Genomic DNA, 64,643 nt, shown 5'->3' on the forward strand with positions numbered 1-64,643 from the left:
CCTTCAGTTCCAGGATAGAATACAGGCTCAGAGGGTATTCCAAGTCAGGGGGATATGGTGGCTCTTAGAAATACATATGGTGACACATTACACTAAATTAAATTTGAGATAATTTTTCCCCTCATTCTTTCAACTTTTGTTTCTTCATGTCTCAGCAATATTATGTATCCAGCCTAGCATAGTGCCTAGACCATGACAATAAGTGAATAAACGTGGGTGAGGTGTGCATGCATGTGTTTGTGTTTTTGGACATGATTCAGAGTGTCGTTGATAGTTCGAAAGGACCTAAATCAATGACTTCCTACCTGGTCATTAGTAGGCCAGGCAGAAGGAAGGAAAAGATCTAAACAGACACAGTCCAAGGGTCTGTGTGAAACAACATGCAATCAATTGTCAAACCACAGCCCTGCTCCCCAGTGCCCCACCGGTAACATTTTGTCTTGAATCATGGGCATTTGAACTCCAAGGGCATTTAAGCTCCAAGGCCAAGGGATGAATGAAACACAGGTTAATTCATTTTACAACCACTAGGCGGTGCCTGTTCTAGGAATTGCAGAATGGCTGTTAACCTGGAACTTTGATCATGAGATGAAATGTCAAGTCCAGGGCCAGTGCTGGGAAGAGCCTGGATTCATGACTCCAATGATGAGCTCATCCAATCTAAAGTAACAACTCCCTCCCAGCACTTCCTCATCCTCTATCTTTTCACTCTTCTTTATTTTCTTTATAACAGTTATCACACTTGACTTTACAATATGTTTGTTTGTCTCCCTCCACTAGGATCTAAACTCCACAAGAGCATAGACTTTATTTTGCTCACTACAGTATCACCAGCTCCTATAATACCTAGCACTTAGTAAGCCTTCAGTAAATATAGTACATATATGAAATGAATGAGCAAACACATAACAAATTATGAGTAACTAAGGTCTATAGTCACATTTCCCTAATGCGATACTCTGAAAACCAAGCAATGTTGTTATTGTCATTGTTTGCAGTAGGTAGATTTAATTCATATCCCTTTTATTCAGCTAGAACAACTGGCTTGTGAATTAAAGTGGTTTTATTTTCTAAATCTATTTTGCTGTGTTCTCTGGAAAGTGATCCCTGATGAGTAGTTTTGTCTTTGTGGAGCAGCCACGCTGGGCCAGTAGGCCCCTGATGGTGGTCTCCTGCAAGCTCTCAGGGCTGCCTGAAGGGAGTAGGAAGCAGAATTCCACAAATATTGAGGACATTTCTAAGCTGCGCTCACAAGCCCCTGGAGTAGAAGATATCACAGAAAGGAAACTTCCCCAGGTCTTCTCATTTTCTGTGGATGGGCCTCTACTGATCACACCCAGGACCTGGATTCGGAGAATGGCTTGGCTAGCAAGAAGGCCATAGGTAACAAGGCCTCTCAGTTTGGTGAGGAACTATTTTACTCCAGCCTCACTTAACCCATTTGCCTCTCAAATATAAGCTAAGAGTGATGTATACTTGGGTAGAGCTCGTAGGACCTATCCTGCTGTGTGATAGGAAGCAGAGAGGTGATAGCTCTAGTAAGAGGCATCTCTTCTTTGTTGGGAAGAGTAAGGCTGGGCCTGCTGCGGGCCTCTGGGTTTCCCAGAGGTCCGCAATAGGCAACATCCCTGGTGCATCTTCCGGCAAAGACCTGCCCAAGGACAGGTGAGTCCTTGCTTTGCGCAGTATAGCCACCTCCTTTTTCAAGTTACCACATGATAATTTTAAAATCACCTGCAAACCTAAATCTAGTGTGTGCCTACAGACAACGCACTTAACAGCCTAGAGTATGATTCAGAGGAAGCAATTTTCCACAGCGAAGATAATCATCTGTTAGTGTGAAAAGGCAAACAATCTTTTATTAGCATTGGAAACTCAAGGGAAATGTTGCTAAATCCATAAATGTAGCACTTGAGTAAATGGCTCAAGTACAATATCCACAGCTGGAAGGAAGGACTTGTACACATTACACCTCCACAGAGTTCTCCCACAGAACAAGCTCTCTGAGAGGGAAAGTAAAACTCAGCTCTGGCCTCTTCCTGTTTACTTAATAAGCAGCTCCTTTAAGTCCTGGTCTCTGTGCCCAGTCAAGGAATCCCAGAGTTCAGAGCTCCCTGGTCATCTTTCATCTACATACCATTCCTAGGTGACCTCAACCAGTTTCATGTCTTTATTCTGTGACATTAAAATTCATATTCTATTCCTGACCTTTCGTGGGGCTTCACAGAACCAATTGCCTATTTGAACTCTCCATTTGGATGTCTAATAGGCACCTCATACTTAGAATGGCGAAAATTTGACTCCTGATCTTCTCTTTCTCAATGTCTTATTATTGCATAAATAATCACCCCAAAAACCAGTGACTTAAAATGACAATAAATCATTGATTTTGTTCACAAGTCTGTAATTTTGGCTCAACAGGGACTGCTCTGTGAAGCATCTGCTGGGAAAGCTCAGCTTGGGGCTGGAGAATCCATTTCTAAGATAGCTCACTTACATAGCTGGCAGGTTCTGCTGTCAGCTGGGAACTCGGCTGGGTTGTATTGGAGGCAGGAGACTTGGTTCCTATCCACATGGCCTCTCCGCAAGCTGCTATGGCTTCCTGAAGGTATGGTGACTCAGTTCTCCATGTGAGTTTCCCAAAGAGAGGAAGTGGAAATTGCCAGTGGCTTAAGTTCTGGGCCCAGAAACTGGTAAAATGTGACTTCTGCCATATAATATTGGTCAAGCAGTCACAGAGCCCAGATTCAAGGGGAGTGGGAAAAGACCCCCAACTTTCCATGAAAGGATAATCAAAGAATCTGCGGACATGTTTGAAAACTGTCACATGTCCCAAACCTGCTTCTCCCTGCAGTCTTTCTATCAGTTGCTCAGGTAAGTAGGAGTCATCTTTGGTTGTTGTCTTTCCCTTCCCCTTCCAGTCAATCCTCCTCAGCAAGTTCTGTTGACTCTCCTCTGAAATATGTCCAGAATCCTTCTATTCTTTCATCTCTAGCGCTACTTCCTTAACCCAGACAGCCTCATCTCCCACCTGGATGACTGCTTGGTTGGTTGCAATAGCTCTCTACATCCATGCCTGCTTTCGAAAATCTATTCTTCATACAGTAACCAGAGCTATCCTTTAAAAACATAAATCAGGTCATCCCATGCCTCTACTTAAACCCCTCTAAAAGCTTCACAACACATTTAGAAGTAAACCTGAACCCCTCTTTTGGGATTCCAAAGCCTGACGTGCTCTGGCCCCTGTGCAGCTTCCTGGCCTCGTCTCGTACCACTCACCTTCTCACTAGACTGTGATCCACATACATGCCTCTTCCTGCGTGATGGCCTTTGCATTTGGCTTTCCTCTATATGGAATGCTCTTTCCCCTCATTTTCCCAAGGCTGGTTCCTTCTTGCTATTTAGTTTTTAGTTAAAATGTTAGTTCTCTAGAGAGGCCATCCACAGTCCACAATCCTAAAGTAGCCACACAGTCATCTGTTACATTAACCTATTTTAATTTTCCACATAACACTTACTACTAGCTGATACTTTTCATTGGTGATTTATTTGTTCATTGTCTGTCTCCTTCCTCTAAAATGTAAGTTCTTTGAGAGTAAGAATCTTGTCTGTCTTGTCACTGTGCATCCCTAGGGCCTAGAAGAATATCTGGCACATAGCAGATGTTCAATAAATATTTGATTTAGCAGGTGGCAACAGCAGCCCCAGGCATCCAACAGGACCACAGCGTCAGTTAGGTTGGTTGACTGGGAGAGAGAGGAAGCTTGAGGAGGGCCTCAGTGGCTCATGCTTGTACGAGGAGCACAGCTAAGGTGGATGGGTCTATTCCTGGAGGATGCTTCACAGAGATGAGGTTTATGCAGCCTTCCTCCAACACCCAGCATATTTCTGTCCCTAGCCTTCTTGTGAAATCAGCCATACAGATTCACACAGTTATGAGCTTGGACAGGATGGCTTGGTTTAGCTCACCCACCTCCCCATTGGTCAGGTCCCTGACTCAAGTTATATTACATTTGACTCAGAAATGTGGGCAAAGTTCTGGTATTACAAATTCCAAGTGCTTGTTTTAATGATTATTTCTCTTCAAAAATTTGAACACCTTCATATTTTAATGAAGGTGTTGAAATTTAGAAATGAGAATTTAGGAGCCATCCAAATAAAGAAGAAAAGTTTGATTAGGGTTCTTTTTTTAATCAATCTTATTAATAGGTTAAAATAAACCACAAAACCACTGAGGTAAAAAGCGAGTTCAACAATAATAAAAGTCTTTGTTTTCTTTAAAAATATTTGTTAACTATTTTTTAGTACTTTGGTATAGAGAATTGTGTGTACAGTTTATTACCAAAATAACAAAACACTATGTTTATGTGTAGTCAGCCCATTCATTAGGGAAATGGCAGCTTGCTCAATAGGATTCTTTTTTATTCACTGTAATGAGATTTTTGCCTATGGATTTAAATTTTTAAAAATACAATAATATTAAAAATTCAAGTTCCTGTAGAAGAAAATGATTGTGAGGCCCTGTTGTGCTGACCACAAGTGAGATGATTCCACGGTACTCAGAGGCCAGGATTTGTGTAGATGCCTCTGGCAATGATGTGACCATTAAGAGAGACTACCCTTAGCAGCGCTGCTCATGTCCTCAGAGCTGAGCCAGTCTCTCACCCTGGAGGGTGAGAAAACAAGGCAAATATAACAGGCTGGTCTTTACCACGTCCCACCTGGACCTCGGACAGCCCTGGTGGGAAGCCCACTGTGGAAACAGGACCCTTTGCAGTATGACTCAAGGTTTGTAAAGTCTCCTTTTCATGAATTCTCATCCACCAAGGAGATCATGTCCGACCCGCTCTCCAGGCCCCATCACCGTGTCCAGAAGAGTGTCTAAAGACATCGCTAGGGATAAAACCTGCACTGGGCCTTTGCTACAGAGTGGAAGATGGCAACAAAGAAGGCTGTCAATTGGTCTACATTATTAAGTCTGAGGAATTACTTAGTTTTTATCTTTTTATTTCTAATTCTTTCTGTTTTAAGTGTATTTTAATGATCAATGCTTAGAACTCAAGATCCTGGGATCAAACTTAGGCCACACAACCTGGAGAAGAAGGCTGCGGAGAAACAGAGTCCTACCAGGTCTCAGGTGTGTGGATGGCGTCTAGAGGGCTCTCCCTCCCTCCTCTCCCCTACCTCCCTTTTCCTGATCTGCGTGGTCAGAGCTTGTACCTGGATGCAGAGAGCTCCCTTAGGGAGGGCTGGGCTGGAGGAAGCTGAGGTTTCAGGTGAGGCAGCCCCTTCTGTGGCCTCCTTTCCACCACAGCCCACTTGGGGAGGAGTGAGAACCAGGAAGGACAGGTGAGTCTCACCTGAGCTGACTGAGGTCCAGCTCAGCCAGCCCTTGATGTATCTAAGACATATCTGCCCACAGCAATGAGGAGCGGGTATGACTCCAAGCCTTTCTCAGTCCACATTCACAATGCTGAGAAAGAAAAACCAAGTTCATTTTACCAAAATATATGTATTATCTATAAAAATGGAACTCTAACGAGTCACTGCTACTGGAGGCAGTGATATCTGACTATGCTGGCTGCGGAAGCAGACAGCTGTGTCCCACCAGCCCACAGGCAGAACATGGAACTAAGTGGCATGTGGGCAGACTCATTTGTACGGTCTCAAAAACCTGGACACTTTGGAACGCAACAATCGGATGAAAGATCTTGGAAACATCTCCCGGGACTCCTGGGCCGTGTACTTGAAATAGTTCTGGGGATGGGCCAGGACATCAAACAGTGCCTTGATCAGCTTCTTATCCTAAAATGAACAGAAGTTTTGTTACTGGGCCAAAATATTTAAACATTCTGAAATTTTGCCAATGGAACTATAATGACCCAGTGTTAGGCTGATTAGCTGAAAAACACTTTGTTTTTCAAAAACTGAGTTTTAACTTTTTTCTAGTTTTTATTTTTCCTAATTATCAACAAAAAGCATGTATTGCTTTTATAAAGGAAGACTTAATATATAAAAAACTGTTTTCTTTTTCTAAACCAGACAAGATGCAAGCAACATTGGCATTTAGGGAATATTTATTGGGTTAGTGACATGGCAAGTGCTTATTGAAATTACTTATAAGCATCTAAAATTTGGTGAATTTCATGCTTGAAGGATGGAGGAGCTGAGGATCTTCAACTATTTGGAGAACAAACATGAAAACAATTTGCTGCTGCCCTGGATTTATGATAAACAAGTTTCCCACTGCTCTTCCACACATTTCCAAATTGAAAAAATACAACTTCACTTGACAACACTACAGACAGCCTCGTGAAATTTTTTTTTAATGAAGTCTAGTGAAGATATAAAACTGAGCTCAGCCCAGAGCAGGCTAGGTGTCTGAAAGATGGCAATACAGAGCAAGGAGACCTTCCTCTGAAGGTTGCTCGGAAGCTCTGTGCATGACTGCCATGTCCACCTTCGGTACATACTCACCTTGAGTATTTCCTGATGATTCTCAGATGCATAGAGCCTTCCATCTCGAACTATGTCTTCAATGAGTTCCTGGTAGTCCTCTATTGGAAGAAAGGACATATTTTACATTTGTATGGTTTAGTTACTTCCAAACTCAGTTTTTCTTTCCTTTTTTTTAAATAAGGTTCTGAGAAATGCTCCTTCTGTAGCTGCTGTCAGAACAACGACCTCTGCTATCAGGGAGGCAATCAGAAGATAACATCCATAGACTCCCCAGCACATCCTTTCACCTTCCAGCATTGGCACCCATCTTTCCTGTTCTGTCTTCCTTCAGATAAACCCTCTGTGCATCCAGTCAAGGCCTATCCTTCCACTTTGCTCACTGGCTCCATCTTCTCTCACAAAATCAAGGGCATTGTTCCAGTAATTCTGCTCTTTCTTTCCTATATAATAAAATGTCCTCTCTCTACTAGTCTCTTCCTTCAGCATGCAAACATGCTGTTATGTCTCCAATCCAAAAAAAAGTCCCTCTCTTGACCTCATTTCTCCTTCCAGCTTCCATCCTGTGTCTCTGCTCCCATCTGTAGCAAAACGCCTTGAAAGAATTGTGAACACTCACTGTCTCTGATTTTTGTCTCTGATTTCTTTCTTTCTCAAACCCAGTCCAGTCAGCTTTGGACTCTACCACTCACCCAAAACTGCTTGTCAAGGTCACCAATGGCCTTCATGTTGCTAAATCCCAAAGGTCAACTCTCAATCCTTATCTTCCTTGATGCATCAGTAGCATTTGATTTGACGAATTACCCCTCCTCCTTGATCCACTTCTTCACTCAGCTTCCAGGACACCACACTCTTTGGTTTTCCTTGTACCCCAATGGTTTCTTTGTCTGAGGCTCTGTTGCTTTTCCTTCTTCTCTTCCTGACCTATTATTGTAGGAGGGTCCCAGAGCTCAGTGCTTGATTGTCATCTCTTTTCTGTCTATACTCACTCCCTGGTGAGCTCATCCAGGCTCATGGCTCTTCTCTCCCTCTCTACTTTTCTCCTTTCTCTCCTCTTCCTTTTTTTTCTCTCTGTCCTTACATTATATAAAACTATCAAGCTTCTTATCCACCAAGCAAGACCTTTCTCTCCTTTTTCTTGAATGGGGTTAGGGGTGGGGAGAATTTGGCTGGTTGGAAAGGGAAGAAAGTTACTCATTTTCTCATTAATAATTTTGGGTCCTGACATACACATTAAATGCAGAGCACACAGTGTAAGCCCTCTCCACATGGAACCCCTTCAAAGTCTAGTCTATTTCCTACAGTCATAATTCAAATCAAGCATATGCAAAACACAATCTTGCTGAAAAAAAAATGCCTCTTTGTATGCATATCATGTGCAACAAAACCAAACAAATCATAAGAACGTCACTGGAACTGTGTGGGAGGAGTTCTTGAAAAAGCGTCCCCTCGTCAAGTGATTGTAAATGGAAATTAATAGTATACTACTCATAATTACAATTTAACACATATGCAATCTCACTAGTACTCTATTCATGTGGCATCTTTCTCCTTATGCTTTTATTTTAGTGAGTATAAAATATGAGTAAGGGCACATGCTTTTTATCTTGAATGCCTCTGCTGCTGAGTCCCTACCTCAGAGGACTAGCTCCTTTTGATGATGGGCATTTGCTGTGCTATGTTCTGCTTCAGAGAGAGCTGGAGAGCTGTTTACCACTATATCAAATGCTTCCAGACCACTCCCTTTTAAAAATATTTCCTCTGCTTTTAAGAACTACTGTGTCTCCCCACTTGCTCTAACAGTCATGAACAAAGCAGTCAGGTATTATAGGCAAGAACTCAAGACCTATAGCCCCAAAGACCTCTGCAACTTTATGCTGCTATGACCTTGGGCCAGCTAAATCTCACACCAGAGTGGCTTCATCTGTAAAATTAGGAAAGAATCGTGTCTATTTTATGGGTGATTGTGAGGAATATGCCATGTCAAAGGCACTTCACATGTGCCTGGTGCTCAGTGATGCTCAGCCCACATTAGTCATGACTACAGTTCTCCCTGTTCCCCAGCAGTCAGTGGGACAGTCTACAGAGGCCTCATCTGCCCTTTTTAAATGTGATATCTGTTCTTCTGAGCTTAGAAACCATATATCAAACTTATCTGAAACATATGTTTAAAAAATATATTAAATAGGCTCTAGGTGAAGACCTAAATGTCTTCTGTATGGCCAAAGCAGCAATTTTCAACTACTTTCTGCTGTAACATGTGCAAGACGCACTCCTGTGGGCCTGACCAGGGTTATGTGTAATTTCCTTTTGTCTTTAATTTTTTAAAAAATCAAGATGTTTTCTTGTATCACAAAGGCAGAGTTCAGAACAGCCAGACTAAACTATGTGAGCTTTTATGACACTTATTCTAGAGTCTCCACGTTTTGGTTCCTTCTTGATTCCAGATAGGGGAGGTTTTCAGTTGGCTGCTTTCAGGTAGATGAGGCACTCTGTCTTTCAGCAGGGCCCTGTGGGAGGCACTTGTGTCTACCTAGGAGTCCGATACTAAGAGCCCATGTCTTGGGTATTTGACATGGTTTCTGGTGCAGAGAGGATGATCCTAGCTTTTGGAATACATTAGAAATAAACTATGTGAAGTGTTTTTAGGAAATCCATAGAATATTTTCTTTCCAAAAGACCTACTTTGGGCACTTGTCTGTCTAAACACCTTCAATGGCTCCCTATACGATTAGATTTACTCTTCTAAGTTTGGCACTCACAGCCTAACCCCCATCCCCTCCTAATCTCATCTCTCAGCGCTAAGTCCCATGCACTCGACTAACTGGCCAAATCATCAGTCTCCACACATGCCAAGTACTTTGTCATTCCTTCTTCGTGAGTGTTCTTCCTCCCATTTATAAAACAAAACAAAAATCTCATGTTCTTTCTAGATCCAAATCTCTTGAGACTCTTCTCCAAATCTTTCAAAAACTCATGCAAAATTAACTGTTGCCACTTCTTCTATCTTCACACAGAGGATAGTACATGCCCCATTATAGCATCTATGACAAATATACTTTTTTATGTTTCTATCACTTACCATGTTGTCTCCAGCACTTAGCCCAATGCCTGGCACAGTAGATGCTCATTAAATATTTGTTGGATGGATGAATGAATAAGTTCATGAATGAACAGATGACTCTTCCCCTATAGATTATGAGGTCCTCTGGGACAAGGTCCAGTTTATTTTCTATTCTTAGTAAATGTTGGTCAACAAAGTGTCAGAGCTAAGTAGGGCTCCAAAGATATCCTTTCATTTAACAAGAAGAAAATGAAACCAGAGAAGTCATCTGACTTGCCCAAAATCACTCAGTGAGTTAGTGGTAAACATAGGGCCAGAACTTGAGTCTTTCTCCCCTCTCCTCAGGATTCCTTTTAATAAAAGCCACAATTATGTTAATATTTATTGAGTATTTACTATGTGCTGGGCATTGCACCAAGTCCATCAGATATATTCCCATTGAACTCTTACATTAAGTTTAATGATTATCATCATTTGCCCATTAAGAAAATGAGGCTTAGAGATTGTAAGTAACATACACAAAATCACAATAGAGATAAAACTAGGCGAGCTGACTCCAAAGCCCATGTTCTTACCCACCAAGCTATGCTCCCTTTTATTTTCTAAAACATCTTTTCATTCCAGTAGTCAGCGTTCCCAAATGCCGGTTTAAAATTTGGCACTTATGAGTCAGCAATGTCCTTTGTCCTTATCTTGCCTGACTTTCTGGGCATGTGCGCTGGTCATTAATCCACCAGTTGGCCCAGAAGTTGATTCTGTTCAAAGCAGAGATGCTCCTCCCAAGTAGAGCCTTCTCCAAAGGCAGCCCCAGCTTCATAGCACTTACCATCATATGTCACATAGGGGACCTGGAACCCTCTGGCGCTGTTCCCTTCGTTGGACTTAAACTGAATCCACAGCTTCTTTGATCTGGAGGTGAAGGCAATAGGGCGTTCATAGGTCTGGCAGGTTTCATATGTCGTCACAGAATTGGATGAAGCTGCCAAGGGAAGTTAGAGAGGGGTAGGGTTCAAAATTCATCACTGAGTAGGCATACGATGAACATTTATTTTTTCAAATGCTCACACTATAAAACAAATTATGCTCAAGAGCTCTTCAGGCCCAGCCGAGCCATCATAAGAGCTAAAGTCCGGGAAATTGAGTAGATGCATTTGGTGATGTGGGCCTCCAGGGGAGGCTAACTGAAAGGCCTGTGGCCAAGCGAATGGCAGCAGCCCAGGCTGCAGCACACTAGGAGCTGGGGAAGGAGTCCTTACATCCCAGAGCTGACCTGCTGTAACCTAGTAATAATTACCGCCAACTACTACATGCGTCCTAGGACCAGGCAGTGTGCTACGCACTTTATAAACTTTATCTAACTAACTCTCTGAAAACTGTAGAAAGCTGGTTCAGTTGTTGTCTCATTTATAGAGATTAAGCACCTGGCCAGGGTCACACAGCCAGTACGTGGAAAAGTCAAGACCCACACCTGTCTTCCGACACTGAAACCACTAATAAGAACAGCAAACACATATGCTTTATGAATATGAACTCATTTATTCCTCGTGATAACCCTATGAGGTAACAACATTATCACATTTTAATGGATGAGGAAACTGAGGCAAAGAAAACCCAAAAAGTATGCCCAAGACCACAGAACTAATAAGAAGTGGAGCTGGGAGTCAGACCCAGGCAGTCTAGCCGCGGAGCCCACTCACTACACTATCTCTAAGCTGTGCTGACTGCAGAGTCCCTTTGTGGACACTGGGTCATGTGTCAAGATGGGAGGAGGGTTCTTCCTGGCTGGACCATGCCTTTTGCTTTGGTCAGTTCCCACGCCACGAGTTAATTCCTAGAGTGAGGTAAGTGTCCAGGTCCAGCCATGCATGAGCTTCATCGATTCTCTGTGTCCTTGTGGAAGAAGGTACCCAGCAAGCACAGAGCAAAGACTGACCTGCAGGAATCCCACTGGGGTTCAGCAAGAGGCCTCAGTGTGTGGTTTTTGTCTAAATTTTGTTTCTTGGCAAACTCTAAAAACTTATGACTCATCTCTATTCTAATACAAAGGTGATATTCTAGATCTGGTTCTCACATTGAAAGCTGGGTGGTGGGGGGCATGTCATCAGGCTTCCCAGCTGGCCCTGGGAGGCGGGGGGGAGCAGAGGGGTAGGACGCACAGGTTTTCCGCATCACCAGGTAGTCTCCACAGTCATCCTCTATAGGCAGGAAGATCTCAGGGACCACAATCAAGATGCGGCGCTTGGGGGGCGGGTTGATGGTCCACGTACACTCAGTGTTGGCCGGGTAATTGCCTGGGTAATTTGGGGATTCGATGTATCCGGTGAAATCTCCCAGCTCCCCGCCACATCTTCTGTCTGGAAGAGGAAATGCCATGAGTTATAAAGGCACAACATCACTCTGCCATAGCCACTGAGAACCACTGTGTCCCTTTTGTCATTGAGGAATGGGGCCTGGAAATGATAGTATCCTGGGATTGAATCTGTCCTGTTATGCCCAGGGTCCCCTCTGGGAGCCTAGCTACATTCGCTCCCCACACAGAGCCCACCCTTCTGAGTTCTCAGGCATCATTTTCTTTTTAGCTTAACGGTGCTCAAGGTCAGGGGCAGGCGTTTGTGAAACAAAAGGACAACTTTAGTTTTCAATATTTTGTTTACAAAGTCCAAGTGCCAGGGGAACCATGACACAGAACCTCTAGGTCTGTCAAAATCTGGGAGAACAGAGCTTACTGCTCAGTAGAGGACATTTAACCCTTTCCTAGAGATCTTTGATGAAGACATGACAGCCATATTCTTTCGCTTTTTTCTCTGATCAAGACCATGTTTTATTTTTAAGTGGGGAAGAGAATTCTAATTAGCTATCAGTCAGTATGGGGCAGGCTAGATATTCACCTCTGGCACCAAAGACAAGGAGTGAACACACGCACACACACACACACGTGCTCATGCGCACGCGCACACACACACAGACAAACACACCCCTCAGCCACATATTCATTCATTGACTTTCCTCATCCAACAAATGTTATCAAAAGCTCTGGGGGTTCAGAAATGAGAAAGACACAATCCTTGCCCTCAAAGGATTTATTGTTTAAAACTGTCAGGTGAATCTGTGCAAGAGAAAATGTTAAAGAAATTACCCTTTTCCTTTTTAATTGTAACTGGGATTTATTACTCCAGTAAAAAAAAAATAAGCAGACTTTTCTTCTTAGAGGATGGGGAAGGGAAAGCCTTGGAGTTGAAAAAATTGCCTTCGAGCCTGAAGGAACATGCCATGTGGCTCCCAAAGAGCAGAGGGTGGGAGGACAAGAAACAGATTTCATCTTGGTGTGGAGAAGAACCTTCCAACACTGTGAACTTCCCCAAATCTAGGATATCATGACAGGTAGTAAGATTCTTGTTATGCCAAGTATTCGAGAAGAGATTAGAGGGCTACTTGTGAAGATATGGTTAAAGGGACTTCATTGGGATAGAGAGAAAACTAGATAATCTTCCAATCATAAAATTGAAATGATTCACCGCCCCTGTCAATCCCAAACTCCTCCAGTTTAGGGAAGCCTCCTTGCTCCTCAACATTGCTGTCTTAATGAGACCAAATCAGCTGAGATTTACTTTTTGGCCTTTACTAGAGAATTTTACACAATGGTTACAAACAAACAAACAACACGACAAGAAGTCATTGAATGATGTGCTTCCTCATTCTCATAAAATACCAATCAAACTCCTTACTGTAGTATTCAAGGCTTCCCTTCCTGGAGTCTCTTCCCCAAAAGCATTTTGCTTTTCTGAGGCTGTGCTTCCTCCCAGCTACGCTCTTAGGCATAAAGCTTTTTCTCCTGCTCTCCCCACAGTCTCCCCACCAAAACCTTCTCATGCCCTCCAGAAGACTTTGCTCATTTCTCCAGACAGAATGAGTTGCTCCGTCCTTCACGATCCCACAGCTTGTGCTACCTGAGAGGCTAGGGACTTGTTCTGCCTGGCACATAGCAGTCCTGAAATAATGCTGGCTGAACAGGGATGAATTGAAATTTTGCCCTTCGGAGGAAATTACAGCAACTACAGGCCTGTGAATGTGCCTAGAGAAGTAGCCAGAATCAATAAAGGTGACTACCTGGGGGTCAAGCCCTGCTCTCTTTCAGTGCTGGTCTACAAAGTCGTGAGCTGGGCTAAGAACATGTACATGGTTCTGAATGAACCTGAGATCCTTGACACAGACACACACAGACACACACAGACACACACACACACACACACACACACACACACACACACACACACACACACACACACACACACACGGACCCAGGCACTTGACTTTGTAATTAGCGCTGTGAAAAGCCTTAGAGAGAGACCTACTTTTACACTGGGTTATATTTGTGGAGCCATCAAAGTCAGTCGTAGTATTTCCTGGGCAAGAAACACAATTATTTTTTCCAAATTCAGGCTGATATGTTCCTGCTGGGCAACGAATACATCGGTGAGTGGTGGTGTTGTAGAAGTGTCCAGGAGAACATTGAACTGTGCAAACAGGAATGAGTGGAAAGAATGAAAAAAAATGTATTTTTATCCAATGCAAGATAAAAGATGTCACAGTTAATGAAATCAATTTTTATCCCAAATGAAGTACTGCTTTCCTACTAATCTGTGGCTAATCAACACTTAATTCTCTAAATAGCCAGCCTAGGTGGAACTTGTGACTCATGTTGCTAAGAAAAACACAAAGGGAACAAAGTATGGCTGTATCTTCAAAAAGTTTGTGGTCCATGCAGAGTCAGGAATAAACAGTTACAACTCGTCTTCATGCAGAGCATGTTTGTGAGTATTGAGGGTACAGAACTGACACTGGGTGTGAACCTGGGCTCCTACAAGAGGCAGCAGGAGTAGGGCTCTGGAGAAGGGGTAGGACGTGTCAGGGTGGGATGGTGGGTCGCTCTAGGTAAGAGTGCTGAGAGGGAGGAAGGCTGGGAGGAAGAAGCTGGGGAACCTGTGTACACCTGCTCATCTCTCCCTGGTTGTCCCTCCAGCCATGTTTAGGGGATTCCCGTGCTCCCTGCATATCCTGCAGGGGTGGATAAAGCGGGACCTGACATCCCAGCCAGTGGGGCACCACCCAGGGCCCCTCTGGGCTGGGCTTCATCAGAGCTTCGTCAGACTCCTGTGGTTCTCAAATGGGAAATTCAGTTCTGGAAAAAGGCAAATTGCCACATCCTCACCTCTGGTTTCACAGTGCTGGAAGGAAGTGGCTCCCAGATGTTTAGTGGGGAGGCCTCCACCACAGGAGAAGCAGGAAGTACGGCCAACTTCAGGCTGGAATGTGCCCAGGGCACAGAGCTGGCAGGGTGTAAAGCCATCAGCAGAATATTCACCAGGTTGGCACAGACCTGGAGACCAATGACCCTAAGTGAGCAAGGCCCCCAGGGCAGAGATCCTTTCCCATCTCTCTGCAGATGACATCAGACTTTGGACAGGCCTGACAGTCTGTGCTGACTCAGCCCCCACCTCAATGACAGAAGCCCTGTCCTGCCCTGCCACTGACCCCGAGTAGGTGGCATGTGAGTGCCTGATGTTTACCCAGAGGGCTACATAGTAAAGTGCAAAGATGTCTCCAAGGAGCCAAATGCTGACTGCTTCCCAAGCATGGAGCAGGCCTGGGTGTGCTTCAGGCTTAGGACTGCACAGGGCCCAGGCAGCACCTGCAATGCAGAAGACCCCAGAGAGAGGGTTCTCAGCTCTCAAACCAATCTGGTCATTCAACCCAGAAGTATACCCTCACCCAGCTGAGTACATCCTACTGATAGAAAGACTCTTCCAGTCACAGAAGAATCTCCTGTTTTACCAATTATATTTACTATGTTACATCTCCTTACCCTCAGGTGTGTCCTGGCCTCCCTCAATTAGTCTATGAAATCCAAGCAACCAATTCACATTGACTGAGGAACCAAGTGGCCTTTACTTTAAGCACCTTATCTTATTACTATTTTTTTAGTTTATGACAAGGAGCACAGCTTCTATGACAACTAGCTCATCATAGGCAAGATGCTATAAAAATCTGTTGTCACTTGTATTCCTAATCATCTCTCCTCTATTAATTTTCTTTCTTTTTTTTTTTTTTTTAGGCGAGGCAACCCTTGGTTGACCTCACAGATTGCAAGGAGCTTGTCATCTTACAATCCCTTATTTTTTTATGTTTTACGCCTACAGCACCTGGTCTTCCTAGTACTAACCAAGTACTAACCAGGCCCGACCCAGCTTAGCTTCCGAGATCAGGTGGGATCGGGCTTGTTCAGGGTAGCATGGCCGTAGACTCTCCTCTATTAATTTTCATAGTCTTCTTTCTACCCATAAGTTAGGGTTTTAGTGGCATTTAATGAACACACACCCAAGTGAGGAGTCTGGAACCTGTCACACCTGGCTTCTGATTTCAAATCCTCCACTCCTTGGCTGTGTGACCTTGAAGGAGTCACTTTAACATCATAAAGTTGTTATCGTGAAACAACGACCATATAAAAAGTTTATGTAATACACTTAGCATGATGCCTGGCATAGATAGGTATTCAATAAACGTTAGTTATTATTATTATTATTATATTCTTATATTTATAAATATAAAGGTCACATATAAGTGTGAACACATGCCCCAAAGTACCTCCTCATCAACTTTGCAGTTAGTTCTAGGATTTCATAACAGGCCAAAGATGTGGTAGGAGTTACATTCAATCGGAGGATCTGACTTTTAAAACAGAACAGGTCCTGCAGTTGAACTTGGGGTCATTTAGGTGGGAACTAAAGCTGGCTCTGGGCATCACTGGAAGGAGAGGCCAGAGCTGCAGGGGGCCCTGCGCACTGTGCCACATATACACCCACAAATCTCCATCTCAGATCACCTTCCATTTGAGCCCACAGTGTCAATACAGCTGATCCTTCTTCTATTTAATAAAAGGGAAGACATTTGTTAATAAATAGGAAAGAAGCCCAACTGAACCTAAGTAAGCTTGGCTCCAGAGTTAACATTTTATAAGAGACAATTGAAAACTCTTCACAGAGTTTTTTTTAACAATCAGGTGGATCCTATTAAAATATCAATATGCTATGAATCTGAGACCAAAGCTAGAAAAATAATCAGAACTACTTTCTCCATTTTAATACTTTCAATAGTCTCTATGTACTAGCAGATCACTCAGGTCTTAGGGTATATTTATTTATAGTGAATAAAGCATGTGATTGCAACATTTACACTTTTTTCTGCCGATGTATTTTATCAGATTGTCATTTATTTATTCAAGTGGGCATTACCCGGCAAGTGTCAGGCACTGAGTCAGGCACGGGAGAGCCAGGGAGGAACCCGATATGGCCCCTGGAGCAGTGTGCACTGTCTATATTGAAATGTACTTATGCCTCCTATATAAATAATGATACTGGGGACTAGAAGAGCAAGAAGGGGTAGGCAGAATGCTTACCTCCACATTCAGACACATTCCAAGCTTCTGAGGTCTTCAAGGCCCCAGGATTTTCTGGTCTTGGGCATGGTTCGCATGTGATTTGTCCTTCCTCATTTTGGAAGGTTCCATTTGGACACAAAATGCAGCGTTCTTGTACTCCATCATAATATGTCCCAGCCCTGCAACTGACTAGCCAAAGGAGAAAATGATCTGGTCAGTGATAAGACAGAGGCTAAGGAGGGGCAATGTGAATGCTACAGATGAAGGTACACAAATGGCAATGACCCCACATTACCCCATACAAACCCCCTGGATACAGAATGTGCAGCACCTCTATATTCCCTTTGAATACCCTCTCTGCCATGATTCCTGTTACCTACCTGTTAGAGGCATTAATGGGTCTTCTTACCCTAGACCATGAGCTCCTTGGGGGCAGGGATCATGGTGGTCCTTGGGGGATCACAATGGTGGGGGCAGGGGTCATGGTGGTCCTAATTATTTTTGAGCACAAGCACTTGATGACTCTCCCTACTACACAGGACTGCCAGAAGGATTATAAAAGTGAAAATCATTCATTGAACATAGATAGGCCTAGTAAGGGAAGAACAGAGAGGAGGGTAATTTTAATTCTGGCTGGTGGCATCCTGGAAGGTTTCTTATAGGAGGCCACATTTGCATCAGGCCTTGAAGGATGACTAGACTCTCCCCAGGTAGGAAAGCGGGCAGGTCATAAAGATTCATGCATGACACATGGGATGAGAGGGAAGAAAGGAAGGTTTGGGGTAGATTAAAAAATTTCTTAAATGCTAGGCATTTAGATTTTATTCTGCAGGTAGAGGAGCCAATGAAAGAAGAGGAATGAGACCAGAAGTTATGCTATGAAAAGGTCATTCTCTGGTGGCTGAGGGGAGAGTGATCTCAAGGGTCTTACAGAGAAGCTCTCCAAAATAGCACAATTCATATTTGGAATAAAATTAATATGCTACAAAGAGTAAATCCTCATCAATATCTCCCGAAAGAACAAACTACAAGGAAATTAATAACTATGCTTCTGATTACATTTCTGGTGTTGTTAGTTAAATGTGGATTTATATCTTATTGTAGGATATAAATATAAAGTAAATATATTGAATTGTGTTTCTAGTATGATATTCAAATATCATCAGCATAACCACTAAAAGAGCCTAATAGCTAACATCTGTTGAGTACATACAATCCACTGTACGCCATGCCAAAAGCTTTACTTACAGTATCTCATTTATTCCTAAAAACAACCTTAAGGAGCTAGGTGCTATTATTAGCTCTATTTTACAGAAACAAAGACTTAGGAACATTAAATAATTTTGTCACGTTCTCACAGCTAATCTGGGAAATACACCTACAGTGAGATCAAGAGCTTTGAGATTAAGGGAAGAAAAGGTCATTTAACAAAAACGCAGACTGCATCACAATTTAAGACTTTGCCAAGGATTCTCTATGGGGCATTAGGGAAGTATGACTGAAATAAACACATTCTCTTTTATGTTTAAGATACCAAGAAATAGAAAACAAAATATCGAATGATAAAATTAGTTATTATATCTCTTGGAATAGTTGTAAGGGGGGATATCTGTTTTTATTCTATCCTACAAAAGTAATCTGTATATATGCTTATAGAGTTAAACATGACAAAGTTCTCTATTGCCAGTAATAAAAATGTCTTTTCATTATTCTCTATAATTTTTTTAAAATGAGGCTTTTAAAAAAATCAAAGTAAGCCAAAATAAACCACATTTCAAATATTATTTCTATAAATGCGATCAATCAATAAGGTCTACTCTACATTCTAAGTGTTAATACTTTTTTATATCGTTTGGATTTCCTTTTACAGCGTCACGTATAATTTTGATTTGATTTTTTTAAAAAAATCGAAAGTGAACCAAACTTGCTTTTTGGCAGACAACATTGTAATGAGTATGATGCATAGATCCGTGGCAGACAAAGCCTGTAACTCTAGACTTATTCTCTAAATGCAGCCCTGCTGGTTTCCACGATCACTCTGATTTCAGCTCAGCTCCCCCGAAAAGCTAGACTGAATTATGTACTAGGGATTCATGACTGTTTATTCTGTGCCCTACCTGATTATCCCGATGCCTACAGCAAGCCAGTAAATGAGAGAATAACCCCTCCATGGTTCTAACAGGCCAAATGTCATGAAGACTGACACAAAGTAACTAAAACCTAGGCTGTCTGGAACCCCTCTAGCCTAAGCCATTTCCATTTAGGAAACAGCTGTTTGCATAACACTCATTCGCCCTAAAGGGAAAGTGCTCTATGATGGCAATGACTCCAACAGCCCCAGTAATTGTAACTTAGAGCCAGATCAGTATGGTCTGTCCCATCACAGTTTCTCTGTCCGCCTTCCATGGGTGGACGACAAGGGACCCAGTTCTCACTGAAAAGAGTAACTGGATGGGCTCCTGCTGCTCTGGGTGTCCGTTCCTCCTTAGAACTATTTAACACCCTCCTCCCCCGCCAAAGCGTTTTCAAGATAACATTTTGAGAAGCCTCACAATATCCCACATCTGTTGCAATTTCTCAGCTGAGCAAAGGGCTGAGAAATGCCCCTTGGGCTGCCCTGAGGAAAGGAGGGCACCAGTTCTTTTTTTCTCACAGTGAAAGGCCTGCTTCACATAAACAAACTCATATTGTCACTCACAGCTTCCATTTTCCTTCCAGAGAGAAAGACCTACCGAAATAATTCATGCCAAGCACCTTCCACGTTAATTTGTTTCTTTCACAAAGTAAAAACGGGCTAAACACTAAAAAGCTATTCTGAAATGTCATGAAGAGACGTCTGAAAACAGCTCTTTGCAAATGTGCTGAAGATCTGGCCTGAAGAGACCTCAATCACACGTTCCAGTTGGTTCTCTTTTCTCCTCCAGCAGCCAGCTTGTTTTGCTGCCTGGGACAAAGGAGTCAATTGCCCCCAGAACACTTCACGATCATAGCAAAGCTTTTGTGTGTCTTCAGTGACCATTAAAATCCCATTCTCAAATCCCACACAGCTGTTTTCTCCCCTTCTTTAAAAAAAAAAAAATACAAGAAAGCTTTTCTGATGCAAAAGGGAGAGGCCAGCAGGACCAGGATTAATGGCGACAGAGACCTGAAGGATTGCCCTCTTTTCAACACTCCAGCCTTTGAGTATTTCAGGCTATGGACAAACACTATAGTCTCTCTGTGGCTAAGATGGTGAACCTAATAAAAGAGGTCACTCTCTAGCATCTGACTGTTTTCTTAAGAATCAGGCCTTGACTTCTAAAGGAGAGCCACAAGCAGCCCATTCAGATTCCCAGGGCGTCCTAGAGCTGCGCTTTGTCTCGGCTCAGAAGTGACAGCGCTCTAGGCATCGCTGTGGCCTCGGGATCCTGGTTTGAACCCTTTTTAAATGAAACTTTCAAGATAACAGGAGACAGCACCTCCTTGGGCTGAGAGGTTGATTTGTCATGTCTGGCGTTTTTGGTGTGTGCTCAGTTCGCAATTTGAAAACATTCTTATAGTTGGGGCAGAGAGATGGGCCCAGCTTGACACTTCCCTTGCTGGGTACCTCAATGTGTGCCATGTTCTCTTCATGCCTAGTTAACTGGGGCTGAGATTTCACTTCCTTTGGAGTGCCTCTTTTGCCCTTAATTTAAATATTTTCCCAAAGATTTGCCCTTTGCCCTCTTTTCTCTTATGTTGGCAACTACCCTTGGGATTTCTTCTGTTGTCCCTCTGAAGATTCATTTATTCATTCATTCAATTAAATACTTACTAAGCCCTGATTATGTGCTGGCTACTGTTCTAGGAGCTGGAGATATAGCAGAGAAGACAGATATGGCCCTGCCCTAAAGGGACTCTCATTTCAGTGGAGAATATAGACAATAAATGAGCAAAGAAGTATATAGTAGAATGCTAATTAGTGGTAATTGTGATAAAGGTAAATAAAAATCAAGGTGCTAGGGAAAGTCAAAGAGCGATGGGGGTGAAAGTCGTGTGTATGCTATTTTAAAAGAGTATCCAGGAAAGGCCTCTCTGAGCAGAGATCAGAGGAAAAAAGCCTTGCAAAGGCATTGCCTAATAGCAAAAAGGCCAGTGTAGCAGGAACACAGTGAAAGGGACAGGGTGATAGGAGATGACTTTTTAAAAGTAAGCAAGGGCCAGATCACGTAGGTTCTTGAAGGTCATGGTAAGGAAATCAGACCTAATTCTAAGTGCATTAGAGGTTTACATGAAGGAGTGAAATGATCTGACATGTTTTTACAAGATCTTCTGGCTGCTGCATTGAGAACGACGAAAGGCAGGCAAGGGTAAGGAGAACAATTCAGAGCCTATCACAATAAAGTAGGCAGGAGATGGTGGTGGCTTGGAACAGAATGGTAATAATGGAGGAAGAGAAAACTAGTTAGATTCAGGATAGAATCTGAAGGCACAGTTGACAGAATTTGCTAATGGATTAGATGGGGTGCATGACAGAATGAGAGAGGTCAAGAAGACTGAGGTTCTCAACTCAAGCAACTAGGTCAATATAAGTGCCATTTACTGAAATAAGAGAGAAATAGGTTTTATTTAGGAGGGAGGAGGATAAAATATTATGTTTAGATACATTGAGCTTGAGATGCTTGTTGGCCATGCAAGTTTGATATTGAAAAGGCACTAGTTATACTTCTGGTCTCCGATTATACCTCAAGGGTTTACAAGACGATCCACTGGGTGTGGGCAAAACATTTTCACATCTATGTATGTTAATTTTTTACCTCAAAAAGTAAAAAATAAAGAAAGGTTCACTGGTTTAGTATATGCTGTAAGACTGGCCCCTCAGTCAGTGTACATCTTCATGAGTCACAGACACACGTGAAGAAGACACCCGGTCTCCAGCCAAAGAGAAAAGCATTCCACAACTCTGTGGGTGGGAGGTCCTGACTCATTCTCTTCTTTTCAATGTATTGAAAATTACAGTTTAACTGTGCCTGGTCAAATAGGTTTCCTGACTGTATTATCCAGTTTCGACCAAACTGTTATATTTTGAATGATTCCTGTAGAAACCTGGACTGAAGGCGAAACCAAAGATGCGAGCACAGTGAACAGGGAAGTGCCAGCCGTGTCCTAGTGTTCATTCTTTGTCAAACCACATCATGAGGTAGAAATGATAACGTTTAGTCAATAAGATCTGACAAGAGTTGAGCCAAAATACTAAAGCTTAACAAGAAGACTATTTGAAAAATGGACTTATGAGCACTACTGTTAACAATGAACCTTGTCAAATTGTAAACATGATACCTTAAGATGCTAGCCAGCTATTTAAAATTGTTGTTTAATCTGTATCTCATTCTTCTGTCTTCATAATGTACATAATACAATGGCCAATAGTACAAGTGGAATTTCTAAATATGCAAATATTCATAAATTTAAGAATATTTTGCTGTGTGTGTGTATGTGAGAGAGAGAAAGAGAGAGAGAGATCAAAAATGTTCAACACTTCTGGAATAGAGAAGTCTATAACTCAAAACAGACGTCAGAGCTGGAGAGGGCACCAGCATGTGGTGGCATTTAAAGCTATGGCACTGGATGAGGTCACCTAGGAGATCGTGAACGTAGAGGAGGGCGATAGAAGACAGCCTGGGAATGCCTGATGTTTTCGAGATCAAAAATTAGGGGAGAACCAGCATAGAAAAAGAAAAGGGAGCAGCCAGTACGGCAGGAGGAGAACCAGAAGTGTGTCGTGTCTGAAATCCATCAGAAGAAAGTGTTTCCGGAGGGAGGCAGTGATCAGCGAGGCCTGAGTGAGAGTCAGCAACTGGATTTGGTAACATGAAGGTTGTTAGAAAAAAGCAGTTTCAGTGAAGGGATTTAGAATGAAAACCAGATTGGCTACAGTGGAGGAAAAAATGGGAGGCCAGGAGGCAGACAGGAAGGTTAGACAACTCTTTCAAGGAGTTTTACTCTACAGGGGGTCAAAGAAATGAGGCAGCATCCAGAGAGGAGGTAAAGTCAAAGCAGGGTTTGTTTTTTGACAGAAGATGGATTTTTGTGCTGTTGGAAATGATCTAGTAGAAAAGAAGAATTCTGAGAGGGGGAGAGGGATTTGTGGGGACAATAGCAGGAACAATGTTCTTGAGTCGGTGAGAGGGAATGGGCTCCAGAATCTAAGTGAAGGAGTTGGCCATAGGTAGGAGCATGGGCTGTTTCTTCATTGTCAGAGCAAGTGTAGACTGTTTGGACATGGAGAGATGAAGTAGTTCTCCTAGACCTACTCAGATGTCCATGGATATCTCTATCTAGAAGTCTTGTTACAACTTAAATTCAACTTGCCCAAAGGGAATGCTTCTCTTCCCTTCCTTGCCCAATTCCTCCTGCCCCTCTGGCTTTGCTCTGTTTATAAACACATCTCTACCCTCTCAGTCACCAAGGCTTCAACCGTTGGAGTCCAAACCACAATTATAATCCCAGATTTCTCTTCTCCCTGCTCCATCGGTCAGCTGCAGCATCCTGCAGGTGTGTCCCTTTTGTCCATTCCCTATTCTTCATCCCTATAGCACTAGTGTCCTTTGATCCTCACTATCTCTTATGGAAATTACTGCAAAAAACCTTCTATTTCCCTTGCCTTTTGTTCCTCCCAGCCTCAGCTCCGTTACACCATCAGAGTAACCTTTCCAAAGTGCTTCTTTGATTGCTTCACTCCCTGACTCAAAAACCTCCTCTCTCAGTGTCTGTGACTCAAAATTCAGTCTTTAGTCTCCATTTCTATATCTGAGTTCATTCTTTCTCATGCCCTCTCAAGAGCCTATTTTTTCTCCCTGCTTTTCCTATAAATCTTTTCTGATTATTTCTTCCCCAGTGATCACATTCATCTAACTATTCAACCAACCCACAGGCTTTTTCTCAGTGCCTCCTGCATATGAAACAGGGCTGGGTGAGATGAGCGACATATGGGAAGTAAGAGCCAGGATCAGAGGCCAAGTCAGAATTCTGAGTTCACTCCAATTCCTTTCTCTTCTCGGTTCCCAATTCTATATATCACCAAATGCTATTTATATTTTCCCCTAAATATTTCTCTAATCCCTTGCTTCTTTTCTATTCTGTCTAGGATGTTCACATTCTCCATATTTCTTATGCAAAGCGTTCAAAAGCTCCTAAATTGGTTTTTCTGCCTCTAATCCTGACCCCCCAATCCAGTCAGAGAGATTTTTTTTTTAGAATACAGATCTGACCTAGTCGCTTTGTGGTTAAATCCTTTAATGGCACCTTGCCGCCTAGAGATAAAGTTAAGGCTCCTTAGCAACATATTCAAGGTCTTTCATGACTTACCATGCTTTTTCCACCAGCCTAGTAGCCCATCACATCCCATCCTGCACTCCAGGTTTAGTAATACTAAAAGGTCAGTAATCTCTGTGCACATCTTTCTCATTCTCATTCCCCAAGACTGTTTCTCTATTGAATTCTCTTCTCCATTTACATGTCATCTGTGCATTCTTCAAAACTCAGCTTAGGCTTTCTATCTTTGGGGAAGGCTTTCCGACTCTTCCCTGGGAGGGCTAAGTGTGACTTGTGGGATGGTGTCATATTTCTGCAGGCCCCCTCCACACCTAGCACAGAGCTGGCCTATGGAAGGTTCGCCATATGAGTGCAGTATGAAGATCATTACAGGGCGCAGGCTGTACCCAGGATGGCTGACAGTTTTCAAACTGAGAGAGTTGAGAACAGAGGCTCTTGAATCAGATCTGGATTTGAATCCTGGCTCTGCCACTTACTCATTGGGTGACATTGGGTAAATGGCTTACCTCCCTCTGCCTTAGTTTCTTTATTTGTTAAAAGGGCATGATCCTTCTTCCCACTTAGGTCTTAGCTCAGATGTCACCTATTCTGAGAGCCTTCCCTGAATACCCTGTGGAGACTAACCTTCCTCCCCTCTGATTCTATTTTATCATCTTCATAGCACTAGTAACTTCTGAAATTATCCTTTCCTCTTTACTTTTTTATTGCTCATCTCCCTCTGTTAGAATGTGAACTTCATAAGAGAAGGCCCCTCAAAGCTCTTCTTCAAAGCTCAGCTTCCCCCAAGAGAGACTAAGCTGAGCTTTGAAGAATGCACACATAACATATAAATGGGGAAGAGTATTCAAGCAGAGGAAGAGTCTTGGGGAATGAAAATGAGCAAGATATACATGGGGGATTACTGACATTGCACTATATTCTCACTGCTTCATTCCAAGTTCATAGAGTGGCACTGAGCGGTATCTTGATAAATACTGGTTGAATTAATTTTTCTCAACTGCTGCAGAGGAAAGCTACGGCTGTTAAAAGCTGAATTAAACTTTCCTAGTCTCTCAAGAACTCAGGCACTAAAATACTTCCCAGTTCGCCTATTGCCTGGATTGCGTCTTTTAAAAATCTCGCAAGTTTTAAGAATAATCAAATACAAAAAAAAAAAAAATGTATATTAGCAGTATATTTCTTAAATAATTTATCCTTTTTGAAAGGATAAATAGCTATGGAAGAAAAATAGTTAGAAATACATGTCATCATTAATTTTTCTTTAGCTATGAAGGGCTTTACGAATTACTATGAAGCTTTAGGAAGTTGTTCCTTGGAGAACATAATTGCTATCTTTTTTTTTTTTTTTTTTGCCATCTTGCTAAAATTGATCACAGATGGTACAAAGGTCACCTGCAGAGCAGGCTGTCCCCAAAATCCTGAAATGCCAAATTAATGAGACTTCACTATGTAAAAATGACTATAAGAAAGAAAGTATTTAACTGGTCAGAAGTGACTGTTCTTTGATGTAACTTGGGACTTTAAAATGTATTTTTTAAATGAAATTGGAAAAACAAACAAGTCAATGAAAATATAGGCAAACAATATGGATATTCTCAGAAGAAATTCAAATGGCCACAAACATATGACAGCATGCTCTGTCTTACTGATAATCAAAGAAAAACAAGTTAGAAAAAGTATATATTAGTATGGTCTTTTTGGAGGGTAATTTGGCAATATCAAAGTTTTAGATACATGTATCCTTTGACCTGGCAATCGGATGTCTACAAGTCTATAATCTTCAAAAATATTGGCCATGTGCACAAAGAAGAATATTCACTGCAGCATGGTTTGTAATAGAAAAATTACAGATAACTTAAATGTCCACCAATACGATAGCTATAGGTGGATATTTAATATGGTTAATAAACACTGATGTCTTAAAATAGACTGGGAAGCTTTAAAAGAAATAAGGTAGCTCCTCTATGAGCATGGAAAGATGTCTGATCTACTCTATAGTTAAAAATAACACATAGCACTATTCTAATTACACTGATATATTTTTAAATGTTTTTTTCATACATAAACCTATAATTTATTTTCAACACAGCAGCCAAACTTGTCCTTTTAAAACATAAGTCAGAACCCTGTTACGCCTCTGCACAAAATCTTCATTTCTCACATTCAGAGTCAGCACCCTCACCACCATTCGCATTCCCAACATGATCTGGCAACTGCCCTGACTTCCACCTTTTCCCTCCCTTCCTCAGCTCACAAAGGCCTGGCCTTCTTTCCAGTGCCTCAGGGGTTTTGCACTTGCTGATGCCTCTGCCTGGGTCTCCTCCCTGACGTGGCTTCTTCCTCTGTCCTTCATATCTCTGCCCAAATGATACTTTGCAAGAACACAGTCCCTGACCATAGTCTACATTTTGGGGAGTATTCTCCTCTTCACCCCTCCCCTTTATTCTGGCACTTTCTATTCTACTTTCCACCCCTGCTTACCTGTTCTTATACCTTTACCGCTATCTGCTACAAAGTATATTTCCTTGTTTATTGGATTGTGGCCTGTTTTCCTTCTCTAGCATCATAAACTCTGTGAGAGCTGAGATTTTTGCTCTTTTGTTTTATTCCTGGATTCCCAGCACCTAGAACAGTACCTGGCGCTATTGGGGTACCACACACTGAACACAGTGGGTGTTCAATAAGTATTCAGTGAATGAATAAATAAAATTTCATTTTTATATGTGCATAAATGGAGACTGAAAAACTCTTGACATGATTGCTTCTGGGGAGGGGGACTGGGAGCTGTGGGGAGAACTTTCACCTTTACTGTATATATTCTGTACCATTTGAAATATGTACTATTTCGGTTATTAAAAACTAAATAAACATATTTTAAAGGAAAAACATAATAGTTCCATCTCCCCTTGCAGGTGACCCAAAATACTTTTTTTTTGGCTCTTTCCTGCAGACACTGAAAATAATTTCCCAAAAGAACTATTTTAGGTTTACCTCTACGGTATGTACCATACAGAGTTCAGAAAATACAAGTAAACCTGGTCTTTATAAAGTTCTGACATCATCAAATAGACGAAGAATGTAAGAAAGACAGACAGACAGACAGACACCATCCCTCTCCTTCACCCTGCACACACTGTGGCTAGCCCATGCCATGTGTCCACTCAGTAAAAAGCCATTCTAATTAAAATACTCGGCTCTTCTTTTCACCCATTTCCTCCCTCCAGCAGGAGGAAGGGATTTCACTGGTAATTCTTTGTGCTGTTTCCTCTACGTGGTAAAATCTTGAACACTGCTGTCAGTCAGGGTGAACCTGCTTCGGTCCCTAGCAGGCTACAAAATCCTTCCATTGCTAGAGGGCGCTCTTGAGACAACACACATTGCCTCCCTCAGCAACAAATCCGACCTAACTTAGCATGACAAGCATCTCACTCCGGCTACATTCACACACAACAGCAGCTACATAAATCCCACACCGAGTTTTTTAAATAAGTTATCATGGTCATGAGGCCTCTGTTAAGTAACTCTTGACCCTCATTCTTGGGTTTTTATTTCCCAAAAGCATACTAGTATTGGTAAAAGCATGGTAGTATTGGTAATACTCTCACCAGGAGTTGGTCTACAGGGCCGTTGACACCAGTTTTCCCTGAATTCTTAAGTGGCCACAAAGGCTCCCTGAAGAGCCTACCAAGCCTCCCTCTAACAGGTAGCAAATGGGGCCATGAGGAGGACTGGCCTGTCTATCCCCGAGAGTTTCTACAACTCACCCTGGAAAGTAGGGCAGCAACAGCCGACTCTCATCACCGTTTAGGGATGGAAGCTGGAATTCTTAGAATTTTAAATGAGAACAAACCAACTATTTGCGTTGTTTTTACGTTCCCGCCCCCCCATAAAAGTGTCAGCTGGAAAAAAAGTCAAGACTATTTGAGAACCAGACCTTGGTGGATAGTTATACTTGATTCTACACTTGATTTTAAACTATGTTTTGGCAAAGCAACAGATTTGGGCTGTGGGGCTATTGCTGACAAATCTCCCAAATGAGTACCCAGCTTTGCTTCTTCAAAAACACTGATCTATTACTCCTTGGCTCAAGCTTCATTTCTCAGGACCTGCGATTCGAATGACACTTCAGAAAGGACGTAGGTTTGTTCTGGAGTGGTCTGGTTATTGAAATTCACCCTATTTGGGACCAGAGCACAGGTTTTAGAGTTGGACCATCAATGTGATCTTGAGCAAGAGAACTTAGCCCTCCAAGCTCATTTGTTCTTCTGTTAAATGGAGATGATAATACCTACCTAGTAAGATTACTTTTAGGATTAAATGAGATAATGCAGATACGGTGCTTAGATACAGTGCTGTACCTGTGACAGCTGGGAACTCAATAATTCAATAATTCATTACCATTATTACTATAAAATGAGACTCACAATTTTGTCCATCTAAGACTTTTCGGATAGTATCTCCCAAAATTGCCCAGAACAGTCTCTCACAACACACAAATCTCAAGACTGATCACCCTAGAACCTCTTGCCCAGGTTTCTCTTGCCTAGAACTTCATCAAAGGAATAGAATTGATGTTGCTCAAATGCCAGGTCTCAAATTAATTCTGCCACACACCACCACCACCACCACCAACACACACATACACACTCTAACACACATGAAACTGACACTGCTAGCAGCCCTGAGGTGAAGCTCAAGGATCTCATAAGGCAGCTGAGCAGCCTCCCAGCCTTGCCTCTGCACTAAACTATGACCAGGATAGTGTTCATTGCTACCTTCAAACAAGCCACAGAGAGATGAGAGGAGAACAATGGCAGTGGCATGTGCCTTATCCCTGCAGTCCTGCCCTAGCTGGGAGACCACAGTCATCTGAAGACTGCCGTCCCTCAGACCTTTAGAGGGCAAAACGCCCTCTTCTCATCAACCTGCCTCTTCCTTTCTGCCCCTCAATTCGGCAAACAGTTATTAAGTGCCCACCACAAGCCAGGCACTATGCCAGGTGCTCGAGAGCTCCTGGTCCAGTAGACACGACAGACACCACCGTGTACTTCCCAAATGAGCGGGTGTCCAGGGTGTTCTCCAGAGTGAGCCCAGAGAGGGAAGGATGAGCCAGACTTTGGTTACCCTTAGTGTTTATAGAGCTCAAGACAGTTGTTAGCCAGAATGTCCTAGCCAACAGGCCACTCACCACACTGGTTTCCCACATGGCCCTGGCCCACTCCGCAGGACTCTGCCTGGCGTTCGGATGTTCTCAAAGACTTTTTGGCCACTTCGAGGTCCATGCCTGAGAGCTGGAGGTGAAACTGCTCCCTGTGGGCAGCCTTCCGGAGCGTGCGGGTGGCTTTCCGGAGTCGCTTCTCTGTTCGCTTTACAGTGCAGCTCAGGTCGCAAGAAGCTACGGAAATAGAGGGGACAGCAGTGGGGGAGGACATCAGGCTGTGGCAGGCGAAGATGTCCAGACCGACTGCAGCATTCGCCAACACCCACAGTTCCCTGTGGACAAAATGGGGAGAGACCTGGAGCTGGGTAGCATTTGATACCAACAGAAATTTGTTGACCAAAATGGTAGCTTTGGGTTTTCACGAAGCAGATAAAATCATCAGGTTCCAAACCAATTCAGTTTAGTTTGGGGGTGATAAAAAACAGGAGATACTTCAGTGATTGCACTACTCCCCCTCCCCCCCGAAGAATGATAAAAGGTGAAAGGCAAAGGAATAAGGAGCAAGCTGTGAGAAGCCTGGCACCATAAACTGTTTTCAGACCAACCTGTCACCTCCTTTTGGTTAGTTTCAAGTTCAAACTCAACAGTGATAAACATTTCCTTAGTGGTGCTTGGTCGGCCAGGGGCTCCGGGGACTTGCTTGCTGGAGCTGCATGTAAGGTTTACGTAGCGGAAGCTCTCTTTTACTGAGCTGTGCTTTTCTGTATGAAGAAACAAAATTATCGGAAGCCAAATTCTGGCAAAGCACTGAGTTGAACATTCGCTAGAGCTCAGTAAACATTTCATTAAAACAACTCTTGAGGGACTAAATGATTAACTCCAGATGCCAAGACATTGAAAGCCCTCAGCTTGGCGCATGATAACATTTTAATTTTGAAGAGCCAGCATTACCTCCTATATAACTTAACAACTTAGCTCTTAGAAATTATTTTCATGGATAAATGCTGGATGTTTACGACTGACCAGCCACATCTGTGGCTGACAGGAACCAGGGTCATCCTGCATTCCCGACTGATGGTTTGCTAAAGTGCACTCGTGTTCTCACAGTTGGTTTCCTTAAAGCCGGACTGTGATGTACCAAGCAGAGTCTGAGGCTTCAAATAAGGAATGAACACAGGAGTAGACAGGAAACCAGCTCCTGCTTTCAGGCAAACAGACCTTGAAGTAATTCCAACCCAAAGGGAAAGCTGGAAAGCACATCAACAGTGATGTCTCATTTTAAAATAACCAGGCGCAATATATGGCACAAAGAATCAACAGAACCAAACGATATCATGAAGGCATCTAGGATCGGAATGAAAGTGTTGCGTAAGGCGAGGCTTTGCACATCTCTGTGCCTCACTTTGCCTGTCATCCCTCCTCCATGGCTTCCAGTGAACCTTTTAACTAAGGATTATTCACCTAAACCAAAGAGCAGGTCCACATATCATCCACACGATTAATTTAGCTCAATTTAAAAATCTCACTTTATTAAACTAATGTATCATCTGTATCTTATTCTTTAATATACAAGAATGTTCAAAGAAACAGTTCATCAGAAGCCAAAGGAAGAGAGAAGCAAATTAAATTTCTCCTCTACATGTTTTCCCCAAGATCTATCTTAACTTTTCAAGAGGCTAACTTCAAATCTTCTACTAAACAGGTACTCACTTTAAACCGTTTTTCCTTTTCAATTTTTACATATCTAGTTTTTAAACTTTTTATTTTGAAATAACTTTAGATTTACAGGAAAATTGCTAAGATAGTATTGAGAGTTCCCATACACTCTTCACCAAGTTTCCCTTAATGTTAACTGACATCTTACATTAACACATACATTTATCAAAACTAAGAAATTAACATTAGTGCAATAACACTAAGTAAACTAAAGACTAAGTCTATTTTTAAATACTGCTTTTTTCCCCCCTTCTGATCTAAAAGTATAAATAGTCACGGTGAAGAATTTGGAAAATTCAGGGAAAAAAAATTAAAACCACCCATGATCCTCCCACCCAGATATAACCATACAAATGATATGGTGAGTTTTCCTTCTTTTTTCTTCCGCCGACACTTTTTCTTACATAATTTGGGTTGTATTAGATATACAAAACGTTACTGTCCCTTTTTCCATCTTAACTTTATAACAAGAACATTTTCTTGTCATTAAACATTCTTTGAAACATATAATTAATAGCTACATAATATTCCATCAAATGGAGGTACCAAAATTAATCTTGGTTAGTTACATAAAACAGGCAGTCCAAAGTGATTACAGTAAATATTTGTTTGTACGATTTATTTGAGAATTGATTGGGAAAAGAAGCCTCCTTAATACGTGAATCCTGATTTTTTTCTAATCTCCAAAATTATTTTATGAAATAATACTGGAAATGTGAGCTAGGGAAGAAGGACACGTATTGGGTTCTGCTCTTTTCAATTAAGCTAGTTCTACTTGGATGGTATATGTCCTTCTGCAGCCTCCAAAAACTAGATCAAGCAGGAAAGCTGGATATTATATCTTTGTTCATCAAAGATTATCCTTTCTGAGCCAAATATTTGTTCATTTCTTTGGCTTATATTTCAAGCAAACTGGAAGATCTAGCACTGAAAGCCCATACTGACTTCTGTAAATTCACAGGTTTCCTCAGAGCTTCACCATCTATACCTCGCAAAGGAAGCTCTGAAGGATAACGCCAGGACTGTACAGTGGTGCTAAACTGGGCTCCTCTTCCTCCCGTGAAGAGAGGCCTCGAAGATTCTGAATTGGTCCGTGCCATCTGAAGGGCTCGAGCTTGTTATGGGCCCCTTTCCCAACATGCAGGCAAGTTCCCTGCACCAGCCATCTGATTCCATACCTGGTAATACTGGTCGCAGACCCTCAGGAAACAGCTCAGCCTTTTTCAAACTACACTTGCCTTCATTTAGCTTAAAGGTTACACTTGTCCTGACGGTGGCGACATCTTCAGAAAGAAACAAGTGAGAGATGTTACCTTCAGAGGCAAAGGAATGGAAACACCAGATAGGTAATGGCAAGCTATCCATTGGCTGGGTCCCACTGCACACTGTACAACCTGAGCCCCTCTCTTACCCTGAGACCAAGAAAGGTTTAGATCATGGAGTACCCATCACCCTGGGACTGGGATCACTACGAGCCTCCTAAGAGCTACACTTATCCCACCTGAGATGAATCCAGTGCTCAAATATAACAAAGAGAGGACCAAAACCGACCTTAATGGTGAGATGAAATCTGAAGTCATTTCTGTGCCTTCCCGAGAAAGAAGACCAGAATCCTCTGGTTCAGATTTGGACAAGACTGCTGAGGAAAATGGGGAAGGGCAGATTCTCTTAAATAAGCCTGCCCTAGAAGGACAGGGCTGAGGAAGCCACCATTTCAGACAAGGATGGCACTCACTAAATATGGCTAGGATTTTTCAGGGGATGGGACGGAGCAAGGGTCTCACTCCGAGGGCCTCATGTGCAAAATTCTGCTTGCCTCCCACGGTCAGTTTTAGCTACATGTTAGGCCTTAGAATCAATGACCAGGATTCAAACTCTAGCACTTCAACTTGTAATGAGAACTTGAGCAAGTTACTTAATCTCCCTAATTCTCAGTTTCTTCCTCTATGGAAATAGACATAATTATGGGACCTATATTACCAGGTTGTTGTAAGGACTAAATGAGATAATGCAAAAAAAAAAAAAAAATGTTTAGCCTATTGTCTGGTATAGAGTAAGAACTGAATAACTGTTACCTACATGCTTGTCCATCCTTGTGGTGCCCTAAATCTCCAAGTGACTGTCACTGACAAATTTGGTGAGACAGACCATGATGCTTGCTCTAGCTGTGCCCGAACATCAGGCAAGAGGGGCAGTGAAGGATAATGCTTAAGACTCTGGATCTAACTGCCTGGTTAAAATCCTGGCTCCACTATTTTTTATCTGAGTCGCTTCGGGTACGTTATTTCACCTCTCTGAATCTCAGGTTCTTCATCTGGTTAATGAGCATAATAGTAAAATTTCCCCAACAGGTTGTCATATGGTTTAAATCAGATAACACAGGTAATGCAGTGACTGGCATATTTTAACTATGCGATCAATATACGCAGACTGTTATTATCCTGCTTTGGGTCTCTAGCTTTGCTCATATATATAATATGGACATCAAGGATCATTTCCTCATTCAGATGTTCTCATGATGTAATCACAGAGATGTCTAAATGTGGGAAAATGAGGCTTCTTAAAAGCTTTAAATTTCATTCTTTGTATTTTGACAAAGCAGGTTCAGGGTCCTTTCTCTGAACAGAATTCTTGCTCCCCGGTCATACCCATGTCTACTTCTACCAACACCATGTGCCCCAGGCACACATTTCCTGCCAGGCCTTTGAGGTGCTCTAGGGTACAGGGAGTTTGGGAGACCTGAGTCTCCTGGTCCCAGAGCTCTATAAGCCTCTGCCCAAAATGGTGATTCCCCAAGGCTGAACACAAAGCCTCCTAACACAGAGTGGACACTCAAGTAAGTGTCTGTTATATGGCAAGTCAGATTTCAGGCATCAAAGCTGTAGGCAAGAACATCCTGTAGTGTGCTCACGGCATCAAGGAGATACAGAGAAAAGAAAACAAAGCCAAAGCCAAGAACATCACTCCAAGAATGAAGCCCATTGAACACAGTAAGCCCCAGAGAGAACACACAGATTTTGTAATTACCCCCAAAAGCAGAGTCATTTGATTTTTGATGTTTGTTCCTGAGAGGAGAGGGAGAGCCGCAGGTGACAGAGTAGGCATCTTGCAGTCCTGACAGACAGAATGTGTATTGTCAACATGTAAGCAAGATTACAGTCTCTCTTGGTAGCAGCTAAAATCACCTCCCACCCCCACTCCACACGGACCACTAGAAAAATGCCCAGGGGTCTCAAATATTGGCCTCTGGTGGTCAGGAGCAGCTGATCAAAGATTTGGAAGCCTTTTGAGGGTATTTAACTTCTAAAGGCCAGGTAGGCCCGGCCCTGGCTTGAAGACCTGCCCCAGGGGCTGGGACCCACTCACCTGAAGAGAGGTGAATGCCAGAGTGGCATCTGAGGAAGCACCTGTCTCCTCCGCCACTCTTACCGCAATGCAGGGACACGTGGGGTGATACACTAGTGGGCAGGACCCCTTTCACTTCTAGACACAGAAAGAGAAGGACACTTCCAGGTGTGACAAAGACGGCTGAGTTTCATGCAGCAAAGGCCCCAAGAAAAGGTAGAGCTGACACCCAGCGCAGAACACAAGAAACCGGGCTTTACCTTTCCCACCGAGGTAAAGGAGCTACTTGTATGCTATTTTTTTTTTCATGCAGAAAAGCAACCAGGAAAATAGGAGTGAGTTCCAACCTACGCAGAAGCACAGAAGGAAACACCAAAGAGCCTGAAAAGTATCTCCTGTTTTTGAACTATTTAAAGAACGGCTGTTGCAGCTGAGGGGAGGGACGATCAGCTGCACTACGGGGCCAATCAGACGTGGGAGAGTGCTGCTGGCCAGTGGTGAGCCCGGTGACTGACTCTCAGCCTCGGAGCCCCTTACCCACACAGTCTTTTTTATTCCAGTGGAGCTTGTATGCAGAGTGGCACTGGCACTTGTAGCTGCCCACCGTGTTCACACAGATCTGCTGACAGCCTCCGTTGTTGACACTGCACTCGTTGGTGTCTGTGGAACAAAGCACGCTCCTGTCATGGCAGCCCATTACTGACCCAGCTGACACCATCCTTCTCTTGAAGATGGACCAGAATGGGAGATACTCGCTAAACAAAGGGAAGGTGCTGACTGCCTTGAGGACGTGCACTTGGCACCGACTGACCCCAGTCCCCACCCAGGGGATTTCCTGACATGAGCCTCACTAGGATGCTGTCAAGTTCCATTCCTGACCACACCATTCCTCCATTAGAGACACTCAGAAGGGGTTACACTCTTCTTTCAGATGTCCGAACTCATGCTGCACAGGCTTCCAATTTAAAACTCCACCATTCTCCTGGGCTACATACCAAGGAAGACAGAATGAGAGTTCCCCACTTGACAGTTCACATACTTGAAGCATAGAGAATGAAAATGACTTGCACTGATCCCCATCAGCCCGAGAAGTCAAAGGTGGCTCCAGCTAAAACCCAGATACACATCTGTATTCAAGGAATATTCTCTTGGAGTTTCTTGATGTACTGGAAAAATATGCTTTTAGCCATGCCAAGAATGTGTTGAAAAAGAGAAGAGACAGCACTAGCTATGGCAAATCACTACTATCCATTCTTCTTAAGCACAGGAGACAAGGATTGGGCCGAAAGTATTTAGGCCAGTGGTTCCTAAATCCTCAGATCCTCAGAATCACCTTAACAACCCCAGACATTCTGAATCAGAATCTGAATCTCTATTTTCAATGATTGCTGAATGGACTTGATGATTGGGGGAGTGAAGTGGGAGTCATTTGGTGCCAAATCTGATTTTTGCCATAGTATACATGACCATAAGGGCAAATGACATCAGAACATGATGCTACATGGGCACAGAGCAGAGAGATAAAGTCAGTGGTCCCACCCCTAGCTCAAAAAACAGCTCAAAGGGCTCAAACAAAGCTCACAACCCATTCCTGTTGATGATGAAGCAAAGATGAAGACTGTTGGTGCCCTGCCAAGCCTCTCTGAGGACTGTTACGTTACTATCTTCCGGAAAGTTCCAATGGATAGGGTATCAGCTCCTGAGAGGTCTTCCCATTCTCTGAATATAACTGCATCAATAATATCAACAAAGAATTCACAGCTGAAGAGCTCAGCTCTTCTCTCTGCTTCATTTCACACTCGATGTGTTAAAGGGATAAATGGGAGGAGATTTTCCTTAGCACAGTGGTCCCCAACCTTTTTGGCACCAGGGACCGGTGCTCCTATGACAGTCTAATGCCTGATGGTCTGAGGTGGAGCTGAGGTGGCGATGCTAGCGCTGGGGAGTGGCTGCAAATACAGATGAAGCTTTGCTTGCTTACCCACCACTCACTTCCTGCTGTGCGGCCCGGTTCCTGACAGGCCACGGACCAACGACTAGTCCATGGCCCGGGGGTTGGGGACCCCTCCCTGCCTTCGCAGATGCTTCCCTTGAGTTGATGGACTCACTACTGTACAGGGACTGAATGTCCCGTTCATCTGCCAGTGTAGGAAAATTGGCCCTGATCTGGGGAAACCTTAGGGGTAGGCCCTGCTCCCCTACAGGCCCAGCTTCATCTGAGTCCAGAGGGGCATTTTGCTCACCTCCACAATGGGTAAAGCCATAGAGGGTGTACCCTTTGTTGCAAGCACATGTGAATGTGCCAGGATGGTTGATGCAGCTGTGGTCACAGGTCCTATCCAAAGAGCATTCATCCACATCTGTAATTGTAAAGAGAGAGGGGACTTGAAACCAACTCTTAGGGAAGCGTGGTGACTGCCTTTAGGACGTGCACTTGGCACCGACTGACCCCAGTCCCCACCCAGGGGATTTATAATAACACCCGTGATGAGATGAACACATTTATAATAACACCCGTGATGAGAAAAACAACATAAACAGAATAAAAAACTATCAGTTTTCCCACTCATTTGTGTTAAAGAAAGTTTTGAGCAGCCCACAATAAGTATACTCACTGCCATGACCCTTCTTTTCAAATTGTTGCAAATTGTACTTGCCTAAAAGCTCAGTTGTTCTCTCTCACCCATGCTAATTTGCAGGAATGAGCAATTTAAAATATTTAAGTGAAGCTAAATGAGATAACATACCTAAAAAGGATTTGTAAACGATTATTATTATGTTACTATTGGTAAAACAGTGATAGTAATTCTATAAGCGACAGCAAATCGAAAGGAGAAAACATTTGGATTAGAACTAAATCTGGTTCCTATCTCTTTCTGATCTTTCCAGAATGAGTCTTCTGGCCCCAGAAGGCCATCGATCCTGGGTTTTAATGCCCTCTGCACTAAAAGAATGCATTAACGCTAACATCTTCAGTAACTTTCTATTGCAGATGCTGAAATTTTGTATTTAAGCTCCAAACTGGATCCTCTTGGCCAGTCCTCTGGCTTTGTAACTCTCCCCATGGTTCAGTCCCACAGGGTCCCTCCTGTCCTGGTTCAGTGTGGAAGCATCCCTGGCTTCAGCGAAGGTCACGGAAACTAGCCACAGGAGGCTGCATTTGTTGGTCTAATCATCTTTTCTTTCCTGATCTAGTCTTCACATCTTTCCTGTAGACTAAAATTTCGGTGTTTCAATTCCTCAGCTCTTTGGAGAGTTTTAACAGAGTTACGACTTCTATCTCCAAATAGATAAACCAGGACCAGGGCAGAGCTTAGTGGAAGCCAACTAGACCGTTGCTAGATCTCTTTTTCAATACCAAATGTACCACGAGACACTACATTAATAAAAACAAATATTTGGAAAGAACTGGAAGAATAAAAAAACGAAATTAAAAGGGCAAATTCTTGCAAAATCTCTTCTTCCCGAGCTTTTCCCAGAAATCCTGGCAACTTCTTCAGTAAATTTGTTCTGTGCAAATATTTGTACTATCAAGACTGATCAGTGAAAAATGAGAAAAAGTCTGTTTCTTCCCTAGTAATTGATGTCATTCTATGAATTCTGTTATTAACATCAGCCGGTTGTCGAGAGAGTGAACTCGTCCAGTAGCTGACTTTGGCTGCTCATGGCGACGGGCTTTCACTTTGCCAAAAATAATGAGATCACTTTTCTAATTTCTTTTTAATGTGTTTACACAGCTTAAACAGTACTTCTTGCTCTATACATTATGAAACATTATGTGGAACAGCAAACTTGCTTTCCAAGTTAAATAGAAGAAAACCATGCAATAATCACACAAAATGAACTCGTTGAATTTAAAGGGGGCTATACTTGAACTCCTGACAAAATATATATTAAGGAAAAAAAAAAAGAGAGAGATAAACAAACCTATTTCACACCATAAGGTTAAAAATGGTAATGTTTATCTTTAGTGTCTGATGAAATCAGTTATTATTTTCTGATTTTGATTTAATTCTAGGATTTCTAATGAAATTAAATTAGGCTATTCTGAGAAATGGAACAGGAATAAATGATAGCACATCTATTTTGAGAGCTTCTTCCTGTATATCGATAGGGCATAAAAGGTGCTCATCTGAAAATATAAATGATGTCCTCCACCCAAAACAGTTTACCACTACCCTAAAGAGTTATTAGTATCAACCACTGCTACCCAGAGAAGCTTCCTTGCCACACCCCTTATGTGGGAGGGGCGCATATGAGAACGGGTCCGCAGTCCTGCCCAATGACTGACCATCCTCTGCTCCACTCTATCCCCTCTCTCCCTTTGCCCAAGCACCAAAGCCTGGTCCTTCCAACAAGGGCTCTAACAATGAAACCAACTGGTACGTGATCTTGATTATGGGTTGAGCCCAACTTTTTGCTAGGAAAAGGTATGTTAACTAAATCTACAAATTTTTGCCACCAAATTTTGTTATTAAATCCTTAACATTAAAAAAAAATTTAGAAAAGGAAAATTATTCACAATCTCAACACTCTAATACAACCCTGCTTGCATTCCGTGATCTCTTCCATGTCTGCTGTAATCACACCAGATGGGTTCTTCGAGGTGTTCTCTAGTCATTCGCAGCTCAATTTTCAAAATATACCTGTGAGCTACATCAGTGTTTTTATTCTATCTAACAGATGAAATAAGTGAAGAACAGGTTGGAGGCTGGATTAATGACTCTGTGGAGAAGCCCAGTGACCCAGTCTCTGCCAGGGTGGGGTTTCGTCTCCACTGCTCCAACCAGCAGGCACCGCACAGCAAAGCTACGTTTCAGCACATACCTTGGCAAGACTTCTCATCTGTTAATAATTTAAATCCCTTTTTGCAGCTGCAGTCAAAACTGCCCACGGTGTTTTTGCAGAAATGATCACAACCTCCATTGCGGGTCTGGCACTCATCAATATCTGTAACAGGCAAGCATCGGCAAATCAGACAGCAATACTCGCCTCCTATTCCACAAATCCCTGAAGAGCTATTGCGTGTGCTTCATTATTTTCTGAAACAAAAACAGACCCATAGAAGCATTTAAGAATGTTTGCTGATGTTTTTAACCTTACACACGTTTTCTTGTCTGGCTTAACCAGTTTTGAAAGACAAGTGCCTCATCCCCTTGAGAACTCTTACACTGCCCTTGACTAGCATTAGGGAATAATCTATGGGAAAGAATGGTGATGTCCTATTATATTCTCATCCTTACCCTTCTCTCTCAAGATAAGATGGCTCTCTTTGGTATACTTTCTGTACCAGTTTAATGATTAAAGTTATAAGGAAACAGAAAGTTTGTTTTGGCAAATTACACAATGATCAAATAGTCTTAATGCTTTTAAGTGATTCCTGATACTCAAATTAATTTCATCTTTTCTCAGTTTCATCTGGTTACTGGTTGTCTACTTTTTATCATATTAAAGAAGTAAGCCTTTGTACTCTTGCCCATGAAATACTAGCCCGTCATTGGGATCTCCACACATCAGTAAAAGTTAAAGGTACAGTTATTCATTAAGTTCTCTGGATAACAACCTTGGCTGTTATTTACATAATAATCTCTAGGCTGTTATTTATGATATGCTGATATTATCTCCTGCAAATGTTCCCTTGAACGTCTGCCTTTTTCTAATAAGGCCACTACCTGAAATGGATTATCTGATACTTGTAGAAGCTGATCTTCTTAACAGTTAGTGTAATTAAGTTGGTTCTAATTAAGCTTACTCAATTATAACCTTCCACTAGCCCAGGGAAGAAAAGCTTCCATCAATATGAATCATAAGCAAATATGGAATCACTCAGGGGTGTGGAGGGGAAGAGCTGCCTTTATCTCCACACATTAGCAGCATGGAGAGGCACAGGCTACCTTTACAGGTCTTCCCATCCAACTGGAGAGTGAATCCAACGGGACAACTGCAATGAACACCTGTCGAAGTATCCTTACAGGTGCGATCGCAGCCTCCATTGTTGACAGCACACGTTTCTAACAAGGAGGTAAGAAAAAGGCAATTAGCTTCCTAAAGAAGTGATGATACAGGTGGGAGGAAAGGGATATTGGTGCAGTATAAATAGTTGATAAAGTTCATAAAAGTTAAAAAGGATGGTGGGGTATTCATGGTTAACCCCCAAGTCTCTGCCACCTGCAGATGAGACAGAAAGCAGGTGCAACTCCTCCCACTCACCGAAATAAATGACATCTCTCGAGTAAGCTTGACGGGGTGACCAGAGGGTAAAGATGCCTCTCCCAGAATGCTGAGCCTTTCCCCTCCACTGGCAGATCTGAAGCCACTAAAACTTCCTGTTGATCCACAGCCAGTAACCTGCTAAGTATGATACACCTGGCAGGCTAGATGTGAATGCAGAATAGGCAAAGGGGGGTGTTCCTTCTTTAATCCTGAACCCTCTCCCTTCAATGTGAGTAATGGGCAAAACAAGAGATAGTAAACATCGCCCACCCCAACCATTCCCTCGCTGCAGACCAATGGCTTTTCTTGCAACTGCCGAGTAACTCAGATTTGAAGTTTACCTTTCCAAAAAGAGCTGTCAAAACTATATGAAAAATCAGTTGTTAAATTGCATCTATAGAGATGAAGAACAATAAACAAATGGCCTCTAGTTGTGCATTTCATACAATTATTCCAGGTAATAGGCAAATGTTCTTCAACATTCATTCAACTGTGAGCATCTAGGCATCCAGAAACCTGATTTTACTTCCACAGCTGCCTCATTGTAGAGCCTGGACAGACAAGCTTAGTTCTGATTAAATATGATAGAACATGTGTGTTTATCTGTTTCTTCTCAAAACCCCACTAAAATGAGACTATAAAGATTTTTTTTTAAGTACAAATCTTTAAGGACAAGATAATAGACGAAAGATGTCAAATATTCTGGAAGTAGCATGTCGTTGGAGGAGCAGTAACTGGCATAAGCAGAATTCTAAACTCTAGTGGTCTGCAGAGGGGGTACTAATAAATGGTAAGCTCACGTGAGCCACAGAATCTCAAAGGCTCAGGAATTGGAGGTACTAAGTTACCCTAGAGGCAGAAGTGAGGATGAAGTTTAAAATAGGAAGATCAATTGAGAGAGTCTGTATAACAAACATATGAACTATCAGATCTCCTCCTAAATTCCACAGCCAGGTGAGGATCCCTCCCCTGTTTGAGCTGCAGCAGAGAAATTTATTCTCTGGAGAAGTGGGACCAGAAAAGCACTGGACTCAAGGGCACCAGGAATAGCAGAGGGGTAGAAGGCAGCACTGCCAGTGAAAGTCTATACCCTGAAAAGAGAGATAGAATATTCTTATGTCCCCTCAGCTCCCAGGAAGTTGGCAGTCAAGCCTCTGTCCCCTCCGCAGGAGATGGAAGGATTCCTCTCTAGCTAAATTGCCCTGCCCAAGTGAAAAAAACTATAGATATTGGTATTTGAAGATCGCCAAATGAAATGGCTAAGTCATTGTCTAGTCACCCAAGCATAAAGCTCACCGCCTGACAGAATATCAAAATTGCTTTTTCATATTTCACTATTAAATATAAAAAGTCAGCCAAGAATCACTAGAAACTTCAAGAAAACCTCTAATCTAAAATAAATACAGCAAGTCAAATGAACAGAGTAAAGGAAACTTGGAGGAAACAAAGATAACACAGGAAACGAAAGAGAAGTTTAAAAAATTCTTATAATTAATTTCCTCGGAGAGATAAGAAAAGCATCCATGAAATAAGGACAGGTTCCTTCAACAAAAGACCAAAGTAAAATTTTTGAAAATTCTTGAAAGCAGAAACTTTAAAAGGATCCTATAGAAGGATTAGAAAAAGAAAGAAAAAACTCCTAGAAAGTAGAACAAAAATATAAAGAAGAGAAAAAAGAAGAAAATTAGAGGATCGATACCGAGTTACAACAGTGAGCTAATAGGAGTTGCAGAGAGAAAGAATGAAGAAAATGGAGTGAAGAAAATTATCAAGGAAAAAATGTAAGAAGATTCCTCAGAACCAGAGGACTTGAATGTTCATATTGAAAGGCCAACTGAGTGCTCGGCATAACAGGTGGGAAGAGTCCCATGGCAAGGGACATTATTGTGGAATTTCGGATCACTAGGGACAAGAAGAAGACCCTAAAAACATCCAGAGAGAAGCTTCCCTGGGTTCCATATAAACGATCAAGAATAAAAATGATTTTACTCTTCCTAAAACAACACTGAATGCTTGAAACAGAGCGCTATTCAAAAGTCTGATGGAATATTCTTTCCAACTCTGAATTCCACATTGAGCCACATTCTCAATAAAGGGTGAAAGTATAACATGGAGCTATTTTCAGGTGTGCAAAGTTTTTTTAAACATCTATATTTACCCATGTAAACTAACAAAAGAGAAGACGTGGGATCCACCGAAACAGGAGAGTAGGGAAGGGAGCTCGGGGCTGGGGTGGACAGCCAGCCTGGAGGGTCAGGCCCCACGGGAGCAGGCGGAAGCCTCGGAAGAGACTTTTTAAGTAGAAAATGCAATTGATAAGTTAACTGCTGTCTGAACACGTTGAAGAAGGTTTTAAAACTCTGCCAGAAATGTTCAAAAGAACTGGTAAGAAGTACATAGAAAACTAAGCAAACGAAGAAAATATAATCGTAGCATATTAAATGCCTCGGTGAATCATAGTTAGATATTCATAGTCACACTCATGTAAATACATAATATTGATTTAAATTGTGATAAAACCATGTGACGGGTATGGGAGAGAAAAATGTGTGTGAGGAGGAAGGGCAGGCGCAGAAGAGAGCTAAAATTTGTGTTCTGTAGTAAAAGTCAAAAGCTAATATTTAAAATTGACAAATCAGGAAATAACTGGAATATCTCAATAAAACTGCAAAAAAGAAATAACTATATACACTTCACGTTGCAGAACTATGAGGGAGAGAGAGTCAGGAGATGAAACAACTAGGCGAATTAAAAATTACTGCCTCTGGAGGATGGGATGAGGGAATGGGAACTTAGGAGACAAGGAAATGATGTATTTCAATACAAGCTTAATAGTACTAATTAATTTTTTTAAGTTTTTATGTTATTCACATGTATTATTTTAAGACAATTAAAAATAATTTTAATAAGGCAGAAAAGAACTCAGAAATATTACCTGCCTGGTAACCAATATCTGCTCAAAATCCTACCTGACTATGAAATTCAGTACCTATCGAAAGATGGGTTTTGTTTACCTCAAGCCAATCTTCCTCCAGAATAATATGTCAGAGGATCTGTCTGAGTCCCACCCCCGCAGCCACCACCCTTACTTCTGCTCTCATCTTCAGCTCAGCTGGCAGACCTTCCCACGTCCCCCAGCCAAGTGCCACTCTTCTCCATGCATCTTTTCTGCCATTAACATGGGCTGAGTCAGAAAGAGAAAACTCAGCTGACGAAAAAAAAAAAACAAACAAAAAAAACCAGACAAATTGCCATGCTAAGCTAGGGGCCACCCAAAATGCCTCTCTGGTCAGTCATAGTTACTCAGAAGGAAGAGAACTGACATTCACTGACCACCCATGAGTCCCAGGCATTGAACTCTGGGCACTTTTGTGTATTATCTTGACTGAGCTTCCTGACCACCCTAAGAGGTAGGTTTTATTACATCCATTTTAAAGAAAGACCAGGAGACGGGGGCTCAGGGCAGTTTGTCCAGGTCTCACAGCTAGTTGGGGCAGCACTAGGATGCTAACCCGGTTATTCTGCCAGTTGGGCCAATGCTCGTCCCACAATACCAAGGTCTCAGATGGTGACTAAGCAACAGCAGTGAGTGAAGAACAGACACACCCTGGCTTGACAGGAGCTGCTGACCCTGGTCCAGCTGGTCTGAGGGCACAGAGGTCCCAGGTTTAGGTATGATGTAGTAAGTTGGTGAGGGAAATGGACAATGACAATGGCCAGGGGAGGGTAGGTAAGGCACCTACCCATAAGCAGCCGCCGTTTCACCCGTTTGTCCCCGTCCGCCACTGATGTGGCATTGCTCTCTGTCACCTCCAGGGCAGTGTCCTCTCTCTCTAGAATAGATGGAAAAGAGCACAGTTCTGAGACCAAACGAGTCAGATTATTCATCGCCTCCACAACCCCTTCTGCTGAAATCCCAGACATGAGAACAATGTAAGATATGTGACTGTTCACTCAATAAAAATGAGTTGTAATGAGGCTCTGTGGGAAACACAGCATGCTAAATGGCCGCAGAGCCTTGGTAAACATAGGAAAGGTTTTTGAAGCACATTGCACTGACCAAAGAGACACTAGGGAATGCAAGCTTCAGATTCACTCCAGTATCCTTAGTCCAGGACAAAGAGAATCTTGGGACTGGGAACCTCTAAAATGGAGCAGGCAAGGATATGCCATGAAAGACAGGACAGGCATACCACCAGAAATATGCCTGACTCCTGCTGACCATAAAGACCACTGTGTCATCACAAACGTTAGCTTTAACTTCGTGTTGACCCAGTCCTTTGGGATGTGGTGTGCCAGTCTCCAGAACACTAGCTTCAGGAGCAGCCTCATCCAGGAGAGAAGAAAGGGCTTTCCAAGTTCACTCGAGGAGGATGGGACCACCATCCCAGGCCTAGATCACTTCCACTGACATATGTAAAGCAGCATGGGAACTTTTGGGGGCAAACACACAGGAAACTCCCTGCATCTGGTGTTAAACACCATTAATAGTTCGGGTTAGGGGTGGGCAGGATGGGGCAGACCCTCACCCAGTGTGGGGGTCACCCCTTACCGAGGCAGCTCCTCCCATCCGCGTGTATCTTGTACCGTGGATGGCAGCTACACTCTGGGCCGTCAGCTGTGTCCTCACAGGAGTGCTGGCACCCACCATTTCCATGGTTACAGGTCACTGAAAAGAAAATAAATCAATACATAAAGCACTGAGATTTCCAAAACCAGGGCTGTGTTTGATCCACAAGAGTTCTGATTTTCATTCAGCAAGTATTGGAGCACCTAGTATGTGCTAGGCACTGGGTATGAAAGAGATAACCCTGACTCAGACCCTGTCTCTATGTAAACAGATAATTACAATATGAAATGTCAAAATGCTGAATGACAGATCTTAGTAAAATTATACAGGAAGGTGGAGATGGATAGGTCGGGGGTAAGGGGTAGATTTTTCACTACTAAGGGAAATCATATCACAAGATTCTAGACTACTGCGTTTCTCCATCAGGAGAAGTATGCATATTAATACAGCTGTCCTGGGACTCTGGGAAATGCAACAGCACTTCATGTCTGGAACAAACAGACAATATTTAATCCGTATATGTGTGTTAGGATTTCTCTCATCAAATTCCATTTGGTTTATTTAGAAGAAAAGGTAATCAGAGGAAATGAAGACTCTTTGCACACAATTAATGCAACACTAACAATAACTACAAATGCTATGTATGAATGCATTGATGCCAAGCCAAAATATAAAGCCAACTACAAAATTATTTATTCTTCAAAACGAACAGTGGTTACCTCTGTCAAAGGAAATGGGAGGGAGGAGGTTATATGTTCTTTACCCACTTTGGACTGTTTAAACTCTAACATAGATAGGCATTTGTAATTTTTCTAATTCAAAAGAATGAAATGCATATTTGTGATGTGAGAAAGAAACTGTTCCGTTGACTATAGTTACGCAAAAATTGTGCGATACATATGAACAACAACTAAAGAGGAATATGAAGAAAGTGAAACAGCTGGTTATGTGGTCAAATTCTGGATCTTTTATTTTCTTTTTTTCCCCTCAAGTGTGATTATGATATTATTTGAGTAGCGACCTCTCAAAAACATTTTAAAAATTAAATAAACTTTCTACTGGCCCCTGAAAAACTGAAATGCTGAGAGTCTCACTCCACAAGTGAGGTTTGGAGGACCTGGGTCCTCCTTTTGAAGATACCTGGAGTCAGGTAAGTGGTCTTCACTCTGCCCAGCCCACTGGAAGCCCCCAGGGACAGCCTCATTTTAGGGGCCCCAAGAGCCTGTCAGAACTTGTTTTGAGGATGGCACCAGCCCTGGTTTGGCAGGCTTTGAGGCTGTGCTCTGCTTTGTAATGGAGACAACGGAAAGAATCTCTCCCCAGTGAAACCGTCTCCTCATTTCTTAACCACTAAGGTCTACTAACTGTAAGTGACCATCCCTAGCAAACCGCAGGGGTCTTCGGGAAGGTTCCTGGCTTTAGGAAGAGTGCCTAAAAGGAAAACTTCAGTGTTTCCTCTGGTATCCATAATGGTTTTGGAACATCTTTAAGGGCCAGTTGTTTCCTATTATCCATTGGAGTTCTGTTATTGTGTTTCATCATTGTGTGGCAACTGTGTCAGGACTGTGTACACCATTCATTGATCCATTAATTAAACAAATGTAGATTGAGCGCATCCTGTGATAGGTACCAGAAGAAGACTGAGAGGCAAAAATAAGACAAGGTCCCTGATAAGGAGGGGCTTATAGTTGGGGAGACAGACACATAACTAACAAAATATAACCCAGAATGTCATACACTACAAATGAAGAATAAACAGTGCTGTGCGAGCCAAAATACAAAGTGGCTGCCCTGTCTGAGGCCATCAGAGAGGATTCTGAGGCAATATATAGCATGATGACTAAGAGTACAAGCCTTACAGTTAAGCAGACCCACACGAATACTAATTATCACCATGTGACCTTCTCCCCAGTTTTCTCAACCAAGAAGAAAGATAATAATACTTAGCTCCTAGGGTGGTGACTGTAAGAATTAAATGGGATATGGGACATCTTTGGACAAGACTTTGCACATAAGAAGTGCTCCCAAAAGGTAGCTGTTTATCCTTCTCACTATTAGAAGTTGTGCAGGACATCAAAGGTTGTGAGAGAATTCAGTAAGCCAGGAAGGGAGGAGGGCTTGGAAAAGGCTTGCAGGTGTGAAAGAATATGGGCTGTTCTCTGAAAGGCGAAGAGTTTGGCGTCTGGGAAAACGAGGTGGGTGAGGCTTATAAAAGAAGCAGGAACCAGGTAGCAAAGAGCTGTGACTGCCAGATGAGGAAATCTGATTTTATTCTGTGGGAACAGAAAGACCTAGCTTTCAACATTCACACCCTTTACTCCTGAATTTCATTTCCTTCTGATTGGTTCCTTTAAAAAATACCATTTCCCTTGTCTGCTGAGGGACTACCCTTGTGCAGTGAACTGAGTACTTAGTGGAGGTCGGCACCTCATGCCAGACATCTTCCCTGATGCTCCTGCTGTGCCATGAGGTGGTGTTCCTGCCAGGCTGCAGAAGACAACCTGTGGGGAAGGATGGTCCCCAGCGAGGGTGTGCGCCAGTCTATATACTTACAGATGCAATCTCTCTGGTTCTTGGCCAGCTCAAAACCAGGCCTGCATTCACAGGCAACGCTGCCCCTTGGGGCCTCCTTGCAGAGGTGACTACAGCCGTGATTCTTATTCATGCAGCTCAGCCCCTCTGCAAAACAGCAGCATGCAGTCGGTGACCAGGGGTGGGACACAGACTTGCCAGCCTGGGTCTCCATCAGCCTCATATTTTAAAAGAATATGTCATTAAAATCAAGGCAGGTCAATTAACAGAGACATGAAAAATCTCTTATGTCACCTTAGAGATATGAAGTCTCAACTCTCTGAAAGAGGAATAGGTCCCCCAATAAAATGAAAAAAAAAATAGCACCCATCAGAAGCTTTCTGCTGGCTGTGGAATCAGAGCCTACTGACCCCGGAAACTGGTTACCCATGCTGATCAAGAACGCAAAGACAAAAAGAGTCCAGTGAAGAATCCCAGTGTTTTCACATACGCTTGAAGGTGATTTTCAGAAAATTCTCATCTTCCTCTCTACCCCCACCAAATCCCCACTTGGAAGGGGACTGTGACTACTATATTTTGGCACCACCACAGGGACACCTGCCCAGGAACCTCTCTTTTGTGATCACCCTCAGTTAGTCCCTGGGCTCCTCCCTCAGCAGGCTTGGAGGACAACCCTCTATAGCTGTCATACAACAACAACACGACACCAGAGAACAGAAGGAGACCTCCTACATGTGGTTTCCTTTAGCTGCTCTGTAATTCTTTTCAGGTATACTGTAAGTTCCACTAGGCCCAACCTTGTGGTTATGGTAGCAGAAAGAGGGGAAAGGTGCTTATTTTCCTGGATGGTATAACATGCATTGAAATGATGGGACTATAGCAAAGTATTCACCCACATGGTTTGCCAGCATCACGCCTCATCTCAAAACGGATTGAGATCTTGCCACCTGCCAGCATTCTGAAGGAGCTATGTGCATACCCAAGCGTATTCTCAAAACATCAGCTCAGTTTGCAGTACATTAGTAAGTACATGCTCATTGCACATGCTCGATGCTTTGATTTTGTGCAGTGCAACTCTAAAACATCTTTGAAAGTAGGGATTGTGCTCTCATTGGCTCTCTACTGACACGACACTTTCTAATACTGGAAGTAGCACTGTTTTAAACATGACTATAAAAAGTTTTCATTCAACTTCTCTAGGACCCCACACTGTTCTGTATTGAGTCCCAAAAGCCTTAGACATTTGGTTCTAATGAAATCAAGTCACCGCTCTCCAATTCTGCTACAGAGCCATCGATCTGTGCTTAACTGGAATAATTGTTTTAAAACAAACAGATGTCAGTCCTGTTCCAAAAAACAGTGTAACAGTTAATACATCCCATACTCTCTTAAAACCATCGTGTTTTTAATCTGACAGTTACAAGCTGTTTGAACTCCAGCACTCAATCTGCTGGAAGTTGCCGGGGACTCACTCGCCCATGCCAAGGGCTGCTGTCAATTAACACAGATGGAGACTTGCACTGGATCAATGGAAATTTCTCTTTGCTCTGGCTGCAGATTTCTGAAGATGTTATTTTCTTCCCGTACTAAGATGGCACAGGAAATGAGAGCTACCTCTGGAAGCAGTATCCTGCTCTCTTAGAAAGGCCCAGCAAGTATTACATTCATCAGAGCATTAGAAGTGACAGGTGCAAGGAGCACCTATGGGTGCATGTAACAGTGCCCAAGAAAAGAAGGCAGTAACACCTGCAAAGTAACACCGCCAAACAGGTCAGCTGCTGCTGCTGCTGCTGCTGCTTCACGCTGTTTACAAGTCTGTTAAGATGTTTGCAAAATGACCTTTACTGCCTCAGAGCAATTCATTTACACAAGAAATATTTCATAAGAACTGTGTGCCAGATGTCATGGGGATACACACCAAAGTTGGTCTCTGATGTCACCATATCAAGCTAAACCTAAAGTTACCGGGAGGTAAAGGAGGTTTAAATGGCTCTGGAGGTGCTGAGGGCTTTTCAGAAAGTGACCCTGAAGCTTTTCAGAGTACCCTGTCCCAAAACAAAGCCACTGCTAAGGCAGGCAGATGGATCTGGCCCAAACTGGGAGGCCCAGCCACGGTCCTGGCTCCCCCAGACACTGGCCTGGCAGTCATGTTTAGGGTTATTAGTTCACCAGGAGGAAAGCAGCTCAGAAACATTAGAAATGCTCCATTCTGGTGGTCTCCATCCTCAGCGTCTCGCTGCAGAATATTTCTGGAAACCAAATGAAAATATGTCTTGCCAACAGGGCAAGAAACATTCCACAAAGGGAGAAACAGGTCCTAATGAGAGCACAGCCCCTTCCTCATTGCGCTGACACTTTCCCCACTACTCTGAAAGGCAGCAGTACAAACATCTAAAAATATTCTCAGAGTAGACAAAACAAGAGGAATGCTCATTTTGAGAGCCTGAGCACCCATGAATAGGGACAAAGGCAGGCTGGGGTGATGTGTCTCTCTCCAGCCTACCCCCATTACATGGGTGAAAACACACAGTCTCTCTATCAGAGCTTTGGGGTCTTTAAGGATTAAAAAAATTCAATAGTGTGAGCTTTCTCTCAGAATTGGCCATTATGATCCCCTATATTGAAGAACACAGTAAGTAACTATTAAAAACAACAACAGCAATACTAGAAAATACTAGCTTGAAGTATTACCTTCTTTTAACTATTCTTCAAGTATCGACTGCACGTTTTAAAGCCTATTCTAATATAGCTTCTAAGGGTTTAGCGTGCACATCATGGAGGAAATCCTAAAGGATACCGTTTACAGATTGTTCTATTTGAAGAGTTAAAACTCTGGGATGGAAGGGGTCTTTGTTACAGACCGCTATAATCTGTTGGCCCACGCTGACATGAATTTGCCAAGCAATCAGGTTGAAACACGAGAGAAAATCATGGAAAGCACTTCCAGACCACAACTTAAATTCTTGGATTTTGGTCTTAGGTCCAGACGAATATGTTCATTTTAAATACTCTTCAGGGGTTCCGAGAACGTCTGAATTGTAGAAAATTTAGGAAACACAGATTGTGGAAAGGAACTGCTTTTGCATTTACTTCTGTTTTGAGGAGCCTGTGTCTGTAATCGGTCTGGGGGGCTTGCGGGAGGAGAAATAGGGCCTGAGCCGCTGTTCTGGAAGTGCAAGGGTAAGAAGTAAGTGGTTTTGTGAGTGGGTGGGATCCACGCTGGGGGTGCTCAAGCAGCAGCTTGTGTATAGGTCCCTACCTCCCTCCCCGCTACCTGAAGAGAAAGCCAAAGTTACTTGCCAGGAAGCAGCTTTGAGCAAACGAAGGGGAGATGCCCTGATATCCGTGCCACTGCACCTTAATTCTGCCTCGGACCAGATGCAGAGCTGCCCAGAGAACCCAGAGAGCCCAGCAGGAAAATGAAACCCAAATGCTACTCTATCAAGCCTGCGTGAGATATGGATCTGCCTGATTAGAGCCAAAGTATGTGACTTTCCTGCTCAAACACTGACAGTGAGCAGGCTGGGGTGGTAAGAGCCACCAAACCCACTGCCCTCTGTGTTTTCTCTGACAACTCTTAGTACCCAAACAGGCTTCCTAGTTAGGTATAAGGAGGAAGCCATTATTCTTGGAAAATGAGACAAAAATCATCTTCCACAAAGAAACCCTTGAAAAATCACTAAAACTATGATTAAAACAATAAACCCACTAACCCGTGATTAAATAGAACTTAAAATCACCTCATTCTTAAGTTAGGAAAATGAATAAGCAGCACATGCCAGAAGGAATTAATCGTCTAATATTTAGGACATTTCCCTTAAAAACAGGCACAGGCAACCTGGAAGGAAAAATACAGCCACCAAAACGTAATTGTTTGGCTTAAGAAAGAGCAGAGAAGAGTTAAAAGCACATCACTCTGTTACAAGTGGCTGATTGGCCACATGTACTCAATGCCTCTCCCTCCCGAGAGTCCATTGAACTAACAGAGGAATAAGAAAAGGTATAAACTCAAAGCAGAGAGAATGAAAGGGAAGCCATCAGAAGAGAAGAGTTTTCTGCAGATTTGTGGAGGAATGGTACTGGCCATACGGGTGAAGGAAAAGCACAGCTTGGAGAACCCAAGTCTGAGGAGGGGGTCTCCTGGACCCTGGAGCCCCAGAGGCTCAGAGTTCAAAAATGCAAAACACAGGGAAGGCCAGATCTAGCCTGTGGTAGAAAACAAGGCGAAGCACTGGAATCTCCACTGGAAGTCTACAGTCCTTCCCCACCCACCCTGAGCGAGGAGCAGGCTCACACTTGGTGCTGTGGTTTGCAGCACGTTTTTGAAAAACTTGGCAGACTGTCTATTTCAACTGAGACATCTAGTCATGTTTGATATGTACTCTATTTAAAGATTAGAATCAGAGAATGTGAGAGTTTGAAGAGACCTCAGAGCTTACCCAGTCCAACCCACTTGTTTTGCCAGGTGAGGATGTTGAAGCTAAAATAACTTGCCCACGGTTACCCACTAGCAGAGTCTGGACTCATCCTCTGGCCTCCAGATTTTCTCTAGCCAGCCCTCCCTTCTAAAGTTGCTAAAGTAGGGGAGAGATTCTCAGATGTGGCCTTGCCCCGCAGCCCCCATCCCCATCCACAACAGAGCAGAGAGGTACCTTCCAAGCGGTGAATGCAAGTGTGCTGATTGTCACTCAGGAAAAACCCCTCCTTGCAGCGGCACTCGTAGCTCCCCATAACGTTGACACAGGTGTGCTGGCAGCCACCATTGTTCTCCAAGCACTCGTCCACATCTGGAGGGGGAAAAGGCTTAGCCTTTGCTTTTGTAACTGTTTCAAACACCCCACCCAGCCCGGCAGCTCAGGGACACCTGCTAAACAGAGCCGAGGTTCCTCTTCTGGTCCCTGCATCACAGAAGCTCTCAGAATTGAAGCCAATGGGACCCCCATATGATTAACCAGCCCTCATGAGTCTGGGGCTCACTGAAAAAGGCCTTCCACATGCACACAAGAAAATCAGTTCAGTAAATACTTATTGAACACCTTCTCTTTTCAAAGTACAGTTCTCAAGGAGACAGCAAAACATAGATGAGTAAGATCAAATTCTTTCACTCTAGGAGCATGCCTTTCAGGAGCAGGAAAGAGACAAATGCACCAGTAATTATGAGATATGGTAAAAAGGAAAGAGAAGTCACAACTGGCTGTGGGGTATCAGGATGGGTTTCTTGGAAAAGCTGATGAAGGAGGGGGTCCTGCAGGATTTCTTCAATTACAAATCAAGAGATGGGACTCTAGGCAGAAGAAAGAGCACGGGTACGAGTGGGAAGGCTGGAGTCCAGCATGGAGTCTGTTCAGGTAACAGTGGTGGTCATTCCACTGAGCTGGAGCACGGGTACAAGCAGGGAAGTTACAGGAGACAGAGCTGGGAAGATAGATCGGGGGTCACAACGCAGAGCATCTTGAATAACAAGCAAAGGCCCTACTTCATTTAGGAAGTGGTTGAGAATCACTGGAGCAAAGGTGACATAGTCAGACCCTCCTGTGAGGAAGGATAAGGCAGCAGCTGAGAAAAGGACACAAGGAAAAGGAAGAACTGAAATCCTGGGAGTCAGCTTCACGTGAAATAGCCATGGCCAGTGCTAGTGGGGGACCGGACCTGGGGCCTGGCAGTAGGGATGCCTAGGAAGGAAGAAATAAAAGGGGACTATGGACAAGGCACCTGCAGGGCGGGGAGCCATGTGGGCATGAATTGGGGTGGCCAAGAAGCATGGGGAAGGACGACACTGGGTACAGAGATAGGGGTGGAAATGTGGGTGGCCCGAGCGTGAGATGCTGACATTCAGGGCTAGCTCCGCAGACAGTGAGAAACCTAAGCCTGGTGTTGTAAAGACAGCTCTGAAAGCCACTTGTGATGCCTGATGATGGGGTAGATGCACATGAGAAAGCTGAAGGCAGGAGTGTAGGAAGGGGAGCCGAAAGGAGGTGCCAGAGGTAGAATTCAGGAGAATATCAGGGGCAGGAGGAGGTAGAGGAGACAGCAGAAGCTCCAGGGAAGGAGCCATGGGAAAGTCGGGGAGGCATATGCCACCCCCAGGGCCACACACCCTGGGTGTGGTTAGGGGGCTTTCCTTCCACTGTGTCACATACTACCCTGAGCACAGCTCCATCAACACGCTTACCACGTTGCAGTCTCAAAACCTTTTTCTAAAATTTGTACCTTTTGACCTCTTGGAAGCTTTTATTTATCTATCTCCACTAGATTGCAAACTCCTTGAGGACGGAGATTTGTGTTCTATTTAGCACAGTCCTGGAACCTGCCGATGCACATGAACTGTTCAGTGCATGAACGAGCAAGCAGGAGAGCACAGCATCACCAGGCCAGAGAAGAGGTAATTTCCAGAAAAGTCTCAGACGTGACAGAAGCCCAAGGAGAAGGCCAATAATAAAAGCAATGTATGTTCTCCAGCTTGATTCCCATGTGCCTATCATTAGCTCCTGGGCATATCGGTAACAAGAAAATTCACATTTAAATATCTGTTATCTGGTTTCAAGCTTCGGATCTTATAGTCATTTGTCTTCCCACATTACCAAGCAGATGCCTTTCTAAACTGATGGGACCTGAGCCATCGCCTAAAGCCTAACAAACTTGCCCTTCCCTGTGCCAAAGGATGAAGGGAGCACATTCCAAAGGCTAAGCCATGCTGGAACACACCTGGCCTAGGTGTTTCCTCAGTGAGGACTCGCTGTGTGCAGGACGAATCTGTTTCCTTGAACACCAAATCCTGGACTGGTTTCTGAGTAAAGATGTTCTCCCCATCCCATGTTTAACTCACTATTCCTTTTCTTCAAAGCAATTAGAAATGTGTCATGAAGTTGAGTGACGCACTCTGATTGAATTAATACAAAAGTGTGTGTGTTCACATGCACACATTATGTATCACTAGGCTGGTGAGTTCCTCCAGACTGTAAAACAGTGTTTTACAACCCTGGCTGCATGTTAGAACTCTGACGCCTGGACCCACCTCCTGAGACACTGATATAGCTAGTCTTGGATGAGACCTAAGCGATGGTGTTGTTTTAAACTTAAGTGATTCCAATGTGCAGCCAGACTGGAGAACCGCTGCTACAAAATTGAATAGCTATGTTGTGCTTCTGACACTCAATAAATAGAAACCAAATTCAGGTGGGGCGAGCTGCGTGGAAGAGCTGCATTTCATTTTTCAGGCTCGCAGCCATTCAGATGTTGGAGGACTCCAGGTTCGGTGCCAGGGCTAAGTGGTGTTTGTACTCTGTACATTCTGGTTACCATATTTGTGGCTAATGTGTGGCTAGGGGGCTGAGGAGAGGAAAGGGCTCATCCCAGAGAAAAAGGAAAACTGCCTCTCCTAAAAATTTTGGCTCTGAGTTCCTTTCTTGTCACAAAATGTTTCAAGTTTAACTGGCAGAGAAGTCTCTGTATGCTACTCCTGCTCTCCTTAATATAACACTTTATTATCTCATGTCTTCCTTTTAAAGACTCCCTAGCCCCTTCAAATCTATTCAGTGACTGCTCAGGATCTTTCTGCAAGGCAGATCCTTGCTACCAAAACCACAAAGAGATCGCCAAGGAGAGGAAATGAAGACAGCCTGCTGAAATACCTATGTTAGCGGCCAGGCAAAGAAAGACTCCAGGTCTCAGGATTTCTGAGTGGGTGTTTACTCAGAACCATCCCCACCCACCACCTGGCCCAGGTCTTTAACCCTTGGATGGTTTGCTTGTTGTTCTTAGGAAGCTCACCCTTCCCCCAGGCTATGAGTTTGAGCACAACTGTGATAACCAGGTCTGCCATCAGATAAAAATCCTCAAAATGCCACTGTTGGTAAATCAAAGGGAAATGTGAGATTTCCTTCAGAAAACAGTAAAAAAAACCAAAACAACCAAAAATACCCCACAAATATACTGTATGCTTCCCAAAAAATTACACACTAAAAGTGATTTTTTTGAGTTTTTAATTAATCTCAATTTATTGCTGCTCTCAGGGTTGTCTCTATAATGTGTCTTTTTGTGGTACTGATGGCCGACGAAGTCTGAAAAAGGGTTAGCGATCCTCTACCCCTCAATCAAGTCTTCCTGATTGATAGCTGCAAGCTTTAATAGCCAAGTGGTCTGATCCAAAGCCTGATCTCTCATACAGGGCACAGACGGGAAGGGACAGAGTCTACATCAGAATGAGGCTCCATGTGACACTAAAGTGGATAAAGGTCATATAAGGGGGCGAGTGCCAAGTGGAAATATTCTCCTTCCCCAACACTCAAAATACAAGTTCTGTCTGTACTCATCTAGTGACTTTTATTCTGATCTCAAAGTTGATCAAGTGGCCAATCCCACTGCTCCACAAGGGGCATCTAAATAGCTGTCCCCACAGAGTCAGGGCCTGGCTTCAGTTAGTCCTTGGTCAGCCAAGTGGCCATCAGCAGGTAAACCACATGAAGAGTCAAAGTGTCAAAGGAATTTGATGCCATCTGTCTACCATGATGTCCTCCTGTACAACTGATAATACCAGCCTTAAAATGCAGACATACCACAAATACCTGCCTGCCAGGTGTGCTGCATCCTCTAAGACTACCCAACACTCAACCCTATCTAATTGCTTGCTATTTCTAAATTGTTGTATTCCTGGCATAAGAAACCAATGTAAATAATACTCTTTGCAATCTCTGACTCAAAAACTGAAACTCCAACAGATGTTTCTGTTTTGGGGAATACTAGGAGGATGTTAAAGGAAAGTTTCTGTTTGAATTCTCTCTCTCTCTCTCTCTCTTTCTCTCTCTCTCTCTCGCTCAAAAACAACAACAACAACAACAACAACAACAACAAAAAACAGGGGTGGGGGGGTAGGCTTCTACCTGGCTGAGATCCAAGCACACATTTGGAATCTTCAGGACAAGTAGTTTTACCTAATTCTTAGAGATACTTACAACATTAAAGAAACAGTTATAAGTCAAGACCCTTTTAACACAAAATCAAAGATCTTAAAGGTGACGAGTCAATGTTAGAAAGTCAATAAGTAGTAATGATGATGCTTACCCATCTCCTTGGACTAAGGGAGGATCTATATTATAAATAATCATATAAAAACTAAAACACTTTACACCTGGTTTTCTGTCAGGAAGTGTAATTTCTAGGGGGCCAGAAAACACAAGTCTCTGATCCCCCTTTTTGTTTTAATGAGTATTTCATCAAAGGAAAGAAAGGGGTGGGGGTGCCGGAGGGTAAAGGAGAATTGCCGTTCCCAACCGTTTTCCTTACCAAGACAATTATGACCATCATGAGCCAACATGAAGCCATCAAAACAAGTGCAGCGATAATTGCCTGGAATATTCAAACAGTCATGGACACAGCCTCCGTTGAGTTCGTTTTCACATTCATCAATGTCTGAGGAATAAAACAGAAATAAACCAGAGAGGTGTTATTTCTTCAGTATGGAGAAATATGCATTTATTTTAACCAGCTATCCCACTTCTAAGAATTTACCCTGAAGATACATCAAGAAAAGGAAAATAAATATGCACAAGGTTATTCATTGCAGCATTTGTAATTACAAAATACTATAAACAACAACAACAAAATACTATAAACAACCTAAACGCCCATACATAGCAGGGTAGTTAAGAATTATGGTACATTTACTCAATGAAGTACTATGCAGCTGTTAAAGAAAACCAAAACAGTGAGAAAGATCTTTATGAACTGATTGGGAGAGATTTCTAAGATACAGTATAAGTAAAAAAAGAAAAAGAAAACTGCAAAAGACTATCTGCAATGTTATCTTCAAGGAAAAAATAAGGGTATATAAAAAACACACATGTGAAATTCCAGCATACTTTTTTGTTTGCAGAAGACCAAAACAGTTTTGTAAAAGGAAACAGATTTGGAGGACTTTCTATAAAGCCACAGTTATCAAGACAGTGTATGATATGGGCATAAAGACAAACACAGATTAACAGAACAGAATCAAAGGTCCAGAAATAAACCCTTACATTTAAGGTCACTTAATTTTAGACAAATGTGCCAAGGCAATTTATTAGGAGAAATGATAGTCTTTTTCAACAAATGGTGCTGAGACAATTGGATATCCACATGCAAAAAGATTAATTTAGGCCTTTACCTCACACTGTACACAAAAATCAACTCAAAATGTATCAGAGACCTAAATGTAAGAGCTAAAACTATAAAACTTTTAAGAAAAAATATAAAGCTTTCATGAGGAAATCTTTAAAAACGTGGGTTATGTAAAGATGTCTTAGATACAACACCAAATGCACAATCCATAAATTTTAAAATGTATAAATTAAAATTTATCAAAATTTAAAACTTTTGCACTTCAAAAGACACCATTAAGAAAATGAAGATAAGCCACAGATTGGTAGAAAATATTTTCAAATCACATACCTTATAAAGGACTTAGAAAGAACTCTCACAATTGAATAATAAGAAAACAACTCAATTTTAGAATAGGCAAAAGATTCGAATAGGCATTTTACCAAAAAAGATATGTGAATGACTAATAAGCACATGAAAAAATGCTCGACGTCATTAATTATTAGGGGAATTCACGTTAAAACCACAATAAGATACCATTTCACATTCACTAGAATAGTTACAATAAAAAAGAGAGACAATGACCAATGTTGGCAGGGATGTGGAGAAATGGGAACCCTCATACACTGCTGATGGTAACAGATGGCACAGTCACTTTGGAAAAGAGTTTGGCAGTTCCTTCAAAGATTAAACATAAATTTACCATATGACCCAGAAATTCTACTCCTAGATATACATCCAAGAGAAATGCAAAGATTCACAGGTGAATATTCATAGCAACATTATTTATAATAGCTCTAAAGAAGAAGGAACCCAAATGTCTATCAACTGGTGAATGTATAAACAAAATATGGTCTACCTATATACTGGAATACTAGTCAACAATAAAAAGGAATGAAGTGCCAATAAAGGCTATAACATGGATGAACCTCGAAAACATTGTATTATGTGAAAGAAGCCAAACAAATTGCGTGATTTTATTGATATGAAATGCCCAGAAAAGGTAAATCTATAGAGACAGGAAATAGATTAGTGGTTGCCTCAACCTGGGGCTGGGAACAAGGATTAACTGTAAATGGGCACAAGGGATCATACCGAGATGAGGAAAATGTCTAAAAACTATATTGTGCAATGATTGCACAACGCAACTAATTTACCCAAAATCACTGATTTATAAACTTACTTAGAATTGGTGAATTTTATGGTATGTAAATTATAACCTATTAAAATAGTTAAAAATAAAATACACATTTAGCTGCTGATTTGTGCAAGAGAAATATAGGAAGGATAAACCAGAAACTACAGAGATGGTGACCCATAGTGTGTGGGAAAAGGGGTGGAAAGGAGAAACGAGAAAGGGTAATAGGAATAGGAGGAGAGAGTAACTCTTCTTTGAGGTTTTGTGTAGCTTTGACTCTCAGAACCATAGTGATGTTTTACATTCGTACATGAATATATACCTACGTACGTATATACATACAATCAACCAAGAAGCAGGGGTGAGAGTGAGAAGAGGGATAAAAATGGAATACAAAGAAAAACGAACGTTAAAACCTGTATGTTTATATTAACCAATGTCACCCCGATAAATTAAAAAAAAAACAAAAAAGCAAATGAATATAACTGTATTAAAAATGAATTACATAACCACAGTGAAGGGGATGAAAAGTACCAGCCTAAATAACTTTGAAAAACAGTGTCTTGACTGAATGTTGTAAGGCTAAAAACAAAAACAGCTATATATAAATACTGTAGCCTAATTAGTAAATATGTTTTACTCACAGAGTTATAGACTAGTAATTCTATAAATTCTTTATTTGTATGCTAGGATTGAACAAACAGGTAAATATATTGCATATAATGAGAGCCAACTTTCTCATTGTTGGAGAAAAAAGTTATGAATAAGCAAAGAGGGGGGTTAAAATGAATCTTGTGGTATTGTTTTGGAATTCAAAGTATCAGTGTAACTGTTTTTAATATATATACAAAGAGATAGATATAAAGAATAAGTATAGATATGTGTGTATGTGTGGATTAACATACATACATATATTTCCTAGCTCTGTCCACTGAGAGGACTTAAGAGTAATGACATCCCAGTAACAATGAAAACACCAAGCATTCAGATCTTGGTTTCTATACATGATTTTCCAATAAAAGGAAACAGGGCTCCTGGGGAAAATACAAGATGAATCTGGACCATTTTGTGAGACCAGAAAATTAGGAATTTCTAAAAAAAAAAAAAAAAACAAGGGAATATAGAAAGGACACAGGAAACAATGGCTAAAGCTGAAATAATTTGAGCCCAAAATAAATAATTATACATATAATTAAATACCCATGAGTCCATTCTAGCATAAATACATAAACATATAAATCAACGCCTGAATAAATGGGGAAGAAGGGATCTTGCTTACAGAAGATCTCAATTAATAGATGTATAAGGAACAAGGAAAATACAAAATTACTAACAGGCACACATCATAGTAATAATGGTTGCAGGCAAGATCTACAGTTGTATGCTAAAATCAGTGGGCAAAGATTAGAGAAGAAACAGGATATTAGCATAGGCTGAAAGTATCTGCCCCAAGATATGTATCTATTGCAAAGGGGAAAAATATTAACTTTGCAGCGGAAAAACACAGAATACGCCATCTTAACCACGTGATCAACGTTAAGGTCACTTGTAATGGGACATGTTGACATTGTGTGCTCCTTGATGTGATGATGCACGACAACACTTCTGCAGTAACCTTGTGGAAAGCTTTACTCCTATATTACTACAAATGCATAACCTCAATCTTATCATGAGAAAACATAATAAATTCCCTTTTCTTTTCAATTCCCACCATATCAATTCTTATGAGAAAACATAAGGCAAATAAAAGACCTGAACAGTACTCATCAAAAGTGTCGATGTTATGAAAGACCAGGAAAGAATGAGGAATTGTCACAGATTGGAGGAGACAACACATAAATGTAAGGTGGAATTTTGAGTTGGATCTTGGGGGAGGAAAAAAGAACAGTAAAAAACTGGTGAAATTTGAATCAGGTCTATAGTTTATAGTATTATGACAATGTTAACTTCCTGGTTTTGATGCTGTATTATGGTTATAATTAAGTTGTTAACATTCAGGTAAGGTAAGTGAAAGGCACATGTAAATTCTGCACTGTTTTTGGAAAACTTCTTAAGTCTAAAATTATGTCAAAATAAAGTTAAAAAAAAATACGGCTCCTCATACAAAGGCCAAGTTTAGATTCATCCTTGTTAAACTTGATTCAGTTCCCTAAACCTAGAAGTAAAGAACAATAAATAAATAGTGACCACTGAAACATCCCATTCCCAAAGCCTGGGATATAAGCAAAGATCATTTAGAATACAATGTCACTTATCTAAAACTACTTTAATAAATACTTATTCAGAGCCCATACGTTCATATTTCCAAAATTTTGACAGAAAAAACTTTGTGGAGGATAAAATTCTGGTCACTCGGTGCAAACTCAGTTCCCATCCTTGAACTTAAACAGGAGCAGTGAAGCTGGTGATAATCACAGCACAAATGATACCGTGGGTTGGACCCAAGAGGCTTAAAAACTAATAAGCCAAGAATCACACACAAAGGAGTTACATCTTTGAATCTTTGCAATCTTCATTTTCCCTCATTTTCCTTCTTGCAAGAAAGTTTCTACTTCTGGACTCCTCTACCAAGAAATCCAAACCAAACAGAGACATCCTAACAAGGTTTAAAAAGACTGCAAGTACTCAAAAGAGAAAATTCTCCTAGGGTTTTAGTTTAAAACGCAAAGAACATATGCTCCCTGTTAACAGTGATTACCTATGGATAAAGGAATACAAGGGTCTTTAGTTTCCTATAATACTTTTATATTGTTTGACTTTGTATAACACTAATCATATATTATTTTTAAAACCACTTTTAATAACACTAATCATATATATCTTAAAGCAATTTAAATATATAAAAGCAACAACAAAATAGGACACTTTTCAGCTACAAACTGTTAGCAATTCAATTTCTTTTGCGATATGCAAAACCCAACAGTGAAGAATAAGGAAATTTTTGCCACCTGTCATTCAACACCATTCATTAAATATGTACTTTATCCAAAAGAAACTATGGCATGGTACCTGTCCCCATATACAGTTATCAGAGGGCACAGTGAAAAAGTGAACATTTTTCCCTCAAGCAGGGTACCAACATGTCTGAATTCCAGTACTGTAAAAATATTTAACATGGCGAGGGTATGTATGGTATGGAGGAATCAACAGAGATGTTTCAGGGAGAGGTAGCATTTTGGCCTCTCATGATATAGGGCAGATAGAGAGATGGTTGTCTGTCCCTGGGAAAATATGAACTTGGAGAAACAGGAGGGCTTTATGGATGGAGCTCCAAACCCACTTGCTGTGAACCTGACCAGGAACATGCTTCCTCTGATGGGAGAGGCAGAAGCTTTGCTCCTCAGTGAAAAGAAGGCTATAAATATTAGAATTTCTCACTCAACCAAAGAGAGACACCAGGAAGCTGAGTGAATAGGAGAGATGTGGGGCCAGGGACAGAGCTAGAGTAGAGAAATGACTCTCTTTCACCTGAAGGCTAATTGTGTGATCGTGGCCACAAGTCCCTTACCCAATTCCTCTGGGCTTCAATGTTCCTATCCATAAAATGAAGGATGGGATTGGCTCAGAGCTCCCTGAAAAGCCCTGCCAGCTCCGACATGCCATGATTTCCATACCCAAGAACAGTCTCCAGTCTCCAGCTGGTTCTGACTTCATGCCACTGAGCCCAGAACTCAGAATGGCAAAGTCCAGACTCCCAGATCTGCAGCTCTAAGGGCTTCAAGTATCCCTTTGCACACATCTTTCCAGGGTGAACTTGCAGCTCCAAGTGGGGCAGATCCTTGGTGTATCTCCCATGCTTGGCAGGTCACAATGCCAAAGTGCCCAGAGCTATGGATAAGGTGGAACCTCCAGAGCCTGCAGGGTAGGGCAGGACTGGCACTCAGACTCCAGAGTGAGGGCGCAAACTGCCCCAGGGAGGCTCAGGATCTGCCTTGCTCTGGCAGGCACAGCTCTCCTGATCAACACAGCTGTTGACTTTCTGCCCTGATACTGAGTGGAACCAAAAGATACTAAAGCACCTCTTTTCCTTTTTAGAAGCTAGACAGTAGGGACATTTCAGAGCCAGATAAAACTATAGGATCAGTTCTGGGAAGGACTCTTTAAGGATCTAAAATGTGTTTCAGAGAGTCGGGGACATGACATGGGAGAAGGGGCAGCCCTTTTACCAACACGAGTGGCCACTACAAGAGCTGGGGAAATGGGGAGCTTCCCTGGCTGGCCCACCCACCACTGGTCCCCAAGTCACTTACCCTCACACTGCCTACCCTCCCCTTGGTAGCCAGGCTTGCAAGAGCACTTGTAGGAGGTGAGTGTGTTCTGACACAGGGCATTGGTGTGGCAGTCATCTAGCCCTTGGGCACATTCATCCACATCTGCAAAAGAGCACAGCAACTCCTGGTGTGGTACCCCCGCCCTGCGTGATCTGACCTTGGTTTCTCTCTAGCATCATTTCCTACCAGCCCACCCCACTTCACTCACTAGCTAAACTGCTTGGGAGGCTCTGGGATGAACCATACCATTTCCAGGCCCCTGTTTTCAGGTATGGCCTGATCCCTCTGACTGAAATACCCCGCCACTATTTCTATGTGCTTTTAAGACAGGTCAGATCCACCTCCTCCAAGAAGCCTGCCATGACCCCAAGTGTAAGTAAGGTGTCCCCTGTGATGTGCTCCCATATATATCTTCTTTCATAGCACATATCACACAGGGGGGTCTGTTTTCCTGCCTGCTTCCCCCTCTAGATGGTATCTTGATCACAGACTGTGTCTGTGTCCCTGATGCCAAGTTCAGTGGCTGGCACAGGAGTAGGCAATAGTAAATGCCTGCTGAAGGAAAAGTCAAGTTGGCAAAAAAGCTCTGAAAATCAATCAATGTCTGTTAGCTTTCAGGGTTTGCGGTAAGGGGGAAACTTGCCCTGGGCTGTGAGCACCCCATCCTGAGCTCTCAGGTGGTGCAGAGCGAATGATACCCACACCCCTTCTCCACTGCCCACCCTCTAAACCTGGAAACCTGCCTTGGCAGAAGTATTTCCTGGATTGACACCACTCCGGGATGTTAATTAAAAACAAAAGTTTTGAAGATATTGCAAGTCCAATTAACACAGAACGTCCAAAGTTCTTATCTCTGGTTGCCCAAACCCAGGCTGGTTGCTGCTCACGGGTATATCCAGATCCTCAACAGAGGCTGCTTCACAGATAGAACAAATCTCGGGAGCCGACCCTAAAGCCTGGAGAACTTCTCAATGCCCAAAGAAAGCAGGGTTAAAGCTGCCACGACCTAACGATGTACCCCGGCTGGCAGAGGCCCTCAGTTTCCCCATCTACACAAGGAAGATCTGGACCCCGAGACTTCAACTCTCCTCCCTGCTCAGCCGGCAGAGTCTGACCAGCAGGCGCTCTCCGGGACCAAGGCAGGAACTGTCATCAGCCCTGGGTCCGAGGCCTGGCCTCAGTACTCCAGCTCTGGGCCTCTAGCCCCAGGCGTGGCCTGGCCGTCGGGGTGAGGGCCCCCAGGGATCCGGGGCCACGTGTAGCTCCCGCAGCCCAGCCCACCCCACTCGGATCGACCCCGCTTGGGGACCCAGGACCCCCTTACTGGCGCCGGCCCCGCCTGCACCCTGCCAGGTGCGACCCCGCAGCCGGACAC

The 64,643-nt window shown here is 42.6% G+C and overlaps 1 protein-coding gene and 1 pseudogene across 3 annotated transcripts; both read right to left on the minus strand.

The window, feature by feature from the left end:
• Positions 1-4,990: 4,990 nt before the first annotated feature.
• SCUBE2 (signal peptide, CUB domain and EGF like domain containing 2) lies at positions 4,991-44,591 on the minus strand. Of its 3 annotated transcripts, XM_025038841.1 has the most exons (17): positions 44,427-44,591; positions 40,365-40,481; positions 39,298-39,420; positions 36,714-36,830; positions 35,008-35,130; positions 34,492-34,608; positions 34,153-34,239; positions 32,304-32,408; positions 30,015-30,170; positions 29,437-29,643; positions 16,974-17,144; positions 14,730-14,897; positions 13,873-14,034; positions 11,677-11,874; positions 10,347-10,499; positions 6,478-6,557; positions 4,991-5,805 (listed from the first exon to the last, which is right to left on the minus strand). In XM_025038841.1, exons 1-17 carry the CDS (start codon positions 44,569-44,571, stop codon positions 5,653-5,655), a joined length of 2,382 nt encoding a protein of 793 aa, XP_024894609.1. In that variant the 5' UTR covers positions 44,572-44,591; the 3' UTR covers positions 4,991-5,652. The 3 variants fall into 3 exon arrangements, with proteins under 3 accessions (XP_024894609.1, XP_024894616.1, XP_024894618.1); XM_025038848.1 differs by lacking the exons at positions 34,153-34,239; positions 34,492-34,608; XM_025038850.1 differs by lacking the exons at positions 4,991-5,805; positions 6,478-6,557 and having other exon boundaries at positions 10,386-10,499; positions 11,592-11,874.
• LOC112469606 lies at positions 15,709-15,821 on the minus strand (annotated as a pseudogene).
• Positions 44,592-64,643: the final 20,052 nt, after the last annotated feature.

The sequence above is a fragment of the Pteropus alecto genome, unplaced genomic scaffold, assembly GCF_000325575.1.
Source record: "Pteropus alecto unplaced genomic scaffold, ASM32557v1 scaffold461, whole genome shotgun sequence".
NCBI lineage: Eukaryota > Metazoa > Chordata > Mammalia > Chiroptera > Pteropodidae > Pteropus > Pteropus alecto.

Coding starts and splice junctions, on each gene's coding strand:
- SCUBE2 (XM_025038841.1), bottom strand. CDS start 44,571: ATGAATAATCTGACTCGTTTGGTCTCAGAACTGTGCTCTTTTCCATCT. Junction 14,035..14,729: donor CCAGCACTGTGAAACCAGAG/GTGAGGATGTGG, acceptor CTGTTTGCACAG/TTCAATGTTCTCCTGGACAC. Junction 6,558..10,346: donor CCCCTATGTGACATATGATG/GTAAGTGCTATG, acceptor TTCTTCCAATAG/AGGACTACCAGGAACTCATT.